This window comes from Rana temporaria, chromosome 3 (genome assembly GCF_905171775.1).
Source record: "Rana temporaria chromosome 3, aRanTem1.1, whole genome shotgun sequence".
NCBI classification, from domain to species: domain Eukaryota; kingdom Metazoa; phylum Chordata; class Amphibia; order Anura; family Ranidae; genus Rana; species Rana temporaria.
In genome coordinates, this window is record NC_053491.1 from 76,650,753 (window position 1) to 76,722,841 (window position 72,089).

Genomic DNA, 72,089 nt, shown 5'->3' on the forward strand with positions numbered 1-72,089 from the left:
GAGGCGGTCCTTAAGTGGTTAATTCCTATTCCTGAGAAGCAGCAGTAAGTGATAAGAATGGTTTTATAAGGTAAGGGGGGTTTTCCTTTTAAATAGTTGTCAACAGAGCAAGTTCCCCCACTGTAAGATGACAACTCTAAAATTAAAAATGTTACAATTAAAAAAGCTTGACAGGGATCTAACCTTCAGGCTCAGATCACACTTAAGATGAATCTGTCTCACAGAAGGGGTCCAGTGCCTCCTGGTTCACCATTTGAGGACTGATTTCAGACTCAATTTTGGGCTGAATTCGGACCTGAAACAGATCAAAAGACATACAGCATTTTTCTGCAAAACACACCAGCCCTGCTGTGGAGATATGTCAACCGGCTCCATAGAGAGGCGGTCAAAATCTCCTGCTATTGTGAATTGGATGCAGGGATCCCACATTCATTTTGCAATGGTGTGAACTCAGCCTTAACCAGTAGCCACTGCAAGGGAATATGAAGTTCACTACATTATACTTCCAGTTTAGGATACCCTATTCAAAGACAGGAGACTGAAGCAATGTAGCAAAATCAGAGAAGACGATTGTCAAGGCATGGGAGATTCAGACCAAGACACTGAGGTTGTTGGCAATATGCAATCAGGAATAGGGATGACCCGAACACCCCCCCGTTCGGTTCACACCAGAACCTTTGAACGGACCGAACGTTCGCGCGAACATTTAGAACCCCATTGACGTCAATGGGACTCGAGCGTTCGAATTCAAAAGTGCTCATTTTAAAGCCCAAGATGCAAGTTATTGTCGGAAAAAAAACGTCTTTGAGAACCCGGGTCTTGCTCCAGGGAACATGTATCAATGGAAAAAAACGTTTTAAAAACGGTTGTTTTTTCTGGAGCAGCGATTTTAATGATGCTTAAAGTGAAAAAAAATATGAAAAATTCCTTTAAATATCGTACCACGTGAGAATACTGCAGCTAGCACAATCAACTGATAGACAGTAAATTAGGATAGAAGTAACTGATCTAGCTAAACTATACAGTGTATAAATATATGTACAACACCTGGGATGTATATATATCCTCTACACACTGTGGCCTGGATTCAGAAAGCAGTCACGACGGCGTATCTCCATATACGCCGTCGTAACTCTGAGTGCGGGCCGTCGCATCTCGGCGTCTGATTCATTGAATCAGATACGCCTCAATGTTGCCTAGATACGAGCGGCGTAAGTCTCCTACGCCGTTGTATCTTAGGGTGCAATTTTTACGCTGACCACTAGAGGCGCTTCCCTAGACTTCCGCATCGAATATGCAAATTAGGTAGATACGCCGATTCAGAAACGTACGTCCGCCCGGCGCATTTTTTTACGTAGTTTGCGTGACGCTTTTTCCGGCGTAAAGTTACCCCTCATAAAGCAGGGGTAAGTCATGTTAAGTATGGACGTCGGAAACGACCGAACAGCGTCGTATTTTACGTCGTTTACGTAAGTCGTTTGCGAATACGGCTGTACGTAAGTTACGTTCACATCTAAAGCATTGACGATTTGCGGCGTAATTTCGAGCATGCGCACTGGGATTCTTTCACGAACGGGGTCACAGTTAATTTAAATAAAACACGCCCACATCATCCACATTTGAATTAGGCGGGCTTTAGCCGGACCACATACGGTACGGAACTTGCACCCTAAGTTACGGCGGCATAACGTATCTGAGATACGTTACGCCCGCGGATAGATACACAATTGTATCTGAATCCTGGCCTGTAACTTTAACTAAATTGACTAGCCTGCCTGCTCTATCTATCTATCTAGAAAAAAGACACTGTGGGGCAGATCCACAAAGCGAGTACGCCGGCGTATCTACTGATACGCCGGCGTACTTTCAAATTTCCCACGTCGTATCTTTGTTTTGAATCCTCAAAACAAGATACGATGGCATCTGGGTTAGATCCGACAGGCGTACGTCTTCGTACGCCTTCGGATTTAAGATGCAATTCTTCGGCGTCCGCTGGGTGACGTTCCCGTCGTAATCCGCGTCGAGTATGCAAATTAGCTATTTCCGACAATCCACGAACGTACGAGCGGCCGTCGCATTCTTTTACGTCGTCTCTAGTTGGCTTTTTCCGGCGTATAGTTAAAGCTGCTGTTTGGTGGCGTACTCAATGTTAAGTATGGCCGTCGTTCCCACGTATAATTTAATTGTGTTTTTTTTCGTTTGTGTAAGTCGTCCGTGAATCGGGCTGGACGTAATTTACGTCCACGTCAAAAAAATGACGTCCTTGCGACATCATTTAGCGCATTGCGAGGCGGAAAATTTAGGGACGGCGCATGCGCAGTTCGTTCTGCGCAGGGACACGCTTCATTTAAATTAAACACGCCCCCCCACTCGCCGATTTGAATTAGGCGCCGTTATGCCGCGAGAGATACACTACGCCGCCGTAACTTACGGCGCAAATTCTTTGAGGATTCAAACCAAAAAAAGTAAGTTACGGCGGCGTAGCGTATCTCAGATACGCTGCGCCGGGGCATATCTTTGTGGATCTGCCCCATTCTCTCTCTCTCTAGGACTGATCTATTCACTAACACCGCCGCAAAACACACTACACAAGGCCGCCCTGCAGGCAGCCTTTTATAGTGTGGGGGTGTACTAAAGCCCTAAACCATAATTGGCAAAAGCCACCCTGACTTTGGCCAATTATGGCTCTCTGTTTTTTGTGATTGGCCAAGCATGCGGGTCATAGTGCATGCTTGGCCAATCATCAGCGCGCAATGCCGCAGTGAATTATGGGCTGTGGCGCGTCACTCAAATTTGGCGCGAACGATCCGTTTTGTTCGTATTTCGACGAACGGTCGAACAGACGATGTTCGAGTCGAACATACGTTCAAATCGAACGTGGAGCTCATCTCTAATCAGGAATTAGCAATAACTAGATATCAGAGCAAGCAGCTGATAACTCTGTGGGATCCAGAAGACAATCTGAGTAACAACAAGTGATTAGCATCAAAACTTCACAAGTGTACAGTACAAATTTGCTCAGGAACTTTAGTACAAAAAAATATTTTTTTCAACATGGTAAAGGCAGATGTATGCTTTAATATGACTTTTTCATAAATTGCACCGGGCAACATCACAGTGGATCATAGGAGAGAAGGATTATGTACTGTATTTCTCCAGGTATCTCCTGAATCTGTAGGATTACATTTATATTCATATTTTGCCCTTAGATAAGCTGCTATATTTACATTTTATTATTTGAATAGCTGTCATGGCCTGTGACTTATCAATGAAATGCAGTTGCTTCATTGACTCCAGAAGCAAAAAATAATGACCAGAGACATCACTGTGTACTATGGCAGCAAAGTAGGAGGCCTGTGATTCTACCTAATCTAGGATGTGTCATTTACAGAGACCCTAAAAAAGATGATTGGATTTGTCAATAGAAAATGTTATGCATTTTGATAAGTGCATTTTATTGTGAACATTAGAAAATATTTCTATTGATGCCCACATTTTTCTGTCCTTTTTTGTACATTAAAAAGTTACTTACATTATTTGCCTAGAGCAATTGAATTTATAACAGAAAATGTATGCTCAATGAAAATGACACTGCAAAAGCCAATGAACTGAGAGGAAATATTTAATACCAAGTGCATTTTACGCGTATAGTTATATGGGCTCTAATCTGAATAAACACAGACATTTACTTTCTATTGAATTTGAGCATGTTTGAAAATCCAGCAAAAATTGATTTATTCAGAGCAGAACATCCCAGCAACACAAGTAAGAAGCTTTATTAAATTCATTTTTAAGCGTTAGACTTTCAACTTTATGGTACAAAGAACATTTTATGACGGTTTTACTAATAAGGAATCATGGTTTCAAATTAAAAATCTTAGTCAATTTTCCACAGAGTACAGATGTGAGCGTATGCCTGAACTAGCTGGCTATTACCGCTGTTCTTACGAGTTCTAAGGAGGTGAGGTGTAAGATTCAATCGGTTTTCAAAGGTTCTATGTCTTAAATAAGATTCAGAATAGATTTCAAAATAATGTAGCCAAATAAATAAAAATAATGATTAATTTGCCATGTTACCTTTGTTCTGAAACAATCTATATTTCAGTTAAATTGAACCTGTCAGGACAAAATTATGGTGTTGTTTTTTTATTTTTTTAAACATGCAAGTTCTTTGGCTGTTATCTCAATCCCTGTTATATTATTGATCTGAAACATGCATACAGGATTGTTCAGACTTTTCAGACTCCACATGATGGTACACTGTTCCTTCATTTTGCGAATAGTTGGATAACAGCCCTGAGCTTGTACCTTGTAAAAATAACACATCATTGATGTAGCTTTAATGTTTTAATTACTAATACAAGGCAAATGGTTTCCAGCTATTCATTGAATCTACAAATTGAGGCCTCTGATAGATAAAGGAATGAGACAGGAAAAAAAGCCCTTAGGATTTACCTTTAGGATCAAAATTAAAGGTCAATATATTAATATTCTATATTATATCTTAAAAATATATATTTTTAGCCCTGATCAAATAATATACCACTATACTGTTCCTGCTTTATTGGCTTCAGTGCTCAGTAAAGACACAGTATTGGGGAACACCAATTAAACAATTAATTGAAACATAAAAACATGTAAATAATGTTAATCAGATAAAAAAAAACATACCCTAATAAATAAGGCAAGACCTTTCACTTCCCTATAGATGGATAGGGGTAGTGTATAGTGAAATACCCACCTCAGTTAAGTAAACCCATTTTAGAAAGTTCTTTATAACTATGAAATGTGCATAAATACCGGATTTATCGGGGTATTGCGCGCTCCGGCGTATAGCGCGCACCTCTAATGTGGACCCGCAATTCCTGTAAAAAAAAACATTTTAGTACTTACAGTTTTGGTGTCTTGCGCAGCGTCCATCGGCAGCCTCGTCGGGTCCGGCGTCTGTCTGCGGCTTTGGTGGTGTCCTCCCGGCTTCTCCCGCGCTGTCTCCTCGTCGAATCTCTGCTTCCCGCGCTCAGTTTGAATGCCTGCGCTGATATATACCGAGTGCAGTACACTCGGCTACATTCGGCCAGACTCGGCTTCGCTTGTGCTCACGCTCTGTGACGTTTATGCGTGAGCACGAGCGAAGCCGAGCCTGGCCGAATGTAGCCGAGTGTACTGCACTCGGTATATGTCGGCGCAGGCATTCAAACTGAGCACGGGAAGCGGGTATCGGCGTATATCGCGCACCCACGATTCCCCCCTTATTTTAAGGGGAAAAAAGTGCGCGGTATACGCCGATAAATATGGTAATCACACAGCCCAGATCGCATGTACCAAATTTGAATGTGAATAAAAGGAAATCACTTATTTACTTTGTGTGGGGAATTCCCAGCAACAAGTTGTGGATCCCCAAAGAAGTCTCATTAGCATTGTAAGGATGTGTTCCCTAATGCCTGCTTAAACCTACACTTATTTAATAATTTTGCTGTAGTACCCTAATTTCCCCAGTAAAGTGTGTCCCAATGCTTCCTATGATGCATCAACTGCCAGAAACTGTTGAGAGATCAAAAGGGAAGGAATGCATTATGGCTGGCTCTGATGCATGCTTAGTCAACCACTGATGAGGTTGTCATTGGTGGTTTTGGGTCTATCTTTACCAAAACTCCTGAACATGCTTTTGGGGAGGTCTTTGCCTACAGGCTGTTACTGGGGTTTTTGCCCAGTACTGTTGGCCTTTGTTCTCTGGCATTACCATGAGCTACTAAAAGCCTAATGCCGAGTACACACGACTGGATTTTCCATCAGAAAAAAGTTGGATGGTATTTAAGATGGAATTCCGCTCAAGTTTGTCTTGCGTACACATGGTCACACCAAATTCTGCCAGTCAAGAATGCGGTGACATACAACACGTACAACGGTACTGTAAAGAGGAAATTCCATTCCAACTCCGGCACCCTTTGGGCTGCTTCTGTTAATCTTGTGTTAGTTGAAGTTTGGTGAGAGACGATTCGCGCTTTTCAGTCTTCGTGCTTTTCAGACCGTTTCTGCTGTTCAGTTTGTGCTTGTGGGTTCGTATCTGTTTTTCAGTTTGTGTAGTCAGTTCGTATCTGGTTTTTAGTGCGTTCTTGTACGCTCATTTCTGGTCGTTTTTCATAGGCCTTGCTGTTCTTCAGTGCGTTCTGTTAGTTCGTTCTGACCAGCCAATTGTTTTCTAGCCATGTTGTGGGTACGTACTTATCGTAGAGTTTGTGCTGTGCATAGGCTTGGTGTTGAGCTTCTTTCTTTGACCCAAGCTCAGTCCATGAACATGGTAGGGAGGAGCTCATGGACGAAGAATTGGTTGCTCCAGAGTGACCAATTCTGTCATATACCTTTGCTGCGGGAGATCCAGGAGAATAATCCTGATGATTTCAGGAATTATCTCTGGATGACGGATACCGGTTTTCACCATCTGTTAGCTTTTCTGTGCCCTTATACCACGAAGCAGGACACCTGCATGCGGCAAGCCATCACTCCTGAGCAAAGGCTAGTCGCCACGTGGCGGTACTTGGCAACAGGGAGAAGTCTGCAGGACCTTAAGTTCTCGACAAGCATCTCCCCCAGGCTCCGGGGATCATTATTCCAGAGACCTGTTCTGCCATCATTAAAGTTCTGCAGAAGGACTATATTAAGGTAAGTTTTCTCTTTTAACATCACATTCTATGTATTTAATGTATGCTAATGTATTGTTTTTCTTTCATCATTCTCTAATTACCATGATTGTAATAGGCTATGACTGTCCCCTTTGTCCTCATGCATGCTGTAAGCTTTTAATGCTCCTTTTTTGGACTACATGAATATTTGCCTTCACTTACCTCTCCAGCATGTTTTCCTGGGCCCATACACACCTAGCCTAGTCACTTAACAATATATTTTGTCAGCTCCATTGTAGTGCTTTACCCTAAACACCGCCTAAAATGTCTACAAATGTTATTATTGTCCTTAAATTCAGTGAGTGCCAGAGGCTTTTTTTGGGGTCCCAAACTCATTTAGAACCCCCCCTAAAAAATGTACAATGGGCCATCAGAGGGAGTAAGGAATCTGATAAGTGGACCTTATATTTTTGTGTTTAAATACTCCTTAAAATAAATGTTATACTGATGTTGGCCAAGAATGTTTGTATCTAATCTGCTTGCAATGTTATGTGCAAAATTACTAATATTTTTTTTTGGTTTGACTCCACAGTTTCCTTCAACACCACAGGAATGTCAGACTGTGGCTTCCCATTTTGCCGAGCGGTGGGACTTTCCTAACTGCGGAGAGGCTATAGATAGGAAACATGTCCACATTATGCCACCACCCCATTCGGGGTCATACTATTTTAAATATAAGGGTTTTCATAGTATAGTGTTGATGGCTGTGGTGTCAGCACAATATGAGTTTCTATATGTGGACGTGGGGAAGAATGGCCGAATGTCTGATGGTGGAGTCTTCGCCCAGACAGAGTTTTCCCGATGTCTCCAGAGTGGTAGCTTGGCATTGCCACCTGCTGAAGACAACGTTGAAGGATTCTCATTTTGTGTTCGTCGCAGATGAAGCATTTGGTCTGGGAGGGAAGAATGGTGGAGAATGAATTTGGCATTCGGTTCCTTCTGTTCCTTACAGCTATAAATATGGCAGAGTATAAACTCAACTACATCGTGCTTGCATGCTGTATTCTTCAAAATGTTCTAAGGAAAAATTCTCATAATTATGTCGCCTCAGTTGGGCCTGACGCCCGACTTCCAGAAACTTCTCTGACGTGCCTGGAAGCTGGCTGTCCTGGCTTGCCCCCCAAAAGTGCCCGTGATGTGCGCCAAAAATATCTGGACTATTTTATGGGTAGGGGGGGCATTGCTATACCAGAACATTTCTGATAGTTTTTAAAAATAAAAAATTATTTATATCTGAAATCATCTTTAATTTGATTTACTGCTTGTGTTTCTTTTATCTGTCTCCTAGGTTCTCCTAGTGCACTTGTAGTGCCAAGTGGTTTTTCCATTATTAAATAACCCCCATTGTCTCTGTAAACACCACATTACTACAAAAAATGGTATTGAACATTGAAGTAAGAAGCCACCCATTGTTGAGTAGAACAATTTTTACTCTGTGCACATTCACGTGTGCGTTTTAAAAAAATTTGGTCAAAAAACAACATCTTTTTTTTATAAAGTTTTACATTTCAATTTTTTTTGCATAAATAGGCATGTTTCAAAAAATAACATACACAACTCTGGAACTTACAAAGTTCAACGTAGAAAAACTGAAGGCAATATCAGACATTATAGTATGTCCAAAATGTGTTGATCTTGCCTTCATCAAATTGAGTGATGTCATCCCTAAAAAAGACAATTTTTGAAGATGCAAAAAAATTGTGAGGCAACATGGGGATTTCCCTCCTGATCCCATGCCTAATGTCAACATGTGCTATCTCCCATCATGGGAGATCAAAGGACATGTTTTGGGGAGGTAACCCCTTCCTCACACCTGCTTGAGTTGCGGGGAAGGGGTTGCACCCACAAAATGTGTACATTGATATCCCGTGATGGGAGATAGCACATGTTGACACACTGTGTGCATCTTCAAAATTTGCAGTTTAAAATGTGGAAAAAAAGGAACAAAGGGGGGGAATTTTGTGGTTATTTAGATTCTCCCCAATACATCAATCACGTTCTTCATTTTTTGTTCAAGAACATTGAGTTTATTCCTTATTTTATTCCTTAGGATTTGTGCACTAGAACTTGTGAAATGAGGAGTTTCTTCTTCCACAACATGCACATGTAAAAAACAATAAAAAACATGTATTATAAATATGCAGGCCTACGTCTATTACGTGAAGCTGTGGTCTCAGACACTGGCCTGTTATGGTGACAATTTCAACCACTTCTTCCACCTCAACTCCGTCCACATCCTGAGGTTCTGGTGTCATCAGTTCCCCTTCTTTCTGAGGTGTGGGTTTCCTGGTGTCCTCAGATGTCCCGAGTATTTTCTCCCCTAGGAAAATGAAACAAAAGGTATACTTAGCACACAGATATTTGAGGCCAGAAATAGGTACAGGAAACATTGTTTGGAAGTGTGGTACAATTGTCTGTTTTGGTAGAGGTCCAAGCTGAAGACATTATTTTTTCCCTTACCAAAGATGGAATACTTACCTTTTTTGGACAAGTTTCACACAGGGAGACACCCCAAGTATCCACTGGAGCACCTGTGTGGGACACCCAAAAAACTTTGTTCTGGTGTCCCACGCTAGTGCTCCTGAGTCCAGATGTGTAAACAGGTGCTGAGTATCCTCTATTTTACACTGAATCAAGTTTGCATCTCATTCTAGTTACAAACACATCTAGACAACAATGTAATAAATGTATTTTAATACAAATAGGCATGACCACATTTAGAAAACAAATAGTGCAGTGCTAAATAAATCAATCAAAATGACAAGATTGATAAAGTGACATGTGAAACAAATAACTAATGCCGCATACACACCATCACTTTATGTGATGAAAAAAAACGACATTTTCTGTGAAGTAAAAAACGACGTTTTTGAAACTTCAATTTTCAAAGACGAAGTTGCCTACACACCATCGTTTTTCTCACAATGTTCTAGCAAAGCGAGGTTACGTTCACCACATTGTTCCATTGAAGCTCGCTTCATAACTAGCTTCTGGGCATGCGTGGGTGTAAAAACTTTGTTTTAAACTACGTTTTTTGCTACACACGGTCAATTTCTGTGAAGTAAAAAACGACGTTTTGAAAAACGACACATAAAATTGAAGCATGCTTCAATTTTTTTTGTCGTTTTTCAGAAGACATAAAACAACGTTTTCCCCCACACACGGTCATTTAAAGTGACGTTTTTAAAAACGTAATTTTTTTTCATCACATAAAGTGATGGTGTGTATGCGGCATAAGTGAAATAATCACAATGAAATACAGTGATGAGGAAGTCCATATATGTGTATTGACCATGTATTGTGGAAAAAACTCCTTCCAAATGGGAACACTGGATGTTGAATGGCCGATAGCTGAAGGGAATCACGTTTACTTCACACAAAGAGAAGATAAAATACTCTTACCCTGCGTTGTGGACTCATCTGTTTATAAAACAGTGGGTCTGATGAGCTTGTGGTCCTCAAGGACCTGAGACGATGTGATGAAGTCTTCCAGGTAAGCGATGCGGTCTGGGTGGCTCCTGTGAGATGGATCTCGAGGGCTGAAGCGGCAGACCGATAGATGTGCTGGTACAGGCTGGATGTAGACCAGTTCATATAAACTTCAAAAAAATAAAATGATCAAGAAAAATGTGTATATCCAGGGCGCTCCAAGAATTTGAATCTTGACAGATAAAGTCTGTGTTGGAGAGGGTAGCAGATCTTCACACACTTTAGGCAGCACTCAGGGATTCAAGCAATCTCTAATGGGAACAGAAAAACAAACAAGGTGCCTCTAAGTGCAGAAATATAAAACTTGTAAAATCCCTTAAAGGGGTTAAAAACACTTACAATATGGTGGATGAAGCAGGCATGTAGCAGGTAAGTGGCCATATATGGGAAGATTCCCAATATCCCATAGTAATATTTGCATATGATGGCGCAAAATTATCTCCCATCGCAGTCCCGTTTACCTGAAGAAAGAAGTCTTTTTCAAATTGAAAGTAATTATGAGTGAGGCAAAAAGCAGTTGCCTCTAAAATAAAACATGCTTGCCTGGAATTCAATAAGGGATCCTGACATAAAAAGGATTGGACAGCACGCAATCCCACATTGTGTGGTATGGAGGTGTACAGGGACTGGACATCAAGTGAAACCCACAGGTAAGTGGGCTCCCAAGAATAAGGGGAGAGGAGTTGTAACAAGTGGGTACCATCTCTGATGTAAGGCTGCATGGATTGAGCAAGTGGCTGGAGGAACTGGTCAACATATTGTGAAAAACCACTAGTAGTACTTCCCATTGCTGCCACTATAGGTCGTCCAGGGGGATTAGTTTGATTTTTATGCACCTTAGGTAGGTGATAAAAATATGGGGTAAAGTGAATGGTCCCAACTAAAAGAGAAGCTTCATATTTAGTAATAACAGCATCACAGAGTGCATCCCTGACAAGGGAAGCAGCTTCTATAGTGAAATGAGGTAAGGGGTCAGTCTGCAATTTCATGTATGTGTTACTATCTGACAAGAGTCTATTGGCCTCTGTAACATAATCTAATCTATTCTGGATGACTATACCCCCTCCCTTGTCAGCAGATTTAATTGTTAAGTTAAAGTTATTGGTGAGGGCCTTTAGAGCCTTCTTTTCAGACTGAGTATGATTATGGGCAGTCTTATTTTTGCTTGAGATACACATCTCTTGAATCTCTGCATGTACTATACGATAAAAAGCATCAATACAGGAACCTTTAGACTTTGTGGGGTAGAAGATGGAGACAGGTCTAAATTAAGTATTCTGAATTGGTGGCAAGGTCATAAGATGCTGGGTATACTGTATTTGGTCATTCACTGAACTATCAAACAGAGAGGCCCTGGCAGAATGCTCATAGTCAGGTTCAGTGTTATGACAGTAAAGATCTTCTAAAAGAGCTAAACAGACATGATCATCATGAGTCATATTGTCATTACACAGGGGACTGGCTGGGATAGGGTAAACCTCAGATTGATTTGGCATGTGATGGGTAGACTTTATATTAAAAAATCATTTTAAAGTGAGACGACGTATACATTTATTTAGATCAGTAAATAAAAGAAAGGGGTTGGGTTGAGCAGAATGTGCAAAATCAAGGCCCCGACTGAGTAAAGAAATTTCATGACTAGACAGCTGGTGGCTGAAGAAGGAACCAATTCGCTGTTCCAAAACGTGTCCCCCCTTTTTTGAAACACTTCCTGTACTCTTCCTGTTTGTGTTCCATGCTGGTTTTTGTCTTGCTTCCTCTGACATCATCCCCAGGCTTCAGCACCATTGTGTTCCCTAAACACTCACAGCACAAGTTGGCTGTTATCTTGTGGACTTACCTGGAAGCTTTATCATCAGACTGGGACTACCCTTCCACTGGAACATTTTCTGGACACACTTACCTGCTACATGCCTGCTTCAGGCGCCGTATAGTGCCAACTCGCAGCTCAGCTATTTCCAGACATCTGGTGATGCGCGTTGTGCGACAGGTCACCTGTTTCACAAGACATCAATCATCGAACGGAAGCATAGGAACGCCCAGTCCTGCAGTCATCGGAACCCGGAAGCCCTGGACAACATCAGGATATAAAGGTATGTACAGAGAAAAAAATAATTACCTGCCGAAATGTAATGTCCTTAGTATGCTGGCTCTGCTAGATGTAATTTAATTTTTTTTTTTTGGGTGAACCCCCGCTTTAAGACATGCTACTGTTGGGTATTTCTACCCACTCCTGTTCCCTTTATTTAAAGTAAGCCTTTGAAAAGATATTCAAGGACTGGACTGTAATTAATACAAGAGATACAGCAAATGTATTCTGCCTGGGGGCAAGGAGGACTGTTGACAGGGAGTCCTACTTGCAATACAGAAGGCCCAGTTAGGTGGAGGCACTGCTAGAGGGACAGTACTATGGTCCCATTATACTACCTTGTAAAGGCTCAGCATTCGGTTACTACACAGGTGCATGCATTGTGTTTTAGTAACCTGAAGATAGATACATATGGGAGAGTTTAACCAAAGGGCTACAGCATCAATCTCCTAAAGTGGACCCTGAAATAAAAAATAAAAAAAATAGGAAAAAAAGATATTCACCTTAGACAAAAACTTGTTCTTTTTCCTAGGCACCTCTAACATTCTGCTTTGTGGTTAGGGGAGCTAGAACATCCATTGTCCATTGTTCCCCTGTGTCCCCAATCATTGAGGATATTTAATTTCACATCCTGCCCAGGTCACAGGAAGTCAGAGAAACAGGGCTGGGAAATAATTTCTTTAACACACTAACCACAAGCAGCCATGCATAATTTACAAAAGAGTACTTATTTAATAAATTACATTCTCTCTCACTTAAAATTTAAATGACACTTACCTGCAAAACAACCTGAACTGCTGTATAATTCTTTTTTTCTTTCACAGCATGCCTAGCCAGTTATTAAACTTGTTACTACTACAGAAAATAACTTAAAAGACTTGACATGCAGCCTTGTTAAAATAGGAGTTTAATACCAAACAATGTAAAATGAATTATCATTCAAAGGCTTTGAAATAAATCTAAATGTACATCTATGATGTCACAGTTATAGCAGCCAGGAAGAATTATGAGAACATTAAAGGAGAACATTGTATAAAGTACACACACATTATTTTAAATCTACTGTAGTAAATTTTACATTAGGATATATCATTTAAATAATAGGAAAAAAAGGTAATAAAATGTACAGTGAAATTGTATTCTCGTAAGAGGTGTGCCAAATGTAAAAAATATATAAAGGGGAAGAAGGCACAAGATAGAAGACGCCCTTGGCATACAAGTCATTTATAATGTGATATATTAGGTAAAGAAAATGTGTATAATTCCCTAGAGTATGCTGTTGATGCTTAAATAGAATATAGCAAGTAAAACATTGCGCTACTTAACTGAAAGATAATAAGAAATGAAAATTGTTAATATTTCAAATTTCACAATAAACAAAAATCACATAAAAGTCATATGATAAAGTCCACAAATCTGTGCAAGTAAAAAATTGCGCTACTTAACTGAAAGATAATAAGAAGTGAAAATTGTTAATAATTCAAATTTCACAATAAACAAAAATCACATAAAAGTCATATGATAAAGTCCACAAATCCGTGCATGTGAAAAAAGAAGGTTTACCACCACTTTAAGAGATTCCAGCTGTGACTCCACCACCTCACTGATAAAGGCAGGCTTACCAGCTTTACATGACCTTCTAAGTAAAGAAAAGGTCAATAGGTACCCCCACAATGTCACCTGTGACAAAATGCTTAGGGTGGAGCAAAGTTCTGATGTTATTGCTTGTCCCTGTGTCAGGGCTGCGCTCAGCCCTTCCTTCTCAGAGCTGGTCGCTCAGCTGTTGGATAATTGCCAGCTCCTATCTCTCCACAGTGACTCACCTGTTGATGATATCCTGCTCGTCAGTCCTGCCTACTAAAGCCATCCAGCCCAGATGATCTCTGCCTTCGCCTTGGTCAACATCACATCAACATCTTGAATAAGCACTGAAGCCAGTGCGAAACGTCGGTATTCTCCTGTTCCTATTGCTGTGATCTGCTGTGTTCTTGCTGTTGATTTGAATAAAGACAACCTGTTTGGTTTGGAGTGCGGCTGTCCATCCCTCATCTTTTTACCAATATTTGCCTTAGTGCATTGCCTGCACCCTTGGAGTTCTATATTTTTGAAACGACCCTACAATAGACCTACCTTGAGCGGTGATCTTCTCTCTCATTGGTCAACATCACATTGACTATCTCCTGCATTCCTGTTAAAGGCTTGTTTGGCTGGCATTCCTTCTGGCTCCAGATCCTGCTTGCTGTTCCACTACGCTGATCCCTGAATTCCTGACTTTCTGGCTTATTTGACTATCAGTTTTAGTTACCAAACTTTTGCTATGTTTTGACTACCGTTGTTCTATTTACTTTTATTATTAAACAAGTGTGATTGTGTGTACAGGGCATTAGTCTTAGGACTAAAATGGCAATTTAGTTTTAGTCCCATTTTAGTCTTCTGCAATTGTTTTAGTTTTAGTCGTATTTAGTCGACTAAATCTCCAGTACATTTTAGTCGACTAAAATGTCCTATGTTTTAGTCGACTAAAATGTCCTATGTTTTAGTCGACTAAAATGTCCTATGTTTTAGTCGACTAAAATCTCCAGTACATTTTAGTCGACTAAAACTCATTTTAGTCGTCTAAAATCGAATGGGTGTAATTAAATTGTAATGCATTGGTTAACATTTCTGTACAATTTTCAAACTCATTATATACTGCTGGAGTGAAAAATCACATATGTTATTATTTAAGGTATTGAGGTGTGAACATGCACTACAGACCAGTGTTAATTTTGAAGTGAAATTTCAATTTAGTTGTAGTCTTTTGACTAAAATGCCATTTTAGTTTTAGTCATATTTTAGTTGACTAAAATAGTATTCATTTAGTCGACTAAAATGTTTTAGTTATTTTAGTCGACAAAATTAACACTGCTGTGACATTGTGTTACGGAACCATGAACCAGACGTACAACAAGAGATAAGTGAAAATAAGAAGGCTTTATTGAAAAACAAGCTGTAAAGCAAAAGTCCAAAGGGATGGTGAAACCAGAGGTCAGGAACCAGAAGGGTAGTCAGACGAAGCCAGGATCAGGAACCAGCAGGGAAGTCAGACGAAGCCAGGATCAGGAACCAGCAGGGAAGTCAGACGAAGCCAGGATCAGAACCAGAAGCAGCAGCAGTCTTAGAAGCATGTGAACACAGGAGGACCAAGCAAGGAACTGAAGCCACAGACCTCCTAATATATGAGCCAGGCATCCAGCTCCTCCCAGTGGGAAGGAGGAGCCGCAGGGTGGGAGGCTACAAGAGACCTAGAAACCAAGATGGCCGCCAGCACATGTCAAACGAAGGAGACAGGAGAGAGGTAAGACCATGACAGTACCTCCCCCTCAAGGGCCCCTCCTCCGCGGTGCAAAAAACGGTTTCTGAGGGAAGCGTGCGTGGAAGGCTCGGAGCAAGGCAGGAGCATGGACCTCTGCGGAGGGAACCCAGGAACGCTCCTCTGGACCATAACCACGCCAGTGGACCAAAAACTGCACCCGACCGCGGACCAGGCGTGAGTCCAGGATATTGCTCACCTCATACTCCTCATGATTGCCCACTTGGACCGGACGAGGCCGAGGAACCGAGGAAGTGAAGCGATTGCACACCAGTGGCTTCAACAGGGAGACATGAAACACGTTGGAGATCCGCATGCCAGGAGGAAGCGCAAGGGCATAGGCTACCGGGTTTACCCTGCGAAGCACTCGGAAGGGACCAACAAAGCGAGGGGCCAGCTTGGGAGTGGGCACTCGAAGGTTGAGGTTGCGAGTGGACAACCATACACGGTCTCCGACCTGGTAGGAAGGAGCAGGCGCTCGTCTGCGATCAGCCTGGAGTTTCTGGCGCTGCGCAGAGACCTCAAGGGACTTCTGGATCTGTACCCAAGAGGCGCGTAGGACGGAAAGGTGATCCTCCACAGCCGGAATATCCTGGGGAGAGAATGCCTCCGGTAACACGGCAGGTTGGAACCCATAATTGGCCATGAAAGGAGACGTCCCAGAGGAAGAGTTCACAGCCGTGTTCCTGGCAAACTCAGCCCAAGGCAGGAGGTCAACCCAATTGTCCTGGTGATCGGAGACATAGCAACGAAGGAATTGCTCCAAGGCCTGATTGGATCGTTCTGCGGCCCCATTGGACTGAGGGTGGTAGGCCGAGGAGAAGGAGAGATGAATCCCCAACTGGGAGCAAAAGGCGCGCCAGAACCTGGACACAAACTGACTCCCCCGATCCGACACTATCTCCTTGGGCAAACCGTGCAACCGGAAGACCTCCCGGGCAAAAATCGTGGCCAACTCTTGTGCAGAGGGTAACTTCTTGAGAGGAACACAGTGGCACATTTTGGAAAACCGATCCACAATCATGAGAATGACCGTATGGCCTCGGGATGCAGGGAGGTCCACAATGAAATCCATCCCCAGGTGTGACCATGGGCGCTCCCCGGTGGCTATGGGTTGCAGCAGGCCCAACGGAAGGTGCCGAGGGGACTTACTTTGGGCACAAACGGAGCATGCCGCTACATATGCGGCGATGTCGGAACGTAGGGAAGGCCACCAGAACAGACGTGAAACAGCCCAGGACAGCTGATTCTTACCAGGATGCCCCGCGGTCTTGGAGTTATGGTAGGTTCGCAACAACCGAGTGCGCAACTCCTCAGGCACAAAACATCTGCCGTTGGGTCTCCCAGAGGGAGCACCAGACTGAGCCGCCAAAATCTGCTCACCAAGGGGAGAGGTCAGGCTGGTGCGAATGGCGGCCAGGATCTGATTCGGAGGTATGACCGAAGCCGGTATAGATTCCTCCCTGGACAGCTCGGAGTACTGCCGTGATAAGGCATCCGCCCTGATGTTCTTGGAACCAGGTAGGTAGGAGACCACGTAATTAAAACGTGACAAGAACAGAGCCCATCTGGCCTGACGTGGTGTCAATCTCTTGGCCTCAGAAAGGTAGGTCAGATTCTTGTGGTCCGTCAGGATGAGAACCGGAACCACCGAGCCCTCGAGCAAGTGCCTCCACTCTTTGAGAGCCTGCACTATGGCCAATAACTCCCTGTCACCAATCTGATAGTTGCACTCCGCGGGTGACAGTTTCCGGGAGTAAAACCCACAAGGAAGCAGCGGACCCTCTGGTGTTCTACGCTGAGACAGAAGGGCGCCTACTCCCGTCTCGGACGCGTCCACCTCGAGGACAAAGGGCAACCCAGGGTTGGGATGAGACAGAATCGGAGCCGACACAAAGGCGGATTTTAGGGCCTCAAAAGCCCGGATGGCCTCGAGCGGCCAGACCTGGGAATTACTGCCCTTCCTGGTCAGATCCGTGAGAGGCTTGGCCAGCATGGAGAAGTCCCTGATGAACTTCCGATAATAATTGGCGAAGCCCAAAAAGCGCTGCAAGGAACGAAGACCACTGGGCTGAGGCCACTGTAAGACAGCCGAAACCTTCTCAGGGTCCATGGAGAACCCCTCAGCGGAAATGATGTAACCTAAGAAGGTTACCTGGGATCGGTGAAATTCGCATTTCTCAAGCTTACCGAACAGCTTGTTCTCTCGTAACCGTTGCAACACTCGCTTGACATCCAGAATGTGGGCCTCCATGGATCCAGAGTATACCAAGATGTCATCCAAATAGACCACCACACACTGCTGCAACAGGTCACGGAAAACATCGTTGATGAATTCCTGAAAGACTGCGGGCGCATTGCACAACCCAAAGGGCATAACCAAGGATTCATAATGCCCAGTCCTGGTGTTAAACGCGGTCTTCCACTCATCGCCCGCCTTGATCCTTACCAGGTTATATGCCGCCCTCAGGTCGAGTTTGGTAAAGACCGTGGCCCCCTTAAGGCGATCGAACAGCTCGGAAATCAAGGGTATCGGGTAAGCGTTCTTGATCGTGATGCGATTAAGGCCCCTGTAATCGATGCAAGGCCTCAACTCACCGCCCTTCTTTTTCACAAAGAAAAATCCAGCCCCTGCCGGGGACGAGGATTTGCAAATGTGACCACGGGACAGCGCCTCCTTCACGTACTCCTCCATGGCCTCATTCTCCGCAACCGACAGTGGATAGACCCTGCCGCGAGGAGGAACGGCACCAGGTTGTAACTCTATGGCACAATCGTATGGGCGGTGCGGAGGTAGGGCAACTGCGCGCACCTTATCGAATACATCCCGGTACTCCTCGTATTCAGGAGGCAACAGAGAGTCCGAGGAAGTACACAGCAACTTGACAGGCCCATGGATGCAACTAGCCCCACACTGTGGTGACCATGAGAGGATCTCGGCCGATCTCCAGTCGAAGGTCGGATTATGCTTCTGGAGCCAGGGGTACCCCAAGACCACCGAGTAGTGTGGAGACGAAATAACCTGGAAGCAGACCGACTCTCTGTGAACGGCACCAATGGCTATCCCCACTGGAAGGGTCTCATGAGTCACGTGTGACGGCTGGAGGGGTCTGCCGTCTATCGCCTCTAGAGCCAGCGGGGAACCTCGAGCCTGCAGAGGAATGGAATTGGCGGCAGCGAACGCACTATCAATGAAAAAACCACCAGCACCAGAGTCCACCAACGCCTGGGTCGTCACCGAGCCCCCGACCCAGGAGAGGACAACAGTGATCAGTGGTTTATCAACACGGGAAACCGGGGACGAGGAGACTCCACCCAAGATCTGCCCCCGACAGGATCTCAGGTGCGAGCGTTTCCCAGACGGTTCGGACATGCCAACCGAAAATGCCCACCGAGACCACAGTACAAGCATCGGCCCTCGCGTCTCCGGAGTACCCTCTCCCCCTCGGACAGGCGAGCAAACCCCAGCTGCATGGGTTCACCCCCAGACAAGTCAACCCCAGGAGGCGTGGGAGGAGAGGGAGGCACGGGTGGGACAGCAAACGTAGGCGCCAAACTGTTAGGAGGCCTCCGCAGGCTCTCCTTAAAGGAAGGTCTCTCCCTGAGTCTGGTGTCAATCAAAATCAGTAAAGAAATAAGAGCCTCGAGCTCCACCGGTAGGTCCTTAGCTGCAACCTCATCCTTCAAGGCATCCGAGAGACCATGAGAGAAAGCAGCGACCAGAGCCTCATTATTCCAGCCCACCTCTGCTGCCAGGGTACGAAACTCAATGGCGTATTCGGCTACGGATCGTGAACCCTGTCTGACAGACATAAGGAGCTTCGCAGCAGAGGCGGCGCGAGCCGGCACATCGAATACCTTCCGAAGAGAAGCAACAAAACCGGAAAACTCGGCAACCACCGGATTGTTGTTCTCCCATAAAGGGCTGGCCCAGGCCAAGGCCTTGTCCGAGAGCAGCGAGATCAAGAAGCCCACCTTTGATCTCTCAGTGGGAAAGGCATGTGGCAGCAACTCGAAATAAATGCCCACTTGATTAAGGAAACCTCGGCACTGAGTTGGCTCTCCCCCAAATCGCTGTGGAAGGGGGGCAGAACCGGTCATACCCCGAAACACCGCAGGCGCAACAACAGGTGTCGGGGTAGACTCTGGCGCAACAACCGGAGCGGCAGTAGGAGCGGGCCCAGGAGCGACAACCGACCCATCGGCAACGGGAGCGAAATGAACCGTGCGTTCAAGCAGGGTTTGCAACGCCACGGCGAACTGACCCAACAGGTGATCCTGCTGATCAAGTCTGGCAACCAGCGTGGGTAGCGAGGATGGCCCTGTACCGTCAAAATTCATGGCTTGGTCCTAATGTTACGGAACCATGAACCAGACGTACAACAAGAGATAAGTGAAAATAAGAAGGCTTTATTGAAAAACAAGCTGTAAAGCAAAAGTCCAAAGGGATGGTGAAACCAGAGGTCAGGAACCAGAAGGGTAGTCAGACGAAGCCAGGATCAGGAACCAGCAGGGAAGTCAGACGAAGCCAGGATCAGGAACCAGCAGGGAAGTCAGACGAAGCCAGGATCAGAACCAGAAGCAGCAGCAGTCTTAGAAGCATGTGAACACAGGAGGACCAAGCAAGGAACTGAAGCCACAGACCTCCTAATATATGAGCCAGGCATCCAGCTCCTCCCAGTGGGAAGGAGGAGCCGCAGGGTGGGAGGCTACAAGAGACCTAGAAACCAAGATGGCCGCCAGCACATGTCAAACGAAGGAGACAGGAGAGAGGTAAGACCATGACACATTGCGGAGGACAGGTCGGACACTTTTGACACTTTTTTGGGACAATTGACATTTATACAGCGATCAAAGCTAATAAATGGCCACTGATTACTGTATAAATGTCACTGTCAGGGAAGGGAGCAGTGAATGGGTTAAGTGTGTTTATAGGGAGGTGTTTCTAACTATGGGGGAGCAGTGTACTGACTAGAGGAGGAGAGAGGTCACTGTTACTGATCACTAGGAACAGCAGATCTCTCTCTACTCCCCTGTCAGAACGGGGATCTGTCTGTTTACATTGACAGATCCTCGTTCTGGCTCTCTGAAGAGTGATATGAGTGGCCAGCAGACATCGCGGATAATGGCTACGTGCATCAACTCCGGTGTCGCGGCGCTGGTGCGTGTGCGTCCCCTATAGCTTCTTAAAGTGGATGACATACGTAGCAAACTGATATAAAACACTCCCTGGTTTGAACCATACTTTCCTAAACCCCACTACAGTGGGCATATACAAATAAAATATTATATTGTTGCAGACTTGGATGGGTTTTGTTTGTTAGACTTTATTCATTAGAGTTTTCACTTATGTTAAATGAAGCAAAATAGCACAGTGTTGTATAAACAAATATGATAATTTTTTTAATTTAACTTGAATATAGAAATGTTTTCTTTGATAATGAGATTCTGACATCTCTGCATCTCTTTATTTTTATGCATCCCATATTTAAATGTTTCAATCTTCAACACATTATCTATGCTTTTGGCCAATTCTCCTCTTGTCTAAACTCATTTTTCAGATTGTCAACAATCAACATTGCTCTGTCCTTATATGTACTAACTAAACTGCTGTTATTTCAAGAGCTGCCAACAAAAATGAATATGTTAATGTGGGCTAACTAGGGTCGCAAAATCACAAGAGACAGGTGTCTGTACGCTTGTTTTAAAATTACATGCTGTTTATGGTTTCATGTCATATTAATGGCAAGGTCAGAAGGACTTTCTCAGATCTATTTCCCTTTTTTGTGCCTGTTTGGTATACAATTTGGAATAACATAGAAGTGAATGCAGTATACTATTTATATCAATAAATATGGCCATTTTTGTCAACATATTATTAATAAGTAAAGTCTTTAAATGTATTTGTTAAAAAGATTTAGGGCCAGATTCTTAGAGGAGATACGACGGCGTATCTCCAGATACGCCGTCGTATCTCTGCGTCCGGTCGTATCTATGTGCCTGATTCTTAGATATCTGTTAGATCCGACAGGCGTAAGTCAAAACCAATAAGGCGTATTAGGAGCAATGCACACTGGGAGATTTCCACGGACGGCGCATGCGCTGTTCGTGAAAAACGTCAATCACGTCGGGTCACAGAAGATTAACATAAAACACACCCCCCTATCCCACATTTGAATTAGGCGGGTTTACGCCGGCCGATTTACGCTACGCCGCCGCAACTTACGGAGCAAGTGCTTTGAGAATACAGCACTTGCCCGTCTAAGTTGCGGCGGCGTAACGTAAATCGGATACGTTATGTTATGGTTATTTACACATTTTTTGGATAGCATATTGATATTAATTTCTAACCACATGCCAATTAAAGTTTCTTTGTATGAAATAAATGCTAATTTTAATTCCAAACATTTTATGTGACCGTTCTGATCTTTTTTAAACATATTTTTATTTTAATACGTTTTTTTTTCAACATTTTCAAATGCAGAAAATTAAAACAAGACATACAATACACGTGGTACAGAGACACAGAAGCACTGCTCATTCACAATAAGAATACAGAATATGAAAATATAAGGTCAATTGTGAAAAAAGGTATCTTCATTAACCACTTGCTGACCAAACCTTTTCTGGAACTTTTTGTTTACAAGTTTAAATTAGTATTTGTTGCGAGATTACTTAGAACCCCCAAACATTATATATACTGTACATTATCTCACAAAAGAGAGTACACCTTTCATGTGACAACACTGAAAAATGACACTTTGCTACAATGTAAAGTAGTGAGTGTACAGTCTGTATAACAGTGTAATTTTGTTGTCCCCTCAAAATAACTTAACACACAGCCATTAATGTCTAAACTGGCAACAAAAGTGAGTATATCCCTAAGTGAAAATGTCCAAATTGGGCCCAATTAGCCATTTCCTCAGGTCTCAGGTGTGAATGGGGAGCAGGTGTGTTAAATTTGGTGTTATCGCTCTCACTCTCTCATACTGGTCACTGTTAGTTCAACATGGCACCTCATGGCGAAGAACTCTCTGAGGATCTGAAAAAAATTATTGTTGCTCTAAATAAAGATGGACTAGGCTATAAGAAGATCCAAAATCCTGAAACTGAGCTAAAGCACGGTGGCCAAGACCATATAGTGGTTTAACAGGACAGAGTTCCACTCAGAACAGGCCTTGCCATGGTCGACCAAAGAAGTTGAGTGTTCAGCATTATATCCAGAGGTTGTTTTTGGGAAATAGATGTATGAGTGCTGCCAGCCTTACTGCAGAGGTTGAAGGGGTGGGGGGTCAACCTGTCAGTGCTCAGACCATATGTCGTACACTGTATCAAATTGGTCTGCATGGCTGTCGTCCCAGAAGGAAGCCTCTTCTAAAGATGATGAACAAGAAAGCCTGCAAACAGTTTGCTGAAGACAAGCAGACTAAGGATGTGGATTACTGGAACCATGTGCTGATGTCTGATGAGATCAAGATAAACTTATTTGGTTCAGATGGTGTCATGCGTGTGTGGTGGCAACCAGGTAAGGAGTACAAAGACAAGTCTGTCTTGCCTTCAGTCAAGCATGTTGGTGGGAGTGTCATGGTCTGGGGCTGCATGAGTGCTTCTGTCGAGAAGTGCCCGGCTATCGAACAGTTCCTGGGGGGAACTGCGCATGTGCCGCAGACTAGCTGAGTTTATGATCAGCTGTTGCCTCGCAAAGGCCGAGGCACGTTCATGTAGGTGAGGGGTGGATATTTACTTGAAGGGGCAGATTTTTCAATGATGGGCAGTGCTGGAGGCAGAATTTTTATCAATGGCCAAAGAAATCTGCCAAAGAAATATTTATCTGCTATTCATTTTGAATGCTTGCAGGGCTTGTTTCGCGAATTGAAGGGCGGATTTTTCTATATTATATCAAGATTTCTTTGATAGATTTGTTTCACCATCGATAAAAATTCCACCCCCAGCACTGCCAATCATGTAAATATCCGCCCCTCTCCTACAAGAATGTGCCTCAGCAACTTGAGACAACAGCTGATGTAAACTAAGCTGTTCTGAGGGTCCGTTCTGCACATGCACGGTCATTTTTCGATAGGGGACATTTCTTAACAGGACACTGGCACTGGGGAGCTACAGTTTATTGAGGGAACCATGAATGCCAACATGTACTGTGACATACTGAAGCAGAACATGATCCCCTCCTTTTGGAGACACGACCACAGGGCAGTATTCCAACATGATAAGAACCCCAAACACACCTGCAAGATGACCACTGCCTTGCTAAAGAAGCTGAGGGTAAAGGTGATGGACTGGCCAAGCATGTCTCCAGACCTAAACCCTATTGATCATTTGTGGTGCATCCTCAAATGGAAGGTGGATGAGCGCAAGGTCTCTAACATCCACCAGCTCTGTGATGTCATCATGGAGGAGTGAAAGAGGACTCCAGTGGCAACCTGTGATGCCCAAGAGGGTTAAGGAAGTGCTGGAAAATAATGGTGGCCACACAAAATATTGACAGTTCGAGGTTTACTAAAGGCAAATAGACTGTGCACTTTTCAAAGTGCAGTTGCTTCAGGTCTTAGTAAATAAGGGAGAGCTCTGCTGACTTCCATTAGCCAATCATGTGTAAGCAAAAATGCTGTTTTATTATTTTCTTTGCACGTGATTGGGTGGTCTTTGTAAAGTGAATCTTTACTAAAGCTCTGGAGCAACTTCACTTGCAGAGTGCAATTGCACTCTCAAAAGTGCACAGTGTATTTTCCTTTAGTATATTCGGGCAATTGGGCCCAATTGAAATATTTTATGTCACACATATTTGTGCAGCGCTCTTTCAAACAAACTTTTGTTGGAAAAATACACTTTAATTAATTAAAAAACAAACAAAACACAATAGTCACCCCTAATTATTTTGTATAATGTGAAAGATGATGTTACGCTGAGTAAACAGATATAGGTCAAAATATGTCATGCTTTAAAATTGTGCACGCTTGTAAAATGGCGACAAACAATGGTACTTAAAAATCTCCATAATTTCTACAGGTTACCTGTTTAGCATTACAGATGTAGTATTGTGCTAGAATTATTGCTCTCACTCTATAAAAAAATCTAAAATCGTAGCAATGTGTGATTTTAACACTGTTTACATATGTGGGCGCAACTTGGAATGGGGTGCGTTAATTTTTTTTCTTACTTATTCTACTTTTTATTTTTACACTGTCCTGTTATTTTTTTGATCACTTTTATTTCTATAAACATCCCTAGTAATAGAAATAAGCATGACAGGTCCTCTTTATTGTGAGATCTGGGGTCTGACCCCAGATCTCTCATTGACCTTTAAAAGCAAAAGAAACCCCAAAAAATAGCATTTTTACTTAAAAAAAACAAAAACATTTATTTTGGCCCGAGAACCAGAAGTCGCTCTGGTCCTCCAAGGGCATAGAGATGAGTGGGGGCCATCTAAGTAAACGGCCACATCGGATCGCTTCCAGGCTTTACCAACAGCTCCGGTAAGCTCGGAAATGGCCGGGAAGCGGCAGGAGAGGGGGTGGCCCCTCTCCCGCCACCTCTAAAAGTGATACCATGGGGCCACGGGACCACTTTTATCCAACGCATAATCACCCATAGTAAATAAGATACCGACTAGCTGCTGCCATAACACTGGTATTTTTTCATCAAAGTAATGACGTATTTTTACTATCGGTTTTGGATTAAAAGCATAAGACCCCTTTCACACTGGGGCGTTTTTCGGGCGTTTTTTAGGTGCTTTGGCGTTTAAAAAAAGCCTGTAAAGCGCCTGAAAGAAGCCTCATCTGCAATCCCAATGTGAAAGCCCAAGTGCTTTCAGAGGCCTTTCACACTGCCAGCGCCCGAAAAACGCTGGTAAAGCGCTGCTAAGACCCCTTTCACACTGAGGCGCTTTTCAGGCGCTTTGGCGTTAAAAAAAGCTTCCTCAATGGGAAGGGGGCTTTAGGAGCGGTGTATTAACCGCTCCTAAAGCGCTGCAAAGAAGCTGCATGCAGGACTTTTTTTGACGCCCTGCCAGCTCAGCGCCTCAGTGTGAAAGCACTCAGGCTTTCACATTGGGATTGCAGATGCAGCTTCTTTCAGGCGCTTTTTTTTAACGCTAAGACCATTTTCACACTGGGGTGTTTTTCAGGCGCTTTAGTGTGAAAGCACTCGAGCTTTCACATTGGGATTGCAGATGCAGCTTCTTTCAGGCGTTTTACAGGCGCTTTTTTTAACGCTAAAGCGCTTGAAAAATGCCCCAGTGTGAAAGGGCCCTAACTCTTTTGTTGAGAGAAAAAAACATTCCCCTCTGGATGATCTATGTACATTGCAAGGATTTTAACAAACATTGTTGTAGATTCCTATCTTTTTTTATTCTGAAGAAATCCCTGTGTGTTTGTCTGTGCCCCCTGGAAGCGGTTTCTAAATTATCAATAAGCTCTGCACTTGCAGGGCACTAATGAGGAAAGCTGCTGGGGATGCCTGATATCTGAATAGAATAGAAATCTAATGTATCATAAATTTAGGCCAATGTGTATTCTGATACAGGTTTTTGGTAAAAGAAAATCTCAAAAAGTGTATATTGATTGGTTTAGGCAAAAGTGAGATAAATTTATGGAATATTTTTTTTTTTTAATGCAAGTAATGGCAGCAATCGGTGACTTATATTCACAGCAGAAGCCTAACTGCGGGTGCTGGGCACTCAATGAAATATTGCTGCGATATTTCGGCGGCCAATCAGACACTAACTTCAACTTTAGCCACTTTGTGGGAACCAGCGACACTAATAATGGACACAGCATATGCAGCCGATTAAAAAAGCGGGCAAAAGCTATTAGTATTGATCCAACCCACCCAGGTTACAGTGTGTTTGTCCCATTACCATCAGGGAAAAGATATACTGTAGGACACTTAAAACGCACACTAATCACCCAAAGCATAATTTTTTCCCTAGGGCTGTATTGTCCATAATTCCATCAGGTACAGTGTTTTAGGAATTTTATGTGGAATTAAAAAAAAAAAATATTTCCTTTTTATTTATTTTTAAAATAACATTTTATATTTTGATATATTTAAGTAGACATGTGGGCATGTGCTAGGAGTATGTATGTGTGGTTTTGTTGCTGCTGTAAAGAGTACCCACATTTTTGTTGTTGTATGTATACAATGACAATAAAGTCTGTCTATCTATCTATCTATCTATCTATCTATCTATCTATCTATCTATCTATCTATCTATCTATCTATCTATCTATCTATCTATCTATCTATCTATCTATCTATCTATCTATCTAGCTAGCTAGCTAGCTAGCTAGCTAGCTAGCTATCTAATAGATCAGTGCTTAAAAAAAAAAAACTGTCACTGTACTAATTACACCGGCTGGGAAGGGGTTAAACATACTTGGTGATCAAAGGGTTAACTTTGTGCATACCCAGTGTTTTTGTGTACACAGTGTGCTGCTTTCACTAGGAGAAGAAATGGTTTGCGGAGAAACAGAATAAATCTCTTCTCCCCGTCAGAACTGAGACATGCCTTGTTTATCAAATTTCTCTGTGTATTGCCGACGATCGGTGGGTGCCGGAGGACATTGAGTGCCCAGCACCCGCAGTTCGACTTCTTCTGAGTATATTAACAGCAGAAGCAGCACACCGGTGCCCCTGCAGGCAGAAGTGCAGAATCATGTATATATACAAAATCCTGCACAGAAGAGCTGTCCTGTATCAGTAAAACTATGGGGCAGACATTAAGTGGTTATAAAAAAAAAGGCACCCGTATAAAAAAATAATTATGATTCTGTACAGTTGCACACACTGTTAGGCCTCGTACAGACGGACGGACTGTCCGCTGAAAACGGTCCGCCGGACCGTTTTCAGCGGACATGTCCGCCCAGAGATTTCTGTCTGATGGTTGTACACACCATCAGACAGAAATCCGCGCGTACACGATACGCTGTGACGTGGCCGCGCCGTCGCCGCGACGATGACGCGGCGACGTGCGCGGCCCTGGAAGTTCAATGCTTCCACGCATGCGTCGAATCTGTGGACCAGTTTCAGCAGACATGTTTTCCGGCGGACAAATGTTTCTTAGCATGCTAAGAAACATGTCCGCTGGAAGCCTGTCCGTCGGACATGTTCGGTCGTCTGTACAGACTCACCGTACATGTCCGATCGGCCGCCATCCCTCGCATGCGTCGAAGTGATTCGACGCATGCGTGGAAGCATTGAACTTCCAGGGCCGCGCACGTCGCCGCGTCATCGTCGCGGCGACGGCGCGGCCACGTCACCGCGTATATTGTACGCGCGGATTTCTGTCTGATGGTGTGTACAGCCATCAGACAGAAATCTCCGGGCGGACATGTCCGCTATAAACAGTCCGGCGGACCGTTTTCAGCGGACAGTCCATCCGTCTGTACGAGGCCTTAGACTTAAATATCTTCAGTGCTCAACACACTTTCAGATGTGTGGATGCCTGGTCCCTCACTGTGTCCTGCAAAGACATAGGGTGTGGCAAATAAATTACAGAACTCAGTGGGGGATGCCAGCATCCACTACCTCCAAAATGTCTAATGCTATACATTCTTCAGGTGGGATCTTCAACCCTGCAGAGTTCAGTGGCATTGGCTGAGTGGCAGACAAGCATTAATTGCTTGCTTTGCAGGGATGCCATTTTTCTTTTGTTTTAAATAAGAATAGAGTCCATTTAAAGTGGCTGTACACCCTGTACAACCACTTTTACCTACATGTAAGCCTAGAATAAAGCTTACCTCGAAATATTTCCTAAACCTCAACGGTTTAGAAGATATTTACAATAATGATGGTCGCTGATGCCTACGGTGCATGCGCATCGTAGAAATGGCGATCGTGCTGTTTCTAAAGGAGGTCATACTCCTAATTTTTGTTGTTTTATCAGAGTATGTGATATTTATTTTTCCCAATATAAATTGAGCAACTTACAGAAGTGCTGTCATTTAGGTGTCAAGAGTTTATCTCACACTTTTCATGAATCTGAGTACATGTTCTTGGAGTCTCTTCTGCTGGCTAGCTGTGGTTTGCCTCCATCTTCAAATACTGCACTTCTCCTTCAGAAGTTTGTTTTCCCAGGGCTCATCGCGGTTCCGGCCAATCACAGCGCCGGAGCCGCGCACCCAGAAGTAACCCCCCGGGAGAGATGTCGGCCACTGGAGCGATGTACAAGGACGGCTGCGGGGGCTTCAATCTGAGATAAGTATAACATAATGAGCTAGTATGCTATGCATACTAGCATATTATGTCTTTGTCTTGCAGGTGTATTTTTTTTTGGGGGGGGGGGTTTAAAACCACTTTAATGGGAGTCGAATGGTGCAAAGCATCAACAGTTTTTTTTCCAGTTTGATAATGCTTCTTTATACTTTGTGGATATTCAAAAAAATATATAGTGAATGGTAAACTCATACACAAAGCAGGCACATACATTAGCCTTTCTATATTATCAACCCTGTATGAACAAATTGGGAAAAAATGAGACAGCTTTTCTGTACACTGTGACTGTTACTTACGCATTTTTGTGCAGTAATCAAGCTTTTCAGAACTACAGCTTCATGCTCCAGTGGTTGGGTCTATGTGTAAAACAACTAATATAAGCACTGTAGAATAAAAATACGGTTGGATGGAGATGATGCTAAAAAATATGTATAACAAATGTAGCTAGTTCTCTACTGTCTAAGTTTATTGGTGCACCTTTTAGTTTAATGTAAGAGCCTAAAGCATCAATGTGTGTATAGACAATAACCTAGCAAATAAAAAAAATCTTATTTTCATAGATATTTAGAGGCAAAGAAGATTCTTTTTTAAGTCACACTTTCCGTGTATTACAGTAATTCCAACACTTTCTCTATTATAAAGTTTTTCTTACTTACAACAACTAGGAATGCTTCTTCAAAGTGCACTTCAAAGTGCAACATTTCTGATAAGCTGCTACCTTCTGGACTTGAAAACATGAATGTTCTGCTGTGCTGCATAATGCGGTTAAAATGTAGATGACAATTGTTTCTTGAATATAAAGATGTTTTAGCAATTTCAGTGGCCATGTTTTCTTTGATTTGGAGAGAATGTTTACCCACTTGATGTGTTACTTTCTTGACTTTTTCACAATATAGTAAGTTTAAATATATACACATGGTGTGATATCATTTTAATGTTTGTTACCTTAAAACCCACATTTTTGTAATCACTCTGGTAGGTGGCACTGGGAGGTGGCACTGCTGGGCAAAGATGACTCCGCGGCTGCTCTCCTTGATCAGGACCGATCATTGGCTGACAGCTGATCAAGTGGTAAGGGGTTGGGATCGACTCCTCACTCCGATCTGTGATCAGGCGAGTCTCATAGACTCACTGATCACAGAGCGCGCTGCACATGCCTGCAGGGGGCGCGCAGGTCGTTTGAGCATGGGAGGACGTATATTGACACCCTCCCGGCAAAGTAGATCCACTCTGTAGCCGTCATTCAGGAACTCCATGCCAAAATTAAAACAGAGGGGCCTCCAGATCTCATTCACTTCCGATTCACAAAATAAAGTGTCAAAAAGTAAAAACCACAAAAGACAGTTTTTGACAATTCCTCTATAAAAAAAAGTGTCCCACAATGTCCATCCATCTTCAATCACACCACACGATAGACCCGGAAAATAGACACGTCCTGCCGACTGCTTTCTTTTCGCTTTGACAGCTGTTACTGTATATAGGCAAGGGCGGTGCTATCTGGGGACATATCCAAGTGACCCAACCACTTCTGACCTCATGTGCCCTCAGAGGGGGCGGGGTAATTTGGTTACGTCAGTGGGTGGCCCCGCCCTTGCCTATATAACAGATGTCTGCGGGACGCCTCCTCATGGTATTTCCATATTTACCCATTAACATAGGGGGGGTATGGGGGCCCCTTTGTTAAAAGGGGCTTCCAGATTCTGATAAGCCCCCTGCCTGCAGACACCCAAAACCCCTGGGCAAGGGTTGTGGGGATGAGGCCCTTATCCCCATCAACATGGGGACAAGGTGCCTTGGGCTGACGACCTCAAAGCACCCTCCAAATGTGGAGGGCATGTGCCCTGGTGTGATTCAGGAGGGGGACTTCCACCCATCCTGTCCTCCAACCTGCACGCATGGATAAGGGTCTGGTGTGGATTTTGGGGGAGACTCCACGCCAATTTTTTTGGCGTGAAGTTTCCCTTAAAATTCATAACAGACCCAAAGGGCCTGGTATAGACTGGAGGGGGAGCCCATGATGATTGTTTCCTTGATTTTTATCTATATTACTATGAGCCGACAATACATTACAGCTGCAAGCATATTTAAATGAAATGTTTTCCTTTGGAAAGTCATTTTGCTGCGGCACTGTAAAACACATCAGACAGATGCGCCACTTTATAGGCAGACTAAGGGGACCCCCCAGGCACGATATTTAAATGAATATTTAATTTCTATTGTTTCACTTTAACCACTTCAGCCCCGGACCATATTGCTGGTCAAAGACCAGAGCACTTTTTGCGATTCGGCACTGCGTCGCTTTAACTGACACGTGCGACGTGGCTCCCAAACAAAATCAGCGTCCTTTTTTTCCCCAAAATAGAGCTTTCTTTTGGCGGTATTTGATCACCTCTGCGGTTTTTAGTTTTTGCGCTATAAACAAAAATAGAGCGACAATTTTGAAAAAAATATATATTTTTTACTTTTTACCATAATAAATATCCCCCAAAAATATATAAAAAAACGTATTTTTTCCTCAGTTTAGGCCGATACATATTCTTCTACATATTTTTCCTAAAAAAAAAAATCGCAATAAGCGTTTATTGATTGGTTTGTGCAAAAGTTATAGCGTTTACAAAATAGGGGGTAGTTTTATGGCATTTTTATTCATATTTTTTACTAGTAATGGCGGCGATCAGCGATTTTTTTTCGGTACTGCGACATTATGGCGGACACTTCGGACACTTTTGACACATTTTTGGGAACATTGGCATTTTTATAGCGATCAGTGCTATAAAAATGCATTGATTACTATAAAAATGCCACTGGCAGGGAAGGGGTTAACACTAGGGGGCAGGGGGAGGGGTTAAGTATGTTCCCTAGGTGTGTTCTAACTGTAGGGGGGTGGCCTCACTAGGGGGAAATGACTGATCGCTGTTCATACATTGTATGAAAAGACGGTCAGGCATTTCTCCCCTGACAGGACCGGGAGCTGTCTGTTTACACACACAGCTCCCGGTCCTCACTCTGTAACGAGCAATCGCGGGTGCCCGGCGGCGATCATGCCCGCCGGGCATGCGTACGGGGGTCAGGGACGAGCAGGGGGCGCGCGTGCCCCTATTGGCTGATGGGCGAGGTGACGTATAGCTATGTGCTCTCACCCAGCAGAGCCGACCTGTCGCCGTAAAACTGCGGCGGCTGGTCGCCAAGCAGTTAAGCATTATTAAAATCCCAAAAAATATTTTGCTCCTGAAAAAATATTAGTTTTAAAAATGTTTTTGTGCATTGATACATGTCCCCTGGGGCAGTTCCCGAGTCCCCATACACTTTTTATGGCAATTTTTTAAAATGAGCACTTTTGATTTGTCCTGTTTGTGTCCCATAGACTTTATTGGGTTTGCATGTTCACACAAATATTTTGCTTGTTCGCATGTTCTGGTGTGAACGGGGGGTGTTCGGTCCATCCCTATTTATTGGCAGTCAGGCTTTTCTTCAAAGTACCATCATGATAAGGACAATATTATCATCACTGGAGTGGGGATGAATAAATAATAAATAAATAGTTAGTTGCTTTACATAAATTATAAATGACATAAATTATTTGTAATCTATTTATTTATTGAATAGTAACACTGTGTTCCTTTGCTGCCTCTTTACCTTCTGGAGTACAGGGAGATTTGGAAAGAAAATAATTCACTATTTTGATTTAATGATGAATTTACAGAAGACCAACACTTACAATAATACAAAAAAAATATACAAATAAGCTTTTCTGCAACTTGCTATGAGACATATATTAAATGTTAGACAAGTCCAATTTTCTAGTTTTCGCATATAAATCCAGTGGCACTATACTTTAATTCAAATGATAAGTGCCTACTTCCACACAGCTAACAAAGACAACTGATTTTTTAGGGGAGTACAACATGCAGAAACTAAAAAGAACATTTTGTCCATGATTTACTTTGTGAAACATGTTCTGATAAAAAGCTGTTGTATCACAAAAAAAAAAAAAACAATCAGAAATTATGCACAGAACCAAGCAGGAATGTAAGTGGCGGAATATTCTGAGTAAGTGGAAAACAGTAAAGCGATAAAATCAACGATTTGGAGCTTCTTTTTGTTGCCTATTTATTAAAACTAAAGCTATTGCATTTTCTACAACATGTAATTAAATGCAAGTAACTTTTCCTACCTAGAAAATTAATGTATTCTTTTTTTTTTATTTATAGGCGTTTTAATTGTTTATCTACAGCATTTTTTCTCTTTTTTAGTCTTTTACTTAATCTAAAGCAATTTTTTTTCTTAGGTTTGGACAGAGTAGGGAATCATTTAACCTCTTAAGGACCACCCAATGGACATATACTGCAGCAGGGTGGCCCTTAAGTGCAAAATCATGTACAGTGTACCTGTACCTGATTCTTTTCTTCTGCTCTGGGGTGCACCATGCACATGCTGCCGGAGCCCTGCTCCTGCTGTGATGGGACACAGCAGCAGCCAATCAATGGGTCTGGCAGACCCAATGTCCCCCCCAATGTCCCCCAAAAACAGTGAAAACCATCAGTGCCCATAAGTGCCACTCATCAGTACCACCCATTAGTGCCACCTAGCAGTGCCCATCAGTGCTGCATTATCAGTGCCCATCAGTGCATCCTCATCAGCCCACATCAATGAAGGAGAAAAATTACCTGTTTTGCAAATTTTATGACGAACTATGAGCAAAAAAAAAAAAAACAGCAGTGATCAAATACCACCAAAAGAAAGCTATACAGTCCTGATCAAAAGTTTAAGACCACTTGAAAAATGGCAAAAAATCATATTTTACATTGTTGGATCTTAACAGGGTTCCAAGTAGAGCTTCAACATGCAACAAGAAGAAATGAGAGTGAGACAAAACATTTTTCGAGCATTCAATTAATTGAAAATAATGATTAAACTGAAACAGGCTGTTTTTCAGCTGATCAAAAGTTTAGGACCTCATGCCTTTAAAAGGCCAAATCTGTGCAAAGATGTGGATTCATTGTCATTTTCTGTCAGGTAGTTACACATTGTGATGGCAAAGGCAAAAAAACTCTCCCTTTTTTTTTTTTTTTTTTTTTCACAAAGTCTTTATTGAGTGAATAATAGTGCATACAACAATGTAAATAATACACCTAGTAGGCAATGACAGCAGATGACAATTTTGATAAAACGTACTATAAAACCATGCAATCACTACATACAGTTTCAATGGAAATAGAGCACAGATAGTTTTACTATCACCGTACTATATAGTTTTTCTAAACTAGGACGAGGAATAGGCATATGCATGTAATCGTATACGTTTTTAGGAAGAGGGAAGGAGGGGGAGAAAAAAAAAAAGAGGGGGGAGGGAACAATTCTCAGATATTCGGAGCTAAGTAACATACATGAATGATGGAAAAAGTTTTACTGAGCTATAAGATACCATATATTCCTGTAATAAAACCACTTTCATGGAATAATCTGCTGGTAATTGGAAGATTCTTTAAATGATGTCCAGTCGGACCAAATCGCTGTAAATTTGATGATTCTCTCTTGGGATATACTGATGAGTTCCTCAACTCTTTCTATGTTGTTAATTCTCCTAAACCATTCAGATTTTGTTGGGACATGGGTGGAGTGCCAATGGCAGGGGATACATTGACGAGCAGCATTGATCATGAACATGGAGAGAGATTTCAGGTAGCGTTCTCTAGGGATCGTGTTAAAGTGTAATAAGTACTGAAGCGGTGAAAAGTTCAGATTCTCGGAGGTGACTAGATGTATTGTTTCGTGTACCGACTTCCAGAAAGATTGAAGAAGGGGGCAGGACCACCAGATATGTATCATCGAGCCCTCTTCTCGTTTGCATCTCCAGCATCTATCTGATACCAGGGGTGAGATTTTGTGAAGGATAGAAGGGGTTCTGTACCACCTTGTGATAATCTTGAAACCACTTTCCTGTGTGGCCACATTGAGTGAGCCTTTGTGGGCATATAAATATATTTTCTCCCAGTCTTCTGTGGACAGATCAGCGCCTAAGTCTCTTTCCCATGCCTTACAAGATGAGCTGGAGAATTCATTGGAATCATCAAATAGGGAGTTATAAAGGGCCGAGATAATGTGTCTTTGTGGAGTTTTTTTTGAGCAGAGTCGCTCTAACATTGTCAAGGGTTTTTTGAACGTGGTCGGGTTGCTGAACTGCATAAGCAGGGTCTCTCATCAAGACACTGGACGATCCTCGACCCAAATTAAGGCCCTTACTGGTGCTGACTGCAGCCCCATAACCATCAGATGGCATCTGAGACTGAAGGGCTTCAAAAACAAAAAACGTCTTCAAAAACCTTGTCTCCTTGAACGCCACAGAACTGCTCGTTTGGACTTTGCAAGAGAGCACCAAACATGGGACATTCAAAGGTGGAAGAAAGTTGTTTTCTCTGATGAGAAAAAATGTAACCTTGATGGTCCTGACAGGGGCGGACTGACAACTCATGGGGCCCCCAGGCAATAGAAGATTATGGGGCCCCCCGGGCTTACAGATGGCCACCACTAAAATTTCTGGATTTTCACATCAAAATCATGTCGGTTTCGGACATTTCAGGGACAGATGTAAAAAAAACACAGAATTTTACATACTGTCCCTGGTTTTATTGAGCCTGGCAACCCTGATGGGGCCCCCTAGTGGCATGGGGCCCTTGGGCAGTGGCCAAGAGCCTCAATGGTCAGTCCGCCCCTGGGTCCTGATGGTTTGCAACGTTACTGGCATGACAAGCAGATCCCACCTGAGATGTTTTCTACGCGCCACAGTGGAGGGGGCGCCATAATGATCTGGGGTGCTTTTTCCTTCAGTGGAACAATGGAGCTTCAGGAAGTGTCAAACGGCCGCTGGCTATGTCCAGATGTTGCAGAGAGCATTCCTCATGACTGAGGGCCCTCGTCTGAGTGCGAACCACTGGGTTTTCAACAGGACAACGCTACAGTACACAATGCCCGCAGGACAAGGGACTTCTTCCAGGAGAATAACATCACTCTTTTGGCCCATCCTGCGTGTTCCCCATATCTAAATCCAATTGAGAACCTTTGGGGATGGATGGCAAGGGAAGTTTACAAAAATGAACAACAGTTCCAGACAGTAGATGGCCTTCGTGCGGCTGTCTTCACCACTTGGAGAAATGTTCCCACTCACCTCATGGAAACGCTTGCATCAAGCATGCCAAAACGAATTTTTGAAGTGATCAACAATAACGGCGGAGCTACTCATTACTGAGTTCATGTTTGGAAGTTGGAGTTCTGTTTTGGGGGGGGGGGTTTCGTTTTTTTTTTTTGAAGGTGTGGTCCTAAACTTTTGATCAGCTGAAAAACAGCCTGTTTCAGTTTATTAGTTGATTTCATTAAATTGAATGCTCAAAAAATGTTTTGTCTCACTCATTTCTTCTTGTTGCATGGTGAAGCTCTACTTGGAACCTTGTTAAAGCGGGAGTTCATCCGAAAAACAATTTTTAACATTAGATTGAGGCTCATTTTGTGAAGGGGAATTGGGTGTTTTTTTTTAAAATCGAAGCAGTACTTACCGTCTTAGAGATAGATCTTCTCCGCCGCTTCCGGGTATGGTCTTCAGGACTGGGCGTTCCTATTTGATTGACAGGCTTCCGACAGTCGCATATATTGCGTCACAAGTAGCCGAAAGAAGCCGAACGTCGGTGCGACTCTATACAGCGCCTGCGCACCGATGTTCGGCTACTTTCGGAAAATCGTGACGCACTGTATTCGACCGTCCGAAGCCTGTCGGAAGCCTGTCAATCAAATAGGAATGCCCAGTCCCACAGCCCATACCCAGAAGCGGCGGAGAAGATCTATTTCTAAAACGGTAAGTACTGCTTCGATTTTTAAAAAAAAACACCCGATTCCCCTTCACAAAATGAGCATCAATCTAATGTGAAAAATTTAGTTTTTGGGTGAACCTCCACTTTAAGATCCAACAATGTAAAATATGATTTTTTGCCATTTTTCAAGTGGTCTTAAACTTTTGATACGGACTGTTTTTGTGTGAACTCTGCACATAATCAATCTGGTGTGTATTGCAAGAAAGTTTTTCCTTGGGGGGGGGGTTGCAAATGATTAGCACAGGGCCAATCAGCACTGTGCAGGCAGAGAGTCAGAGATCATGCAGCCTCATAGGACCGTCCGAGCATAATGGAAACTCCTCCTACAAGATTTAACAAGATACTGATAGAGGTCACAAGACTGTTATATACTGCTGATGAGAAAAGGTATTTATCAGTCCATCAGTTTATATTATATTTATATTATATGAGAAAAGGTATTTATCAGTTTAGATTTACCAAAATATTAGCATTTTCATTTCCATGACCAAAAATAGTGAATGCAGGGTCCTGGGTTTAGTAAAACTTTAAGCTTTGACAATAAAACTCAGAAGCTCATTGGTTGCTATGCACAGCTGTACCACATTCTGTGTGCACCAGTTTTTGTAAGTCTTCCCTGCTGTTTCACTGTCTGTTTTCACCCCCCAATTGCCATACTACCTATCTTTCATTGCATGTGATTGAGAGACAGTTGCAGTGCAGCTCTAGTCACTTAAATGGGCCTTCAACTGATGTAAAGGAGTGTAAAGGAGCCTTAAGAGTAGTCATCCAGGAAACTCTTATTAGAGCTCAGGAACAGAAGTAAATTAAATCAAGTCCTTTGTAATAGCGTAAAACTAACTTCTGAGGGCAAATTGAGGAGGTCTCTCTGGCTGCAAAATTCAAAAATTTAAAACATTTTAAAAATTCATAGTTTAACCACTTGCCTACCAGACACTTACAACCCCTTCCTGCCCAAGACATTTTCAGCTTTCTGCGCTATCCCACTTTGAATGAGAATTGTGTGGTCATGTAACACTGTACCCAAACACATTTTTTATCATTTTCTTCACACAAATAGAGCTTTCTTTTGGTGGCATTTAATCACTGCTGGGTTTCTTATTTTTTTTCCCCAAAAAAGACCAAAACGTTTGAAAAAAATATGTTTTTACTTTTCGTTTACGTTTCTGTCAGTAAATTTTGTAACTAAGTAATTTTTCGCCTTCACTGATGTGCACTGATGAGACGGTATTGATGGACACTGATAGGCTGAGCTGGTGGGCAATGATGAAGTTGCACTTATGGGCACTGATGAGGTGGCACTGATGAGGAGGCACTAATATGCCGCACTTATGGGCACTGATATGTGGCATTGATGAGCACTGTTAGACAGCACTGGTGGGCACTAATAGGTGGCACTGGTGGGCACTGATAGGTGGCATGGATAGGCGGCACTGATGGGCATTGATGGGTGGCACTGATGGGAGACACTGATGGGAGTTGATTTACAGCAGTGCTGGGCACTGATGAGCAGCATTGATAGGCGTCGCTGATAGCCGGCACTGACTGGCATTGCTAATGGGCACTGATTTGTGACACGTAAACTGCAATCTATTACATTTTGGACTTGGGTTTACTACACTTGAAGATAGAAGGTCACAATATCCAGTGATTTTCCTGCAGTGAAAAAACATTCTTCATTTTAGTTTGACACATTTTAACTTTTGGAAAGTTTAGATCTCTGTAGGTCACTCTACTATGTATGCCTAAAGATATAAAGACATTTTGTAAAATGAAAGTATATTATTTAAAAATGCCTTAATCATTTTAGTGTTGAGCATGATATGTATTAGCTCATTTTTATATCTTTTCCCATAATGGCTATTGCAATCAAATTCATGCATCATTTATTCATAACAAAATGTCAGACTACTGTGTATTCCTCACAATAAAATGTCAAACTCATGTATGCTGTACAATAAAATGTCCATCTTGCCTCCAGTGTGTGCCACGATAAAATATATGATGAATGATTAATTCTGACCGGAATAGGAAAACACTTGAAAAATAAAGATCAGCAGCATCTAACAGTAGTTTGAAGGAATCATTCACAAGTCTGCCAGAACAATACTAATACGAGTAACATAAAATAAACGATTAAATGATAACTATGCATTTCTTGCATGAAAAGAACATGCAAATGGCATAATATCTACTATACCACATAGTATGTTCTTTAAGTATAGATCTGATTTTTCAAACCTTTAGCCCTGGTTCACACTGATGCTACTTTGAAATCGTGCTACTTTACTTGAAGTAGCGCGATTTCAAAGTAGCAAGGTCAGCGCGTTTTCAGGTGCTACTTGATAGACATTTGTGTGGCTTCATACACAGATGTCTATAGAAATCGCACCTGAAATCGGCAAAAGTAGTGCAGGAACTACTTTTCCAAATTGGTGCGGTGCGGCAAAATCCGTGTCGCACTGATTGGAACAGTGCCATTGCCGCCAATAGGCTGCGACTTGTCATGCGATTTGATCTCTCAAATCGCATGACAAATCGCTCCAATGTGAACCTAGGCTTAGTCATTTTAGCCTTTGTGACTCGCTTAACACGTATCTGATTTACCATTTTAGAAATATCAGTTATAGAGCTACATAGATCTATCATTTATAGAATGTTGTTTTATGGAAAAGTTGATTATGTGATTTATTCATATGTTTTACATTGTGGTCAAATCTGAAAAATCCTGAAATTAGGACACCCAAAATATGTTCAAAGACGAGAGATATACACAAAGTAACTGCAAATATTGTTGAAGGTAGTCCATGCGTGTTTGTTCAGATGTTGTATATTATCCAAACCTGTGTGGATGGTCCATAATATTATTAGGCAGATTCAAAAAGGTATAAGGAAATACAGTATTTTCATACTGACCTAAAGGGGTTGATGTACTACTTTGCAAGAGAAGTACCCCAGAGCTTAGTGAATGAGGTGAAGCTCCGCTGACTTCCAATAGCCAAATATTTTTAAACAACAATGTGTTTTTTTTTTCTTTGTGTGTGATTGGGTTTTCTGTGCAAAGTGAAACCACCACATTCACTAAACATTGAGGCAAAGTATAACTTCCCTTGCAAAGTGAAGTACAGAGCCTATTTGCCTTTAGTAAATCAACCCCATAGTTTATTGGCATGGAAAACACCACTTTATTATATAAGTAAAGTCTGTACCATTTCATCTATGGTTTATGGGGGAATAGCCATATGACCAAAAAAGCCTTCCCTAGCCACATGCCGACCAGCCGCCATCGATATACTGCTGCAGGTCGGCTTGTTCCTGCAAATCTCTGTAGTTGTACTTCGGTCCCTTTAACAGCTATAGCATGCACGTGCATGTGGCGGATGTCCGCTGGCCACCCAAGATTGCTCAACAGAGAGCCAGAATGGGGATCTGTAAATGTAAACAAACAGATCCCTGTTCTGACAGGGAAGTACAGAGATTGCCTGTTCCTAGTGATTAGGAATAGCGATCTCTCTGTACTCCCAGTCGGTTCCCTCCCCCCACAGTTAGAAACACCTCTCAGGGAACACATTTAGCCCCTTGATCACCACTAGTGTTAACCCCTTTCCTGCCAGTGTTATTTATACAGTAATCAGTGCATTTTTATAGCACTGATCGCTGTGTAAATGTCACTGGTCCCACAAAAGTGTCAAAAGTGTCTGATCTGTTTGCCACAATGTCGCAGTCCCTCTAAAAATCACTGATCCCCGCCAATTACTAGTAAAAAAAAATGAAATAAATCTATCCCCTATTTTGTAGACTATAACTTTTGCGCAAACCAATCAATATACGCTTATTGCGATTTTTTACCAAAAATATGTAGAAGAATACATATTGGCAAAAACTGACAAAGAAATTTGTTTTGTTTTTTTGGGATGTTTATTATAACAAAAAGTAAAGAATATTGTTTTTTTTTTCAAAATTGTTGATTTTTTTTGTTTATAGCGCAATAAAAAAAAGGAAAAAACAAAAAACCGCAGAGGTAATCAAATATCACCAAAAGAAAGCTCTATTTGTGGTAAAAAAAATGTTTTGGGTACATCATTGCATGACCGCTCAATTAGTCAGTTAAAGCGTTGCAGTGCCTTATCGCACAAAATGGCCTGGTCATTAAGGGGGAAAATATTCTGGGGCTGTAGTGGTTAGTTAGTGATGCAATGACAAAGCAGGAATTCTTCTCCAGATTCTTCTTTACAAGCCCAAAAAGTTTGGTCTCAAATGGGCAAACTTTACGTCAACAAAAGTTTGATGGTGCCTAGTCCGACCGTGTGTACAGCAAGCAATTGGACTTTTGTACAAAGTACAAACGCGCATGCTCAGAAGCAAAGACCAGCTGGAAGCGTTCTGTCTAGTAAAACTAGCGTTCGTATTTGAAAGTGCACATTCGTGACGCGGCAAGTTCTGAAATCAAGAAAAGCAGCGCACATTCTCTTCTTCTTTATAATGTCATAATACTAAAAGCTGCTTTGCTGGTGATACTGACGGAGTCAAAACAAATGTCTTTACTTTGGATTAGTGTATTTTGGTTATATGAATCAAACAAATTTCAGATTATTTTGTGGGTCAAGTTCGCACAACCCCATTATCCCCTATATTTATTATGCTAAAAGTACCAACTACTCTAGTTGTGTAGGAATGGTGGCGCTGCCTAAGTGTATGCCTGTGTCTGTGTGGGCCTGCTACTGGTCCACCCAGAACAGAGTCAACTGTGGAGTAGCCCAATATTCTCCGTTGGACTGAATGGATACTACGCTGATAATAGTTCCAAAACTTCACAAGAACTAAAGAGCAATCACTCTGAGGCTGTCAGCTACACTTTAAAGTGCTCTGTGGGTAAATCCTGACGCTGGACGCCTACAGAGGTGTAAAGAGGGTATGTTACTAGACAATGAGACGCCTTAAGTGCCAGGGTGCACCTGAGTTTGAACAAGAGGTGCTGTCTCTATGTAATAACAATACCAGATGTAAAGTTCCTAAGTAGAAGCAAATGCTTATATGGGGAACATTAATATGAGACGGATATCATGTATAAATATATGTCGCTGAAAGATGTGTCAGGTTGTAAATGGATATATACCAAAGACCATCAATATTATGTACATCACATTAAATATCAGCAAGATGTATAAAAATTGCACAAATCCCAGTGTCACCAATCCAGCCTGTGGTCAGGTCGGGCAATTATGCTCAATATTGTCCGTGACCCTAGAATGTGAAGGAAGGAACTGATGGTGTATAACAGCCTATAGGTCTCACATATATAGTCCATACATGTCCATAAATCATTAAGCATGGGAAATACAGAAATCCTGGTAGTGCAATTGGAGTCCAATAGCAGAGTATAGATGTGGTAAAGGGGTGCTCCTACGACACACTGCGGCGTGATCCCGGTGCTCCCCTCAGGATTCCCCACTCACCAGATAGAGGTCCCCTCTTGGGGTGGCGTGCATGTATTGTGGGGTCCTGTGTCCGTTGCTCCGCTCCTATCCTTCCTCCAAAGAGAGATGTCAGGCTCCCGATATTCCCAAGACTCTGCTTCCTTGTTTCCTCAAAAGAAAAATCCAAGAGCTCCAATGGTGTAATAAAGTATGAGACCACGTGGTGTAACAAAAATAGTGGTATTTATTGGTTGATAAAAATAAAATGAATATATATATTTATAACCTGCTGTAGGGCTGGCTACTGCAGTGATGTAATAATACAAATAACCACGCTACTCCAATGATGGAGTGTGCGGATGAGGGTAAAAAATTAATTTAAAAGTCCATGGTAAATGACAGATGTAAAAACAAAAAAAATAAATAAAAAACCAAAAAAACAATAGTCAAAAGGTCCGTGGTCTACAGCGGGCAGCGATACAGGCTTCAAGTGAGCAGCGTGTATCAGCACTGGCTTGTCTATAAGCCAAACACCTAAGCAGCACACGTTGGGCTTATAGACAAGCCAGTGCTGATACACGCTGCTCACTTGAAGCCTGTATCGCTGCCCGCTGTAGACCACGGACCTTTTGACTATTGTTTTTTTGTTTTTTTATTTATTTTTTTTGTTTTTACATCTGTCATTTACCATGGACTTTTAAATTAATTTTTTACCCTCATCCGCACACTCCATCATTGGAGTAGCGTGGTTATTTGTATTATTACATCACTGCAGTAGCCAGCCCTACAGCAGGTTATAAATATATATATTCATTTTATTTTTATCAACCAATAAATACCACTATTTTTGTTACACCACGTGGTCTCATACTTTATTACACCATTGGAGCTCTTGGATTTTTCTTTTGAGGAAACAAGGAAGCAGAGTCTTGGGAATATCGGGAGCCTGACATCTCTCTTTGGAGGAAGGATAGGAGCGGAGCAACGGACACAGGACCCCACAATACATGCACGCCACCCCAAGAGGGGACCTCTATCTGGTGAGTGGGGAATCCTGAGGGGAGCACCGGGATCACGCCGCAGTGTGTCGTAGGAGCACCCCTTTACCACATCTATACTCTGCTATTGGACTCCAATTGCACTACCAGGATTTCTGTATTTCCCATGCTTAATGATTTATGGACATGTATGGACTATATATGTGAGACCTATAGGCTGTTATACACCATCAGTTCCTTCCTTCACATTCTAGGGTCACGGACAATATTGAGCATAATTGCCCGACCTGACCACAGGCTGGATTGGTGACACTGGGATTTGTGCAATTTTTATACATCTTGCTGATATTTAATGTGATGTACATAATATTGATGGTCTTTGGTATATATCCATTTACAACCTGACACATCTTTCAGCGACATATATTTATACATGATATCCGTCTCATATTAATGTTCCCCATATAAGCATTTGCTTCTACTTAGGAACTTTACATCTGGTATTGTTATTACATAGAGACAGCACCTCTTGTTCAAACTCAGGTGCACCCTGGCACTTAAGGCGTCTCATTGTCTAGTAACATACCCTCTTTACACCTCTGTAGGCGTCCAGCGTCAGGATTTACCCACAGAGCACTTTAAAGTGTAGCTGACAGCCTCAGAGTGATTGCTCTTTAGTTCTTGTGAAGTTTTGGAACTATTATCAGCGTAGTATCCATTCAGTCCAACGGAGAATATTGGGCTACTCCACAGTTGACTCTGTTCTGGGTGGACCAGTAGCAGGCCCACACAGACACAGGCATACACTTAGGCAGCGCCACCATTCCTACTTATTCATACATATTTATCCTGTCCCCGAGGGGATAGTCCTTTTAGGAAGGCAGCAGCCTCAGACTTCTGACATCCTAGCGCAGGTTTTTTTACATTTTTTACTCTAGTTGTGTCCCTTTAATTTTAGCAAAGTAACTACCTACTCACAAACTGACATTAGAATCAACGAAAACGAACAGGCCCCGCAGTGGAGGAGATTATCGAAAACACAAGGCCACCCCCATGAGCAAGGGGGAGATGGTGAAGATGGTGCGCATTTTTGAAAAATATGATTATGACTGCAAGATGGAGAACTATCATAGGCCCAACAGCCATAAAGATTGGGTTCTTGAGAAGGTCCTTGCGGTATTGGAAGGAGAATATGGGGTCAAACGAACGAAAGATCAAATTCGCAAACGATGGTCAGATTTGAAACACAGAGAGCATGACAATTTGGACTCCATTCACTGCACCATTATAAAAAAAAGTAAGCACATTTAATGATATAATTAGGTGTCTGTACATTATAGATGGATCAAAGTTTTTTGTGCTTATTTCTTGGGGGGGGGGGGGGGGCTAAAGAAGAAGTTAATGAAAGTTTTAATGCAGATCTGAATTATTTTAAACTTGTTCTTTCTGGCTAGACTTCTTTTGTGTAATAATTTATATACTGTATGTAATGATTTCCACAGGACAAAAGGCACAGAGAAAGACACCAGACAAGACACCACAGGGGACAAAGGGAGGCTTCCCTTGGCCAGGCCCCAACAGGGGAGACAACAGGGCCAGCATCACCCCCAAAACGTAAGTCACAACTAGCAAAAATCAAAATTAGCCTCTGACAGGGGTGTTTCTAAGTAGGACAAAGGCCATGGGCTCAGGGCGTAACTTAAGGGGTACATTACACTTTATGTTAGCTGTGTGGCTCATCACTGCCCATTAATGACGCATTTCCAGGGTAGACATGGGTAGAGGAGAGGCCCTGTGGATCAGAGTCACACAGAGTCACGCCTGCTAGAATTCTCATAGGGGATATATATATCCCCTATTCCCATAGCAAACAAGAGTGATGGGTGTCATCTGCATGAGTTGTTCAATGTGGCCATATAGACATTTCTTCACACATTTTAAATGACATCATCTTCCCGTTACAATGCATTTTTACAATTTCAATAATGCATAGTGTAGTGCACTAGTGTGTGGAGCAAACTTTGTCACCAGGGCAAGGTTGGTCTACTTAAAAAACAGCTCAATGTTGGTGTCAGTGTCAGGAATTATTCCCCATTGTTGGTGTCAGTGGCAGGAATAATGCCACAAGGGCCAGGTAAAGGCAAGCAAAGGGCCACATTCGGCTCCCGGCTGCAGTTTGGAGACCACTGACCTATACCATGAAATGGTCTTCATGGCTCAAATAAATGTTTGCACTAAGGCCCTTGGCAACTTTAATAAGATGATTTTCTATGACCATACGTTGTAGCGGCCTGCTCCTGCTGGGCTGGCGCTGCTTTACATTTAGAGGGAAGTCTGAGAGTTAGTTGACTCAGACATGTATGATTTTGAGAAAATTGGGCCTCTGTTCCAGCAATGGCTGTGCTGTGAGTGACCACTAGTGTTCGCCTGGGGAGTCGTTACCACCCCAGGCCAAGGGTGGCAGCAGCTAGATCAAGGTGATTTGGGTGTCTCCCCTCGGCAGCCAATCAGTGGGGGTTGATCGTCCCACTGTGCATGCTGGGGAGGGGTACTTAAGGGACAGACGTCATTGGACCGGGGTTGTTGGTCGCTGGTCTGTCGTCCCACCACGTGTGTGGCCCTTCTGGCCGGGGGGTGCGTGTTCCTGTAATCTTGGCTCCGGATCATGTTGGTCCGGGGTTGTGATCTGTCTAAGTAGGCCCAGTAGTCAGATTGGGTCTAAGCTTTCAAGGGTGATCCTGTGCTGTCCGTCCTGGAGGGAGGAAGCTGATTGATAAAGGATCTATCTTGGAGAGGACCTAGCATGAGGCTGGTATCTCAGGAGAGGCCTTGAACTTCATCGAAGGATGCACCGTTACTGAAAGGCTTGATGGTGATCGCCTGTCAGTTCTAAATTCTGCAAGACGTTAATCTGGAGAGATCTGGGTGCTGAATCCTGTGCCTGAGGATTTTGGACCAAAAGTGTCTCCATCTGTGGGAAGGTCTATGGCAGAGACTGTACCATATTCTGTGTGCCATTCCGGCTGCTAGGCTAGTGAGAGAAACCTATCCGGGTGCGCAATATCCACTCTGGCTGGAGTGGTGACGAGAAGTGTGTTGCTGGAAGCAGGAGTGTTTCCCGATTGAAATAATGCACCTGAACCTATCTACTTGTTACCCTTCCACCTCTTCAATCACTTCTTCTTTTCTTACCAAGTTCTACAAATAAATCTTAGAAAAAGAAGTGTAAAGTGTGGACATCCATTACCCTGGACAGCGAGGAAATAGAGGTAACATGCCGCCCGAAAATTTATAGCAGCTCCTTCAGGGGTAGTGCTACATGTTTTTCTATCCACAGACAGTTATATCCACAGAAAGCACACTAGTGTACACATACACATAACTGAATAATAATTATTTTCTATTCTCTGTTTGAGAAGTTAAATAAAGAATAGTCTTCAGTCCCCTAATATTTGCCCACTCTACATCTATCTACAAATTTGGGCCTTCTTAGGGCTCATACACACCTTTTGTGTTGAGCTGCGTTGATGTGCACAATTCACACCATAATCCTGACAATGGTGAAATGTTGCATTTTGACAACTCAACTCAACACACCACATTTTAGTGCATCATGTTGCAGTGCATAGGCTCAAATAGAGTGTACTTGTGTGACACTTCAATAAAGTAAAAAAAAAAAGTAAAATTAACATAATGTGATGCATTGCAACAACATTGTGATGCATTGTGACACCTTCTAGTTCACTATCTATTACACTATTATCTATGTTTTACTTATCTATTACTGTTCTTACAATGGCAGATAAGCTCCAAGTGTCTAATATTACAACTGCAGATATACTCCCAATGTCAAATATCCTTACTTGAGCATATCCTTGTGGAGTTCTTTAGTTTTGTATCTTTAGAGAGTCCTGCTGAGTAGATGCATAATACATTATTCTGACAATGAAATTAACAATTTCAACTACTGGTACTGTGGAACAATGAATGAATCTCTTTCGTTTAGAAGTTCAGTGAAATAATATGTCTCATTTATCTTAAACATGAGCATTTGCAAAACGCAGACTTTTGATAAAAGCTGAATTTTTTTCCTGCTGCTAGAAAACTGTAATGCTGCCTGTTCTTTCCTTGTTTCCCCATAGGCATCACATCTCTATCAGAATACATACAAAAGAAAAACTGCAAAGATTATTCTTGTTCATAATGTGGCATAATCTTTGAACAGACTATTTAATTTCAAGAAGATCACAAACTGCTGTTGGGTAAGTGCAGGTATACCTTGCTTTTTTTGAAAGCTAACCTGTTCCAATGTTCAAAGCACTTTTTGATGGTGCCAAGATGTGTCCATTCCTTCCTATAACGGCACATTTCAATTGGCCAGTGAGGAAGTCCATCATAGCAATGAGCCAATAGGAATGTGAGGGGCAGGAGGGACTTTGCAGGATTAAACACTGCCTAGAAGTGACTTTGGTTGTCAGAACAGGCTGGTATTTAGGTGAACTTGGCGATAATTAACGCTGCTTCAGTTTCTTGCATGTCATACCTATCAGCAGTTGGGTTTTATTAAATCAACAGACTCTATTTAATGAGCAAATTAAAATACTTTTCCAAAAGGTTCTGCACAAATGGAGCTATGATGATAATAAGGTTATTCCTATGAGCAAAATGATTTTTGACTTTCTTAAAAAAAAAATTCTTGGAGTATAATGCAAGACCATTAGACCATGACCATTTGTTGTGTAAAAATTGGGAGGATAAAAGCGCTGACCAAATAAGTATAAATATTGTAAAAACTAAACATGATAGGCAAGCAGTTATCTGTACACAGATTGATTGATCTCCATGCATTATTCTTAAAGTTAGGACAGCCTCCACCACATTCCCAGTAATCCTCAGTTTTTGTTTGTTGGGCCAAATCAGAGAAAAATGCTAAATGTCCTGTCCTGTACTCCAAAAAAAGGATTGCAGATAAGTAAAAAAACGTTATTTCACTGTATGCACCATATTACGTTACACCCTTCTTTGGGCTTTTTCCACCACAACTGTTGTCACTTTTAAATTTTCCACAGTTGAGTGAAGCCCCACACACTTAGCCATGCCATTCATTTACAGAGATCTGTGAATAAATTAACTACAAATCCTATCTTCCACTGCAGCAGATAGACTTGTAATTCTCGGTGGACTATGAGTGCTGTGCAGTGTGCAGCATGCTCATAGTTCATCGACACTTCTTCCAACTCTGCAACATAAAAGTCTGTACAGAGGTTTGGGCAGAGAGCTGGTGGAAAAGTTTTCAGGAACCTGACAGTGCTTCCATAATCACTGTTCATGGGTGAAATACTTTTCAGGCTCCTGTAAACAAAAATAATGAATGTACATTTTTCTTGCAACATTATGTGCATTTATTATTATATTGTTAAATAAACTTAGTCTTTAATTGTACAGTATGGGACACAGGTTAATTTAAGTCTTGACCATGGGACATCCCCAAACACAAGTGAGGATTGGACCACATAGCCATCTTGATAATTTAATCAATACTTATTTTTAAATTTAGAGTGAATCTATTTTTAAAAACATATCATGACAAAACCATTGTACAGATGTCGGCCTTAGCTTTTTAAAGACAGACAAAAATGTGTCTTAATGTTTGGAATATAATTATTTCATACTACAGTTAAAAATAATACAAAATATAATAATAAAAACTAATAATAATACAACTCCAATTTGCTCTACCCTATATTTAAATGATTTTTGTAATCTATATGCAAAAACAATTAAATTACCATAAAGGTAAAATAAACAGAATAATACTTTACCAGGACTCAAGAATTCTGTCATTTTGGGTGTCCTGCAGGACCTCTTTCAACATTCCTACATCTCTGCGTTATCTCCTCCTCTCGTCTTACAAGACTCTTCCCGGCTTTTCTTTAGATCTTAGCCTCCAGCATTGCATCCCCTTCTAGCTATGTGTAACCACTTTTATGCCACCCAAAAAGTGTGTGTGTGTGTGTGTCACTACTACGTAGTGGATGGTGTAAAATGATGGGCTTTTCCCACATTACCATGACAACCACATACTTGTAGCCATCTTGAATTCTTAATATTTTCACCACCAGGGGGAGGTGTTGTATAAGAAATTACTTTAAATGTTATTTTCATGACCTTCTGACCTTCGGCTAAGTAAAACACCATAATCTCTCAAAAACTGTCAAAATCTGCGAAACCACTCTAGCCATCTTATCTACAGCTTAGATATATGTGTATGAGAAAATATACTCCACACAATTAGCTTGTATTGTAAAATTCCTTGAAACTCAGATCATTGGAAATTAACCCTGTGTATTATTTCACAAATACAACTTCTAATACATTCAAACTTTTCATAGGATCTCATATTTGTAACCCTTATTATAATATATATGTATTAATGGGTTTTATGAATATCCACACAATAGATTATAAAAATATCATGAAAGAAAAATATTATTAAAATACATAAACCCACACATGTAAAATTGTTAAATTAATTATGTACCGTATTTATCGGCGTATACCACGCACTTTTTTGCCCTGAAAATCAGGGCAAAATCGTGGGTGTGCGGTATACGCCGATACCCGCGCCAAGTTTTGAATACTGCGCCGACATATACCGAGCGCAGTACACTCGGGTATAGTCGGGCAGTCTCGGCTCCTTCCGCACTCACGTCCTGGACGTACAGGACGTCAGCGGGGGTAGCCGAGCATTGCCAACAATACACGGGTGTACTGCGCTCTGTATATGTCAGCGCAGTATTCAAACTCGGTGCGGGAAACGAGCGGGGAGGACGCGAGGATGCCGCAGAAGGACGCCTGATCCGCCGAAGAGGACACCCGACCCGCCGAAGAGGACACCCGACCCGCCGAAGAGGACACCCGACCCGCCGAAGACGAACGCCGGACCCGCCGAAGAGGACACCCGAAGCCGCCGGACCCGACGAGGCCGCTGATGGACTTTTTTTCCACAGGATTGGGGGCCACTTTAGGGGTGCGCGGTATACGCGGGAGCGCATTATACCACGATAAATACGGTATATAATTACTCTAATATAATATCATTACCCCATAACTTTGGTTAATATATTACGTGTATTTGAGTAATATTATAATAGTATTTGAATAAGCCCCCTTTTCTCCTTTGTGTAAATAAAAATTTGTTCTGTGAGCTCATGTGAAATATGAGTCTCTTACCATTTTTTTATCTTTAAAGCGGAGGTTCACCCTAAAAACATGTATATATCATTACATTCAGCATACTTCCGACATGTACAGTATGCTGTTTGTCTTTTTTATTTCGCTGTACATACCCTATTATTGTTCTTTTCCACCTGGCTTCCGGGTTCTCACTCCCGCGGGAGTAGGCATTCCTATGCAGCGACGCAATGTCACCTGGGACTTAGCCCACATGATTGACATGCTTGATAAAAAAACTTCCCCCCGGCGGATAAGGCGCATCACGAGTTTCCGAAAATAGCCGAACTGGGAGTCGGCTCTATACGCACAGACTAGGAGCCGTGTAGAGCTGATTGCGCAGGCGCCGTATAGAGAAAAAAAAGGGTAGCAAAAGCAGTCATAAAAACATGTAGCCATGTATGATACTTGTATAAAAATGTGTACAACAATACCACTGCTGAATCCAGATGAGGAGAGGTTAACATTAGTCCGTCGGCATGTAGATGTCCGGTGAAGGGGACTATCACAACTCCCAGTGGATGGTTGTAGAATCCCAGGTTGATAGAGGGAAGTGTAACAGCCCATGCGTGTGGCAGATAGTAAGGCCCCGCCGGCATGCAGGTATGAAGGCAAAGCAAAGGAGCCCTTCAGATGGACACTAATGGGGGAAGAGGGCGCTAGTAAAAAATACCTCTAATGGGGTGTTGAAAACGTGATCCCAAATGGTATATGTGGGAAATGCAATTGAACAATGCGCCTCTTCACACAGCAACCCACACAGCTGAGGGTCCTGTTAGACGCATGCAGTCCTAGTGCCGGGCAGGCACTCTCCAAGTAAGGGGCCAATCAGTTTTTTATGTTATGTGATTTTAAAATAAACGGTAATGCACTATAGCTTTTCTCTCTGTTAATGTTTTTGGATGGAATCCTGATCATCACTGGCATTGAATCTGCAGTCTGCACGTTATCATCAGTGTGCAGGCACTAACACCTGTTCAGCTTATCTGACCCAATTCATATGAAAGGGGTCCACTGCCTTTGGTAAGCCTCCCTTTTAGCAAGATCACTTCGGGTGCAAATGTATTAATGGTGGTGGCTGTAGCAACACTCAAGATCCGTTTTTGCATGCTCCAATGATCGTTTGGATTTGTCAATAAGCACACATGGACTGTTTTATTTAATTTTGCACATGGTTTTGAGTACCGCAATAAGACGCACTATTTGGATAGTGTTTTTTTGGACTTTCACTGAGGTCACCAGTGTGTGTGCTATATTAGCACAGTGATTGCATATGGTCAAATCGAGATATTTTTTGTTATAATTGTTTAGACATTAGAGTGTATCATATACACATTTCCCACATATACCATTTGGGATCACGTTTTCAACACCCCATTAGAGGTATTTTTTACTAGCGCCCTCTTCCCCCATTAGATTCCATTGCACAATATATTGTATATGTTTTGACACATTGGAGCAGCTGGATATTAAGTAGTAATTCCCAGCAGAGAGCAATTCACTTATCACTAAGTGGTTAATTGATTTCATTAGTGAATTATAATTATACTTAAATAATTTGGCGCGGAAACACATCTCACCTTCAGATGGACACGGCAAGCCCCGCTGGTGTCCGTGACGTCACCGGATCTCCGACGGAACTCCCTGAAGGCCCGGAAGCCGGCGGAGAGGTGAGTACCAATCAAAAGAACTTTGATAGATCAAAAAAAATGTAAGATTAATCGATAAATTAATAGTTAATTTCCACAGCCCTAGTTAATATGCAAGTTATTGTCATAAAAAGTATTTGGGGACCTGGGTCCTGTCCCAGGGGACATGTATCAATGCAAAAGAAAGTTTTAAAAACGTAATTTTTTTTCCGGGAGCAGTGATTTTAATAATGCTTAAAGTGAAACAATAAAAGTGAAATATTCCTTTAAATTTCGCCTGGGGGGTGTGTATAATGTGCCTGTAAAGTATCACGTTTCCCGTGTTTAGAACTGTCCCTGAACAATATGTCATTTCTAAAGGAAAAATTGTCATTTAAAACTACTCGGCTATTCATGAATTGTCGGGTCCCGGCAATACAGATAAAAGTCATTGAAAAAAATGGCAGGGGTTCCCCCCCCAGTCCATTACCATGCCCTTTGGGTCTAGTATGAATACTAAGGGGAACCCCGAACCAAAAAAAAAGCGTGCCCCCCCCCAAATTCTATATTAGGCCCTTCAGGTCTGGTATGGATATTAAGGGGAACCCCGTGCCATTTAAAAAAAAATGGCGTGGGGTCCCCCAAAAATCGATAGCAAATCCTTATCTGAGCATGCAACCTGGCAGGCCGCCAGAAAAGAGGGGGGGACGAGAGAGCCCCCCCTCCTTAACCGTACCAGGCCACATGCCCTCAACATGGGGAGGATATCCCCATGTTGATGGGGACAAGTGCCTCATCCCCACAACCCTTGCCTGGTGGTTGTGGAGGTGTGCGGGCGGGGGGCTTATCAGAATCTGGAAGCCCCCTTTAACAAAGGGGACCCCCAGATTCCGGCCCCCCCTGTGTCAATTGGTAACGGAGTACATTGTACCTACCAGCTCCTGAGCCAGGGCTGTAAGAGAGGTCTCCTCTTACAAGTCAGGTTCTACTACGAGGTACGTAAACAACATCTGTCCCCGCAAAAAGGCCGCAGTCAGTGGGACGCCTCCCATGGAGGCAGAGTTATTCCATTTTTCTTTTTTTTTTCTCTGGACCATCGGCACCATGATTGAAAACATTGTGGGACACTTTTTGTTTTTTTAATAAAGGAATTGTCAAAAACTGTCTGCTGTCCTTTATACTTTTCCTGCAGCCTGCCAGGTTACATGCCACACCATTTTTTTACATTTGGCATTGAGTTCCCCTTAAAATCCATACCAGACCTGAAAGACCTGGTATGGATTTTGGGGGGGGACCCCCATGCCATTTTCTTTTTAACTTTGGCGGGGAGTTTACCTTAATATCCACACCAGGCCTGATAATGGGCTGTGGGGGGAAACGCACACCTTTTTTTCAATGCTTTTTTATGTATATTGCTCCGACAATACATTATGGTAGCGAGCAATTTTAAATGACATTTGGGTTGCTGGGAGTGGGATGGGTTATATTGGATGTCATAACAACTTTGTTTGCCTGTGTCCTGTTCTGTACAATACAAAAAATGCATTTTGTTCATACAGGTTCACTTGTTTGTTTGTCATAAAATAAAGGATGACATGTCCATCTCACATACATACAGGGCCAAATATTTGTGCATAATGAAGGTTCAAGTGTCTCTTTGAATAAATGAGTAATCAGGAACATTCTTGACATGGGGTAAGAAAAGACTCAAGCTTCCGGCTGCACCCTTGGCAATGGCATAAGCTAAGATTCTCACTTGTCTCTTGGACCCACATGTGCCTTCTGTCTTTGAGGATAGTGGTGAAAACAGTATGGTAGTGTACTGCATAACGGCAGTGTTTTCCAGTTTGTTAGGTAGAAACATATCCACAGTGATATAGTGAGGCTGCAGTCATATATCAGTGAGAGATCTGGATTTTGGAGAGCTAATAATCTGTTGCATCAATCATGTTAGCAGTTCAGCTCAAAATATTTACAATCTATAATCTTTCACAAAAGTTTAAATTAGAAAAGAACATACAATAATCTTTTCACTGTTTTCGTGCTTTGCAGCCTTTCCAGAAATACATGGCAAAAAGTTTTAGCCAGGAGGATTAATTGCAGAGGCTAAAAGGCAGCCAACAGAAACAGATTCATATCTCATCTTTTGATAGCTTGTGTATGGCCTGTGTTAGTCAACAGGTGTCTAGATAACAAGCATGAACATTTTCACTATAGAGAAATAATTCTAAACCTTAGTTCTCTGCAGAGAACAGATCTAAAGAATTTCCTATTAACCACATCAGCTATTCCAGCTATGGATGAGAGCAAAGCTTACATTTTAGCTATGAAACAATTGATTCAGCAATATCTCTAGCATTACTTTGTTACATTTATATTTTCTTTGGGGGGGGGGGGATATGTAAAAAAAAAAATCAATTACATGTTTTTTTCCTCCTTGACTAGTAATATTTGAAAACAGCTAGTGCATCAGTAGATGCCAGCAATAAATACTGTGGGGCAGATCCACAGAGATCTGCACCCGCGCAGCGTATCAGAGATACGCTACACCGCCGTAACTTTCCCGGCTTAGGTTTGAATCCTGAAAGATTGCGCGCCGAAAGTTACGGCGGTGTAGTCTATCTCTGGTGGCGTAATGGTGTGTAATTCAAATCGGCAATCATTTAAATGAAGCGCGTCCCCGCGCCGAATGAACTGCGCATGCTTCGTTTCTAAATTTCCCATCGTGCATTGCGCGAAATGACGTCGCAAGGACGTAATTTTTTAAACTTAGACATGACTTACGTCCATCCCGATTCACGGACGACTTACGCAAAAAAAAGAAAAAATTAAAATGTTGATGCGGGAACGACGGCCATACTTAACATGGCAAATCTAACTATACGCCGCAAAAAAGCAGCTTTAACTATACGCCGGAAAAAGCCGACTAGAGACGATGTAAGACGATGTAAGAAATGCGCGTACGTTCGTGGATCGTCGGAAATAGCTAATTTGCATACCCGACGCGGAAAACATCGCAAACTCCACCCAGCGGACGCCGAAGTATTGCATCTACGATCCGAAGGCCTACGAAGCCGTACGCCTGTCGGATCAAACCCAGATGCCGTCGTATCTTGGTTTGAGGATTCAAACTAAAGATACGACGCGGGTAATTTGAAAGTACGCCGGCGTACTCTGTCTGTGGATCTGCTCTTATGAATTTTCTCGGTTACCGGATCTTTAGTAAGGACAGGCTGCACCTTAATGGGGAAGGTGCAGCTCTGTTGGAGAAAACGGTGTCCAAGAAGTTGGAGGGTCTTTTAATCTAGGTGTTGGGGGAGGATTCAGAGGAAGCAACAGCCGGCAGTGAGCACAAGACAGAGAAACAGTGGAGGCACTAGTGATAATATATACATATACATGAGTTACCAAATCAAAAACAAAGCCTTATGCCGCATACACACGGTCATTTTTCGTCATGAAAAAAAAAACAACGTTTTTAAAAACATCATTTAAAATCATCGTGTGTGGGCTTCTGCATCGTTTTTCGGCTTCTGAAAAACGAAAAACGATAAAAAAAAATTAGAACATGCTGCATTTTTTAATGTCGCCCTATAGCGAGTTATGAGTAATCGTTCTGGTTAACTACCATTCATAATGGAGTAAGCACATTCATCACGCTGTAACAGACAAAAAAGCGCGACTCGTCTTTTACGAACAAGGAATCAGCTAAAAGCAGCCCAAAGGCGAATAGAACTTCCCCTTCAGAGTGCTGTCGTACGTGTTGTACGTCACCGTGCTTTGTTCATCATTTTTAAAAACCGATGGTGGATGGGCAACATTGTTTTTAATGATGAAGTTGGAAAAATGTCGTTTTTTGGACATGCTGAAAAATTACGCTTTTTTTCATGCCGAAAAATTACCGTGCGTACGCAGCATAAGAAATGATATGGAGAAAAAAAAACTCAGGGGAATGTTCACAAATGCCAGGAGCCTAGACATCAAAATGGAAGAACTGGAGCTGCTATTATACAAGGATAAAAATTGAAACATATATATAAAAAATACATTCATATAGAAAAATACATATACAAAATTAAAACTCAAAACAATTACAATAGTTACACTTGCATGCAAAAGGGATATATATATTTTTTTTAGCTATTATTAACACAATTGATGTCCCATTCAACATTTAAGCTGAATGGGACATATGTTTTGAGCTGATAAATACCTCCCGTTTCAAGATGAGAAATCTCCCTCCTAATGTTACTACCCCTCCAGTGTGAGGAACATTTATCAATGGCCATGAAAAGTGTGGGTTCTTACCGTGGCACCTGGTAAAATGTTTAGGTACACTGTGATTGGAAAACCCAGACCTAATATTGGCGATGTGCTCCTAGAAGTGCAGTTCTATTATTGACACAGATTTTGCAAACATATTGCACTGTGAGATGTTGTTTTCTTGCTTTGCATTACATTGCTAGTAGAGTCTGCAGCAAAGGGATAAGGAGTGACAGGAAGACATCCTGGTTATTTTAAATATGCTGTTGACCATTTAATATGGTCCACACTATCTGGTAAGGAGCCAACCTTATCTTATATACTGGGTGATATCACTGTGATGATCAGCATAGGATGTTAACAACTATTAATTCCTTGGATTGCTTATATTTATTGGATAGGATATTTTATGTTTTTTTTTTATTTTTTCTTATTTTTTACCCTTATGCTAAGCTATAGGGTTAAAGCAGCAAAAAGACATACCTGTGTAAAAAAGCAGTACTACACTCATAACATTATTTCTAGATGGTAAAAAATCGTCACTCCACATTGCTGGAAACAAAATTTGAACATCACTATTTCAGACCAACAATGCTGCATGTTTTACTGTACACACATAAGTCTTCTGTTTTGAGCAGAACACAGGCTACAAATTTCCAGTCCACTGGTACAGGGTACTGAAAACTTTCCAAAAACTATTCCAACAGTGCTCAAGCCTCTGTTGGAGATGGCAACAGCATGTAGGATCACTCCAACATATTTTTTGGGACTGTACCACTCTTCGCCCTTTCTGGGATAAAATTCAAGAGATCGTTCTCCAACTAACACATGACACTAATCTCCCTCAAACGTTATAAAAACTCCCTTCTAATGCATCTCCCTAATGTGGCAAAGACCTGTGTTCCACTATGTTGGAAACAGACCCAACAACCCCCTCTTTGCCTCTGGATAAGCAAAGTGAATAAAAAGTGAACCATGGAAAACCTGATGGTGGAGGCTAATTATTTCAAGGAACAGTTTCACAAAACTTTGTTTTATTGGTCTGTTTTTCAAACCATACCAGAGAATAACTGTGTACAGTGTAGGGACTTGACTGTATGCTCTGGGGCTTAAACCCCCCTTCCATGATTGTGTGTACTCCTCTCCCTTTTTTTATCCTTTCCATGTCCTCTACTTTTTTCACCTATAAAGTCACACCCCAAGGAACTACCCCATCTATACGCCTAACTTTTTTTTAACATAAGATGATGTTACTTTGTGGGAGTATATACCACGCTTTGCTACTTTCAAACTATGTATTTCCCATTGTGTTACTGATCAAACTGAGCCTGTTTTTCGTACTCAGAGTATTTCCCACTGTGATTTGCCAATATCCCTGGGTCAGAACACCATTTGTATAATTTCTTTGATTGTTTGATTTCACATGTGCTATTGACAATCTTGTCTCCTTCTGTGTTGCTTATAATTCTGAAAACATGTAAATAAAGAACGTTAAAAAAAATCTGGCCTCCAACCTCCTCTTGTAGCTGGCCAAGCACACTGCTTTATTTGCAGATGGTAAAACAAAAAAGACAGCAGAGAACAACTTATGTTATAATGTGATTTCTATCTTATCTGTCTGTCTTATACTAATATCTTTATATCTGTAATAAACCAAAAGTAATTGTGCTACAGTGTCAGTAGTACATAACGTATATATAAAAGTCGAAATATCTCAGAGGCAGCTGCACTCACTAATTATCCACACATAAAATATAAACAGCAATTAACCTAATTGTGTTGCGCTGCCAGCAAATGAAAATTACCTAACAAAAAATACAATACTGTAAGAGAAACACATTGTGAAGAGTCATGTTCTACTTTCATTTGAACGCTAGATGGCAGCAAAGCTGACAGTGAAACACTCATGCATCACTTCCTGGCTGTCTATAAAAGCTCAGGAAGTGCTCAGAGGGATTGCGGGTTCGTCTTCAGCTTCCTGTTTCCTGTGACTTGTTCCTGTGTTTGATTACCTGCTGTGACCCGGATTGCCTCTGACTCTGCTGATCTTCTCCTGGACCCGACCTCAGCTCGTATTACGGACTCCGCTCATCTCCTGTTTTTGACCCTCTGCCTGTGACCTGGACTTTGCCTCTTATCTCATTGCCTTGACCTTTTGCCTGTGACCTGGACTTGCCTTGTGTGTTCCCTACACAGTACCTCCAGCTGTGTTTGGACTATCTTACCAGCCTGTGCTTGACCCTCAGCCTGGTTTTGGACTCTCTGACTTAGTTCTTCCAGCAAGCCACGCACCTGCCAGTTCGACACAGCTGCTCGTCCACTTGAAAGACCCTGATACCAGTCTACTTGAACCTGCTGGGTAGCCTGTGCCTCTTTGTTCCTTTCCTCCCCCTCTAGGGGTCGAGGTGTGCTTAGTCGCAAGGGTGAACCGATCTCGGCATCTCAGCCTCGGTAAGTACTAGTCTGCCCGTGATAAATACATAATGAAAACATAAATTTTATATTCAAGTGTTCAAGAAAGCAACTTGATTAAATGCCCAAGTAATTAAAAAGTGCTATATGCAAAAGTCCATAACCAGTGACACAAATATTCCCAAATATTCCCACTGATGGAAAGATTCTTCACCACTTGTGTGCATCCACAGTCACAAACTACTTACCAGATCCTCAGACCTCAAAAGAAGGAGGTCTGGTTACACTGGATGGATGGATGGATGGATGGATGGATAATGGCTTCCCAGTATGTCAAACAGAGTGCATTTCATCAACAGCAGTAATCCCTCATGTATCATGCCAGCTCGTAATAAGTAAGAGGAAGAAGATCTCTCATGGTATAGTATTTAAAACCAGATGTACTGTAAGTTGTCCATGATCTTTTATGTTGCCAGACATATGATTATATCAGATGCATTGTGGGGCACATTTCTCCACTCCTGTGATTTACCTTATCATGACAGCCACAGCCTACTCTTCTAAAGGCAATCTAAACATATCTTATCTTTTCTTTCTATCTATCTAGCCATCTATCTTATCTTTAACTCTATCTCCCTTTTATTTAGCTACCTCTCTTATTGTATTACAATGGACATACCTACTCACCTTACTGTGTAATATCTATTTATCTAGCTTATCTTATATTTACATATTTATTTTTTATTTTTTACTTTCATATCAGTATACAATATCTATCTTATTTCATTTACATATACATACTTACTAACATACTTACCTACAAAACTTTACACACTTACCTTTGGGATGAATGGGGTGTAATTTTAAGTTGCTTAACGTAATCACAGTTAATATCCCTGAAAAAAGAATGACCTCTAATATCTCCATTCATCCTCATACATTGATCAGGTTTTTCAATCAGGAGCTGAAAAGGTAGAAAAAAAAAAAGGTATAAACTTTTTTGTTCAGACATTTGTAACTCTGATTCTCCTCTATATAAGACACACACTGTCCATTCATATTTTTATTTTTTACAACAGAACTCTAACAAATGACAGCAAATAACTATTAGTAATCATGGTAAATTTGCCCACGCTTCCTTTTCCTGGGATGTCCATACAAGAACTGGAGTTTGTTTTCACTGAGACAGGAAGTCACGGATAGCAAAAGGGGCATTGTCAGACATTTTAACACTTTTATATGCTACTAAAAAACATTTTTTTTCTGTGTTCTTGTTACAGAGATTTCCCTTACGTTGTGTTCTGACAATTAACTTAAAAATTACACCCACACTTTCTATGAATCACATATATCTAACACTTATTATGACCCAGACACTTAAAGCGGGGGTTCGCCCTGTTAAAAAAAAAAAAAAAGTTTTTTTTTTATTAGACCATTAAATTCAGCATCGTAGCGCGAGCTACGGTATGCCGGTCTTACATTTTTTATGCCCGTACTCACTGTGGTATCGCTGATTGAAGAATCCGGGGAATGGGCGTTCCTATGGTGAGAGAAGGTGATTGACGGCCGGCCCTGGCACGTCACGCTTCTCCGGAAATAGCCGAAATAGGCTTGGCTATTCACGGCGCCTGCGCATAGCCTGTGCGCAGGCGTCGTGAATAGCCGAGACCTACTCCGGCTGTCTTCGGGGAGCGTGACGTGCCAGAGCCGGCCGTCAATCATCCTCCCTCTCCATAGGCACGCCCATTCCCCGCGGGAGTCGATTTCTTCAATCAGCGATACCACAGTGAGTACGGGGATTAAAAATTTAAGACCGGCATACCGTAGCTCGCGCTACGATGCCGAATTTAATGGTCTAATGATGGAAAGGAGGGTGAACTACCGCTTTAACCTACTCCTAGCACTTAAAAAAACATTTCACTGAAGCCTTAGGGGCAGATCCACATACATCTGCGCCGGGCGCAGCGTATCTAAGATACGCTATGCCGCTGTAACTTACTTTGCTTTGGTTTGAATCTTCAACAAATTTGCGCCGTAAGTTACGGCGGCGTAGTGTATCTCTCGCGGCGTAAGGGCGCGGAATTCAAATGGCTGTGATGGGGGCGTGTTTTATGTTAATACATCGTGACCCAACGTAATCAACGTTTTTTTTAACGGCGCATGCACCGTTCCTGGGGGTATCCCAGTGCGCATGCTCGAAATTAAACTGGAACCAGCCAATGCTTACGACGATGACGTCATTCTACGCAAATTCCTATTCGCGAATGACTTACGCAAAAAATGCAAAATTGTACGTGGGAAGGACGGCCATACTTAACATTGAGTACGCCACCATATAGCAGCTTTAACTATACGCCGGAAAAAGCCAAACGCAAACGACAGAAAAAAATGCGCCGGGCCAACGTACGTTCATGGATCGCCGTAAATAGCCAATTTGCATACTCGATGCGGATTACGACGGAAACGCCACCTAGCGGCCGCTGAAAGATTGCATCGAAGACGTACGCCTGTTGGATCACGCCAAAATGCCGTCGTATCTTGTTTTGAGGATTCAAAACAAAGATACGACGCGGGAATTTTGAAATTACGCCGGCGTATCTATTGTAATTTCTTTGTGGGTCTGCCCCATAAGATTTAATAAAAACATTTCAATTGATAAATTCCTACCTCTTAACATAAACCTCAAATGTGCTCAATCCCTCATCTCACACTAAGAAAAAAACTCTACAGTTATCCTAATTCTAACACTTAACCCTACCCCTCCCCCCAACATGAGACCTTTTCCAAACACTCAGTACTAACCCCTAACCCAAAATCGAACTGTAACATTACCCTCCTTACTAATTCTATCCTGACTATTTGTATGAGCAGTGAGAGGTATTACTACTATGGGGGGGGCAAGTAGGAGTGCAAACTCCTACTGATCTGTAAGGCCCCGTACACACAAGGAGACATGTCCAATGACCGCTTTCATTGGACATGTCTCCTGGGAGCTTTTGGTCTGATGTGTGTACACACCATCAGACCAAAATCCCTGCGGACAGAGAATGCGGTGACGGTGACGCGGCGACGTGCGCAAACCAGGAAGTTCAATGCTTCCACGCATGCGTCGAATCAATTCCACGCATGCGTGGGATTTCGGTCCGCTGGTTAGACGTAATAACCAGCGGACATGTCCGATTAGGCGTACTAACCATCGGACATGTCCGATGGACATGTTTCCAGCGGACAAGTTTCTAAGCATGCTTAGAAACTTTTGTCCGCTGAAAACCTGTCCGCTAGGCCGTACACACGGTCGGACATGTCCGCGGAAACTGGTCTGCGGACCAGTTTCAGCGGACATGTCTCCTCGTGTGTACGGGGCCTAAGACACTGTTGTTGGACACTGCAGCATGGAATATGAATGTAAATCGGCATAGGAATATGAATGAAAATCAGCATAGGAATATGAATAAAAAACAGCAGCAAAACACTTTTAGCCCCTGTTGAACTAATGCAGCATGTCAGAAACATTATAACATAAAATGCTTTATGGTCATTAAATATTAATTTAGTATTTTTCAATATTCCTTTTTGATGCAGCCATTCTGAAATTATACATATGTTCAGTTTGAAGGGGTCCATCCTAATCAATAACAGTTATTCAGGAAGCAAATGTTTTGTTAAAATGTGTTGTCCAGGGCAATCTGAAACCCTGAGCAGGTAGATTTTGTTTCTCGTATGCATTTGAAGGTTGAAATTTGTATTTTTACTGAAGCATAGTCTGAATTGGCAATTATTCTTGCAGGGGGAAAAGTGTTTAGCGGAGGAACAGTAAAGATCAAGATCCAAATATCCAAGTATAGTCCAACAGAAATTTTATTTTTACATGACAGATGCTAGTAAGGTAAGTAGTGATTACATTTTCTTTTTCATTACCATGAATATTACGGTAATCTAATGTTTTTATTAAAGGGAAAATAAAAATGTTAACCTTTGAAGGCTCTTTTGAAAGTATACTTTAAAGTTGTAATTTTTCTGCAGTGTGATTCACAGTGCAAATGAAAGAAATAGAAAATTGACTTATTACTATTCTGATTGAATGCATTTATAGAACAAAGGAGTAATGTAATGTGTAATCTGTATTTCAACCACATATAAAAGGCTCTTTATTTTATTAATCATACTGGCAATTACCCTATTGCAATGTGATGAAGCAATAAAAAATACGCTCTTTTTTTAATGCATTTTTGCCTTGAAATTCATCCATGAATATCCCTATAATCAGAATATTTAAATCATAGTTTAAGGACTGTCAATATCAAAGACAGGAGAGGCTAGCCACTAACTAAAAGGTAAATCTGTAGTGGCTGTGCTAATAACCCTTTCACCTAAATAGTTCAATGTGTTCCATTGTACTATAATTGTGAATAGCTGATGCAAAGCTGCCCTAAATCCAGTATCATTGGTATAATGTTGCGCACCTATTAAAGAAAATGACAGGATAACTGTTTTGCTGGTAGTTTGTGTATATTGGTGGAAACTATGGACACACAAATGCAAGCTTGGTAAATGAGCTCAGGCTGTACTGATCATAATTTAATCATGTGCAAGCAAAAATACTGTTTTTCTTTCTTATTTTCCTTGCACTTAAATGAGTATTCCTTAAAGTGATTTTATATCACATTCACCAAGCTAAGTGAAAATGTCCTTGCAATGTGAACAGCCTATTTGCCCTTAGCAATCCTGTCCAGTGGTGCACAGTTAAATGCTTTGCAGACTACATAATATATTTCTGATGTTTATCTATAGCTCATCTGTGGACGTAGTAGCCTGCTGCAAACGATTTTGCTATTGTATTGAATAGATTGTTTGTTTTCTCCTCTTAGTGCATATAGATCATATACAGAGGGAGAAGAAGATGAAGGGGTTAATGTACAGGTAATATATGACGAAAAAATGGAGACAAAAGAGTTAGTTTATAGTTCTGAATGATAAGGGAGGTAAAGTGGTAATATACAGGTCACTTAAGGAGACAATGGAAGATCGGTAGTGTAGGAAAGGAGGCGGCTGGAAGGTTTAACCTTTATATGCAGCTACTAATGATCCGTATACCACTGGTTCGGTTTGAACCAGAACTCCTGAACAGGGAAAAGATTTGGACCCGAGCCACAAACCCTATTAAAGTCTATAGAACCCGAACATGAAAAATCAAAAGTCCCCATTTTGAAGGCTTACTGTATATGCAAATCATTGGCCATAAAAATGTTATGGGGGCCCGGGTACTGCCCAGGGGGATGTTGCCGTATGAGTTTATGTGAAATCTCCATTAATAGCGGTAATATATTGTAATTATGAATATATTTAATTTAGCTTGCATCTATGAAAGGCTTGCAAAATGGTGTCACAGAAGTGCTTGTTAAGAGCAGACACTTTGGTGCATAGCATTGTGTATACAAACAATGGAGATTCAAACCTCGTTGTTTTACACATACTCACTTCAAAGGATCCCATGCTGGGATATGCACTGAAGGGAGGCCAACCCGTAATCAAAACTTAATTTCCTGGGAAAATTCAATCAAATCTCCTGCCCAGAATAGTCACCAGAATTTGCATTAAAGGGGGCTGACTTATGTAGTAAGCCCTCCAATCAAGAGCCAAGCTATGCCAACCAATAGGGCATCAGCATGCAGGGATATACAATGAGTCGAGGGGAGGGAAAGCTCTCTCTTGATGGAAAGGCAGCCATCCGAATGGAGCTAAAGGGTAATTATGGGAAAAGGTCTGTTTTACTTGTAACTGAATATGTCTTTAGATTAATGTTTTAAGGAATTTACTCTGTATTCCTCCATGTAATTTTTTTACTTTAACATAATATTTTCTGTGTATTAGTTAGATTTCCAACTATACTCCAATAAATGTTATTTTGTTAACACTTTCACTCCTGGTCAAAAGAACTCTCATTTAACCCACATTATTATTATACAGGATTTATATATTTTATATCTATATCTATTATATCTTTGAGATATTAAATCTTAAAATATTATTCACGATTAACAGGGACATGTATCAATGCAAACATTTTTTTTTAAATATCATTCTTAATCACTTTCCATCTGCCATATAGCAAAATTATTATCCTGACTGGGTGTCATATGATGTCCAGCAGGATAAGCCACTGCTGGGGCACGCATCGCAGAGATCGGTGGTGTGTCAATCTGACACACCGTATCTCCAATCTAGGTAAAGAGACTATGACGTAGGCTCTTTACCATGTGATCAGCTGTGTCCAATCACAGTTGATCACATTGTAAACAGCAACAGACTTTTATTGGCTTTTCCTCCTCTCGCACTGACAGGCGCGAGTAGAGGAGAGCTGAATGGCCGCTCTCCTGACAGGGGTGTCTGCACTGATAATAAGAGCATTGATTATCAGTGAAGACCAATCGAGGATGCCCACTTCAGACCTCCAGGTGAGCCCACCAGGGATGCCAATCAGTTCCCATTAGGATGGCACTCTGATGCCTTCCAGTGCCCCCTTATCAGTGCTGCCTATCCGTGCCATCTATCACTGACACCCATCAGTGCCCTTCAGTGACACCCATCAGTGCCCACCAGTGCCACCTATGATTGCCCATCAGTGCCACCTATGATTGCCCATCAGTGCCACCTATCAGTGCCCATCAGTGCCGCATATAAGTGCCCATTAGTGCCACCTATTAGTGTCCATCAGTGCTGCATATCAGTGCCACCTATCAGTGCCCATCAGTGCTGATTATCAGTACCGCTTATCATTGCCCATCAGTGCTGCATATAAGTCCCACATTATCAGTGCCGCCTCATTAGTGCCATTTAGTACTGTCTCATCAGTAACCGTCAGTGCAGCCTTATCAGTGCTCATCAGTGAAGGGAAAAGCTTACATATTTACAAAGTTTTGCAACAGAAACTCAGTAAAAAGCATGGAGTATAAAGGAAAGGGAAACCCAAATAGTGATGTATGTAAACACTGAGTAATTTATTGGGGTTACAGCTTAAAAGGTACTCACATAACAAACAAAAGGCCATTGAAAGGCCATTGAAAATATAAATTTTAAAATGGCCGCCACTTTGTTTATTATTGATAGACTACAAGAAAATGGCCGATGCTATAGAATGTCTAAAATATCTACTAGAAAATGCCCGCTATATGATTTTATATATAAGATTACAAGAAAATGGCTGCTCATCATACACAATGATAAACCTATTTAAGGACACTTCTTGGTGCTAGTTCTCATTCCCGGAGGAATTAGACAGGCAGTGGAAGTGACGTCAAGCCATAAGCTCGCTGCTTGTTTTTTAAGCTGTAACCCCAATAAATTACTCAGTGTTTACATACTTCACTATTTGGGTACCCCTTTCCTTTCTCATTAATTTGGAAGGTTGTCCACTGCTACCGAGGTATACAGAGGCACTATAGCACTATATCTGAGAATTGAATATCAGGTTTCTAAGACACATTAGGACACCAACCCTATTGATGTTTCCCTGGCCACCATTTTATATGAAGAACAATAGGCGATAGCCATTATGAGATCCCGGATTCACTCATCACTATTTACATCACGCTGTTAACTTACAGCGGTAAGGTAAGAAGCCACTGCTCACCGAGGTGTTTATACACTCAAGAGGATCTACATCACTCATTCACTGAAAGACAATCTTCACAGATTGTCACTTGGAGCACAGCACCTTATCCAAGCATGCAACCTGACAGTCCAGGAAAGGGGGATACAAGCAAGCGCACCCCGCCCTCCTGAGCCATACCAGGCAACCTGACCTCAACATAGGGAGGGGTGCTTTGGGGCAGGGGGGCACCTACAGGTGCAAGAGCACGGTGGCCAGCTTCCAGTCCTGCTCCTTAACAACCTTTTCACTGACACGGGCGAACAACCGAACAGGCGATGTTCAGGGCCAGACTCATGCTTGGCCCGAACTGCTCACCCATCCTTACTAGCAGCTACTTCTTTCACATGATATCTGCAGTTGTCAGTAACTACAGTATATATTAATTGTATCATTCATTTGTCCCTATTTTCATCTCTCTTGAAAGAGGAAGTGAAGGGCTTTTAAATGTTAGCACAACCAATCACAGCATTCTAAAAGTATAAAGCCACTCAGAGTGGCTTTGTACACAATGTCTGCAAAATGAGCTGTCCAAGGATGGGATTGTTCAGTGGCATTAACAGATGGAACAGCCACCTGCTTTTTCCAGTGCCTTTTATAAATGCACTGCGTAAAATAACGTCCTCCACCTTGCCATTTATAAACCATAAACATAGTGTAAGATATATTTTATCAGATGCTTGACACAAAAATAATGAGTCAAATGCATTTGCTGTGACACAGATTTTTTGGGGGAATATTATCCTGTTTGTTCATTTGGTTTTGTTTTTCAGTCAATTGGCTGAGCAGAATTTAGCCTTTGGGATGTTTGGGAACATTTTACATATGTTTCTTTGATGCTTTGTGCTAATCACTGGCTAAAGGGCCCAGCAGGCAAAAATCAGGACTTAATGTATTCTAAATAAAACCTGAACTAGACATTTTGGAAGAAAGTTCTTAAACATTTTTCTGATACAGTAATCACATGAATTACAAAATGCTCAAGGCAATCTTAACAAATTAAATTTAAAAAGAATGATTAATAAATTAGACAATTAATATCAAGGATCACAAATATGAAAGAACACGTTTATTTGTATTTTTTTGTGGACTTTTATATCAAGGGCAATATTTCAGAGTTCTTCTTTCTTTTGTAAGTTTTTTTTTTTTCTTTCATTTTGTTTAGATATGGCCTTTTTTAGGTTTAATTCTTAAAGCATAGCATTCATTTGATAAAACCATCTGTTATTTCAACTGTCTTTTGTTCATATCATACTGCTGAATCATTTGAGAGGAAGAAACGCTAAGTGCAAGAACAATTTGCACCAAAACCCCCACGTGTTTTCTGGAACCGGATGTTGGTAAGAGGCCTTTGTCCTACAATATTGGGACATACTGCCTTAAAATTAAGGAATGTTTAGCCATCCCAACTTTATAAGTACCCCTCTAATGAAAAGCATGTGGCCTGATGTAGTTCAGGAAGAGAGGCTGTACATATGCTACAATCTCTTTCCTGACCACTCAGGCAATATGTCTAGATCAATGTTTCTCAACTCCAGTCCTCAAGTACCCCCAACAGGTCATGTCTTCAGGATTTCCCTCAGATGAAACAGCTGTGGTAATTACTAAGCCAGTTAGATTGATCAGATCACCAGATCACGCCTGAAAACATGAGGACTGAAGTTGAGAAACATTGGTCTATAGACATGTGCAATTTGCTTAGTTCCAAATACGTTTTTTAACAAATTTTGAAAAATTAGTTCATTCTGAAATTTCAAAATTTCTGAATTTTTCAATTTCAGAATTTTGAATTTCCGAAAATTCGAAATTTAGAAAGTTTGGAAATTCAGAATTTTTCCATTTCAGAATTGTAAATTTCAGAAATTCGAAATTTCAGAAATTGGAATTTCGGAGATTGGAAATTTCGTAAATTGGAAAATTCGGAAATTGGAAAATTCGGAAATTGGAAAATTCGGAAATTGGAAAATTCGGAAATTGGAAAATTCGGAAATTCAAAAGTTTGGAAATTAGGAAACTCAAAATGAGAAAATTGGAAAATTTGGAAATTTGAAAATCCGAAAATAAGAATGAGAATCTGAAAATTCAAAAGAATGAATATGTGAAAACTCAAAAACCCCAAAATCTGAAATAATAACTAACTAATAATAACTTAACTATTACTAACTATTAAATTATAGGTATTGGGATTTCCTTTCAAATTTGACTGTAACGAGTACGAATTTATCCGAAGTTACGAATTATCTGAAATAACGAATGCTGTATCTAAACTAATAGAGAAGAGTTTCTTCCTGCCTTCCACCTCCTCTCCCTTCAACTGCCTAACAATTACCCATTGTAGCCTTCGTCACCTAAACCCTTCCCTTCAATATACTGCTGTACCACCTCTATGACAAAACCTAACACGTGTCCTGCCCCAAACTAGCAACTTCACTGTCATCCTTCCTGAACACACTTACCCCCCTCACTACACACAGAATCAGGCCAAGGCTGCTTCAACCTTGGCCAACAGACAACACCAGAAGACTCAAGAAACATAGCCATGCTCTTAAGCATCTGTGGCATAAAACAAAGTCTCAGAAAGACTTCAAACAATATAAATATGCTCTCCAAAAATACAATTCCTACTTCCACACTGCCAAGCAGACCTATCTTATCACTCTCATTAACACCCACCAATCCCTGGGAACTTTACTCTACCTAAAATTCATCCTCCACTGCCTCTATTGCAGCCAGAGTCCAGTGCAGCCCCCCCCCACACTATTGCAGACAACCTTTGCTGTATAGTAGAGGAGCCGCCACATTGTTAAACCGCGGGGAACATGACAGCTTTCAATTCAACAGCTGTGTTCCCCGATGCGAAAGTCATATACAGCCCTTCCCCTTGTCCGGGAAACTTTGATAGACAGATCACCCATCCCAGGATTGGATGGGTGATCTGTCTATCAAAGTTTTCCAGACAAGGGGAGGGGCTGTATAAATGACGCTGCAGTGGGGAACACAGCTGTTGAATTGAAAGCTGTCATGTTCCCCGCAGTTTTAACAATGCAGCGGCTCCTCTCCTATACAGCAAAGGTTGTCTGCAATAGTGTGGAGGGGGGACTGGACTGGACTCTGGCTGCAATAGTGTGGAGGGGGGACTGGACTGGACTCTGGCTGCAAAAGTGTAGAGGGGGGACTGGATTGGACTCTGGCTGCAATAGTGTGGAGGGGGGACTGGACTGGACTCTGGCTGCAATAGTGTGTGGGGGGGGACTGGACTCTGGCTGCAATAGTGTGGAGGGGGGACTGGACTGGGCTGGACTCTGGCTGAAATAGTGTGGAGGTGGGACTGGACTGGACTCTGTGTGTGGAGGGGACTGGACTCTGGCTGCAATAGTGTGTGGGGGGGACGACTGGACTCTGGCTGCAATAGTGTGGGGGGGGACTAGACTCTGGCTGCAATAGTGTGGAGGGGGGACTGGACTGGACTCTGGCTGCAAAAGTGTAGAGGGGGGACTGGATTGGACTCTGGCTGCAATAGTGTGGAGGGGGGACTGGACTGGACTCTGGCTGCAATAGTGTGTGGGGGGGGACTGGACTCTGGCTGCAATAGTGTGGAGGGGGGACTGGACTGGGCTGGACTCTGGCTGAAATAGTGTGGAGGTGGGACTGGACTGGACTCTGTGTGTGGAGGGGACTGGACTCTGGCTGCAATAGTGTGTGGGGGGGGGACTGGACTCTGGCTGCAATAGTGTGGGGGGGGACTAGACTCTGGCTGCAATAGTGTGGGGGGGGGCTGGACTCTGGCTGCAATAGTGTGGAGGGGGGACTGGACTGGACTCTGGCTGAAATAGTGTGGAGGAAGGACTGGACTGGACTGGACTCTGGCTGCAATAGTGGAGGGGGACTGGACTGGACTCTGGCTGCAATAGTGTAGGGGGGGGACTGGACTCTGGCTGCAATAGTGTGGGAGGTGACTGGACTCTGGCTGCAATAGTGTGTGGGGGGGAACTGGACTCTGGCTGCAATAGTGTGGGGGGGGACTTTGGCTGCAAAGTGGGGGACACATGCTGCATTGGTAGACATGGGCAGGCTGCATTTTTAGGCATGGATAAAGTTGTTGTTAATATTTATTTTTATAACTTGATTCTGCATAAAACATAAGTGTCATTTCATGAGATTTATGAGGGCGTCCCTAGGGGCGGGATTAGGGGGCAGGACATGGTAGGGGTTGGGCGGGGCAACTGGTGGCGAGTACGCCTTGAGGCCTGGCTAGTAGCTCAGGACTTGAAATTTTGAACCCTGCACTAACTCACATACTGCCCAGGAGATCGCCAATCACAGATATCTCCCTTCCTGTAACACTTCATGTCTACAGGTACACTCAATACTTCCCTCATTTAACCCTGCCACTGTAATAAATTGATAAACATTTTTCTAATGCTCACTCAACTATCTTCCTCCTGTTACCTCACAAATATTACTGTCACTCACTATCCTACACTCTCTAACTCACAGCTTTAATTCATCTCTCCCTTTTTTTCTGGCATCCTCTCCAACTCAAAACATGCACTAGTCACCTCCATACTTAAAAAGCCCTAGTTGAATCCCACCAATCTTAACAACCTACAAACCCATAGCGAACCAAGATATGTGTGTGAGCCGCTCAGGCTGTATTGGGAATTAAGTCATGTGCCCAGTGCTGTGAGTGCTGGCCAGGAAGGGTGCTTGTCTATGCTCCAGGCAATGGTAGAGTGTGATAGGCATCCTGGGAGCCGCACATCAAGTCAAAGCCTGCTGTGTGATAGTGAATGGAAATCTCAGCCTGGACCCCAGCCAGGCCATACCCACACATGTGGGGCGTGGCCTGGCGGGGGTCCAGGCTGATACTGCCATTCACTATCACACAGTAGGCTTTGACTTGATGTTCAGCTCCCAGGACACCTATTACTCTCAACCTATGACCCATCTCTTTGCTCCCCTTTACCTCCAAATTCCTTGAGCACCTGGTCTACAGACGACTGAGCTACTACCTCACTAAGAGTAACCTTCTTGATCCCCTTAAATCTTGATTTATCTGGACAACTCTGCCCCAGCTACAACACTAACCAAGTCTCAAATTATCGACCACATGGTTCTCTTCATTCCTCCAAGACCTTCTGATATCTAGCACCCTTGTCACCTTCTCTCATGCTTGCATTAGGGACCTCTCACAAGCTTTTCCCATCCTCTGGAGCTCCCAACTCCAATCTATCTGACTATCTCCTACCCTGTCCACTTTTGGGCGAACCCTTCTGTTTGTGCTGGGGAGAGGTTTATGGGAAGGCTGGAGTTGAATTTAAACTAGGATTGTGGGGGAGGGTGTATTAGATTTTAATGGGGCAGACAGGTCAGACAGGGGTCAGCCCTTATTGGTGGGTAGAATGGGGAAAGATGTGGGGAGGGCTATGGTAGATGATATGAAAGTTGCTATGCTACAATCAACCATTGGAAATGGTACTATTTGTACTAAAATAAAAAATATGCAACATACATTTTCAAAATGTGACAATGAATTACAATGTTTGTTTACCAATGCCAGAAGTCTGTCAAGCAAAATAGAGTTGCAACCCTGGTGCACGAGCAGAACTATGATCTGATTGATATTGCTGAATCTTGGCTTCATTCTTCTCATGACTGGGCTATTAATATTCCTGGCTATGCTCTCTTTTGGAAAGACAGGGTAAAACTGAGGGGCGGTGGTGTCTGTCTCTATGTGAGAAGTGATCTCAAAGCGAGTGTGAAAGAGGACCTAGTTGAGAGTGTGATG